Source organism: Dreissena polymorpha, chromosome 8, assembly GCF_020536995.1.
Source record: "Dreissena polymorpha isolate Duluth1 chromosome 8, UMN_Dpol_1.0, whole genome shotgun sequence".
NCBI lineage: Eukaryota > Metazoa > Mollusca > Bivalvia > Myida > Dreissenidae > Dreissena > Dreissena polymorpha.
In genome coordinates, this window is record NC_068362.1 from 5,273,674 (window position 1) to 5,345,762 (window position 72,089).

The 72,089-nt window shown below is 34.9% G+C and overlaps 4 protein-coding genes across 4 annotated transcripts; 1 reads left to right on the forward strand and 3 right to left on the reverse strand.

Moving 5' to 3' along the window:
* Positions 1–23,591: 23,591 nt before the first annotated feature.
* On the reverse strand, positions 23,592–28,266 carry LOC127842950 (uncharacterized). The gene is made up of 5 exons (XM_052372750.1): positions 28,092–28,266; positions 26,475–26,601; positions 25,121–25,304; positions 24,367–24,550; positions 23,592–23,922 (listed from the first exon to the last, which is right to left on the reverse strand). Exons 1-5 carry the CDS (start codon positions 28,171–28,173, stop codon positions 23,603–23,605), a joined length of 897 nt encoding a protein of 298 aa, XP_052228710.1. The 5' UTR covers positions 28,174–28,266; the 3' UTR covers positions 23,592–23,602.
* A 13,189-nt stretch (positions 28,267–41,455) lies between these two features.
* On the forward strand, positions 41,456–43,523 carry LOC127842180 (uncharacterized). Its single transcript, XM_052371539.1, has 6 exons — positions 41,456–41,552; positions 41,668–41,763; positions 41,874–41,960; positions 42,073–42,183; positions 42,292–42,575; positions 42,615–43,523. The coding sequence occupies exons 1-6, from the start codon at positions 41,456–41,458 to the stop codon at positions 43,521–43,523; spliced, it is 1,584 nt and encodes a 527-aa protein (XP_052227499.1).
* Positions 43,524–44,235: 712 nt separating this feature from the next.
* LOC127842181 (uncharacterized) lies at positions 44,236–44,871 on the reverse strand. Its single transcript, XM_052371540.1, has one exon. The coding sequence runs from the start codon at positions 44,869–44,871 to the stop codon at positions 44,236–44,238; it is 636 nt and encodes a 211-aa protein (XP_052227500.1).
* Positions 44,872–45,794: 923 nt separating this feature from the next.
* Positions 45,795–54,013, reverse strand: LOC127842184 (uncharacterized). Its single transcript, XM_052371543.1, has 6 exons — positions 53,899–54,013; positions 53,584–53,688; positions 51,928–52,086; positions 49,125–49,215; positions 48,180–48,327; positions 45,795–45,911 (listed from the first exon to the last, which is right to left on the reverse strand). The coding sequence occupies exons 1-6, from the start codon at positions 53,984–53,986 to the stop codon at positions 45,795–45,797; spliced, it is 708 nt and encodes a 235-aa protein (XP_052227503.1). The 5' UTR covers positions 53,987–54,013.
* Positions 54,014–72,089: the final 18,076 nt, after the last annotated feature.

Sequence of the window (72,089 nt, forward strand, 5' to 3'; positions counted from 1 at the left end):
AAATAATAGTAAATGCAGCATATTGACTAACGCGCACCAGTTTGATTTATAGACTGTTGCATGCACCACTCAACCTCTGTATGATTGTGACTTTACCACGTTATGCATTTGTTTTTTAACCGGACCGTTAAGCTCTAATGTTTGAATGCTGGACCACATATTCGGGAATTGCGTTCTCGATTTCCAACTTGATGTGTTGTGATTGGCTTTGTAATTATATATACGGCAATATTCTATCTACAAATTAATGTACGCCTCAAACCTCCAAACAGTGTGCTTATAAAATACACTTGGGTCACCACCAAGGAACGTTAAATACAAACCATAGAAAATCTGTCACTAGCCAAGAAAAATCACCGTACGCACGAGCGTAAACAACATTTTGCAAATGCTTTGAACATTTCGATTCGAATTGAAGAGATTAAATGAGAATATCAATTAAATTCATTGCAATTTAACTACAATAGAAAACAATAAAGCACATTTAGAACCTAGCACTATGTGCTATATCAACTTCTCTACACATTCTGTATCGATACCTCATACAGCAGAATGGGTTAACGTATCACATTGAAAAATGTCCACACGGCAAAATGATCTTATCTTAATATCATTTACTACTTAAACTTTTCTGCTACAGAATGGGTTCAAGCCTTTATACTATGGCAGATAATTTTGTCTCATGCGATACGTTTCTTTCTACGGATTGGGTAGGAGTTGTAATACTGTGTTAGCTAAGTCTATTCCATACGCAAACTGATGTATATACAATTTGTCAATAAATTAATCATATAAACGTCAAATTTACGTTGTTACTACTTACAATTACGCCACACAAGTTATGCTTTATATGCAGTACCTAGAAATACAATAATATATGAACTATTCTTCTGTATTATATACAATTGGATGAAATGCTGTTGTCTTTCTTCATGTCACTTGCATGCATTGTAGTATTAAGTATCTTAAATTGCGGTAACATCAATCCGCCCATGGTCCAAACCCAAGGGAAAAATTTCGTTGTGGCTGCATTATTATACAATGAACAAACAGAGTGACACAATTTCGTAATCACAAATAATAAGTACAATCGAACGACCCATACAATTTGAAATCCCCAGATAGCAATCATAATCTTAAATACTGGATCAAAAACAATGCCAACTTTCCTTGCTGCCCCTAAACTCACAGATTGATCCAATTTGAATTGACAATGGATTTTCCATTTTCAGGATGGATACTCCTTCAACAGACAGTTTGCAGTTCATGAGTACTACGATTTTTATGTCACGTGATATTGATTGTAAACAATTCTCATTTATACAACTCGCGCGGGGTTAAAATGTAACAGCCATCGACATTTTTTTTCTCACGACTTAACACAGCTTAAATGTGTATTTTCTTTTTGTTAAAACTTATTATATATAAAGAAAAATTGAAATAACTTTGCTTCCAGTTCGTTAGTTCGGCTATAAGTACTTTAAGAAATAAAGAAACACGATTTTGTAAGTTTTGTAGAATGTATTCACTCGCTGTGCGAGGGAAACAACCGTTGGTATATCGGCGTAATAACCCACTGTTAGCTCCCTTCTTATTCTAATGTGCATGCGTGTGCGACTGTGGTAGTTTTTTATACGTATAGTCACAAGTACTTTTATTACTCAAAATATATTCGCCTTACATTTGTTCCAAAATCATGATTTATTAAATATTTTGCTCCAAATAATAAGGACATTCTTTCTTTTATTTCGATTGATACCTTTAATCGTACTTATGGACCCATAAGTGCAGATAGATGATTATATAATATTGTGTAAAAAAAGTAATATATCAATAAAACACACAGTTGTATACCTATTAGTAAGCATGCTCTGTATTATTTTATAGCCTTGATAACGATCACACGAACGGTGAAATATACTAAAGAATTGACTTCATGCATACGTTCAATAATTTTAATATTGTTGGTAAATGCATAGAGAATATTTGTTGGATTCGGTGGGATATCGATTTTATTTCACGAATGATCATAGACAATTATATTTTCACGACTAACGCAGCCACGAGTAAAAATATTTTTGTCTATGGTAACGAGTTTTTAATGTTACACCGAGTTACTTGACAACAAAGAACAACTCTAGTAACCTACATAATTAGAATTTTGCAAGAGTTGTTTCTAATAGACAAATATGAGGAACAGAGATGATCAGAATAACGTTCAACATAATACAAACATTTTATTCAGTGATATACTTTATTGTGGAAACTGTCGCTGCTGATTTCTGATCAATTTGTTAATTTATTTTCAGTCATTTCACTGCGGTCAGGTAACAAACGCACACTTTTCCTATATGAGCTGATTCACCTTTACTTACCGCACTTACTTAAGTCAGTGACTGACAACTGCCCTTCATGAGTATGAGGCAGGAGTAGAAATGGAGTAGTACCTATTTCATGATAAATATGCACAGCATTTCTTTGGCCGAATCGGGCATCGAATTTTGCAATCCTGGGATTTGTTTTCGAGTACACTATATCAATTAAATAAGACGGCCCTATTTGAGTGTATTACGAACGTGAACTTATACATTAAGATATACATTTCAATAACGTTACGTTCGATAATAACTTGTTAAGATCAAATTATATGACGCATCATGTGTTAACCAATTGGTTCAGAATCGTATCAGCATTTCACGTCGGCTATTAACTTTTTAATGCTTCTCAACATAGTGATTATTACTTTTGTTATCAAAATACGTTGATCTAAACCAAGAAAGTTTTCAACGTTTTTATCAAATATTTCTTCACACAATATATTACAATGTACGCGGTGTTTAATGACAGTGTGTCAAGGGGTTGATATATTTTTACAGCAGCTTTAAGAAACGCAAAGTCTCTTATACTATCCGAGAGTAATATCTTTAAACATACGCATATCATCTGGAAACATCACCCCTTTATGTCACCGGACATACATTTATTAGCTCGGCTGTTTTTGGAGAAAACCAGAGGTATTGTTATAGCTAGCTCGTCGTTGTCGTGTCGTTGTCGGGTCGTCCGCCGGCGTCGTGCTAAAACCTTGACATTTTCCTCTAACATCAGACTGCTTCCACCTACAACTTTGAAACTTCATATGCAGATGCACCTTGATGAGTTCTACACGCCCACCCATTTTTGGGTCACTAGGTCAAAGGTCAAGGTCACTGTGATTTCTAACAAAAATAATCTGACAAGCTTTCGCAGCCGAGCGTGGCACCCGTTATGCGGTGCTCTTGTATAATGTATGGTAGATTTACGTGTAGATTTGTTAAAATATTTAATTGATTACAATTCTTTGTTAATGTAACGGTATGTAAATCAGCCATAAATATCGTATAACTAGACATGAAGTAGTAATTTTAAGTTGTTGTAGTAGATTACAATTAGAATTAATACAGATCCCCATGTTTCAGTTTAAAATAAAATAAAATAAATCGTACAAACACGTCACTGTTTATTAAAATGTCTTAGGTACTAAACATGTTTCGGCCATAGCCTTCATCAGTAGTACATTAATATCAATATTTTTTTTATACATGTTTCAGTTTACAATACTCACACATTACTAGTGCATCATATTAACCAGTTCCGAGTTAATTTTAAAGTTTGCCAATCAAATAGCTGATTTTTAAATGAATTAACCAATCAAATGTGTCTTTTCGACATGGATGTGCCACATAGGCGCATTTTTACATCAGTGTGTGATCAGCTATTTGACGAGAACGTTAATAAATATATATTTAAACTATATTTGGTTCTTTTCAGGTAACTATTACATATTATATATCTACGATTACTTTTCACAAGTAGCGTTTTTTTCCTTTTGCTGATGTATTGTATGTTTTATTTGACATAATAATGTATTGTTTATTTAATATAATAATGTATTGCTATTTTAATATTGTAATGTTTTGCTCACCATATCTGTTGATAAACAATTGATTATATGTGTAATGCTTGTTATCCTTAATATTAATGATCAGTATGTGATCAGCAATTTGACGAGAACGTTAATAAATATATATTTAAACTTTTTTTTCAGGGTTGATTGTGTATCTACCTTGGTTATCACGTTTTGGGGATATGAGGAAACCCACCGCCAATATAAAAAAACCTTTACGGTGACAATTATAAAATGAAGATTCTCTATAATTTAATGGAGATAATATCATGCCACACGTCAGTATATCGGCATGGCATTTTTTTGCATGAACATATTCAGAAAATGGTTTTCCATATGCGTTTATCATGATCAAGTGACCAATGCGACACATTCGCTGTATTACTGTATTGCTTTATTCACGAATCAGTATGTTTGACGATGTATTTGCACGATGATGATCTAAAATATTAACTATATGCTATATTCTTAAATATTTTTGTAAAAAGAAGAGATGTAGTTAAAACTTGAAAGTAATTTCATTACATCGTTCCTCAAAACGTTGTTATTCTGTTGCTCTGGTCTCCTTCCAACCATTGAGTGATAAAATGGTAATTAAATAATATATAATTTGAGTTGCAATGCTATACAATGTATATAATGAGAATGCAATTCTTCATTAATAATATAGGTGTGCGTAAAGATAGTATGTCTTTATTGGAAATACAACTTTCATAGTGGACAGCTTAAAAATAATAAATATAATTATATATCGAATATGTAAACATACAGACGACTTACAAACAATACCACCAATTTGCATGCAAACACAGGCCGCCGTGGCGAAGTGGATATGGTGTCCGCCTAGCGATCGTGAGGCTTTATATGCAATTGAGCTTAAATAAATAAGTTAAAAAAAACAACAACACAGTGTTTACACACCCTATCAGCCAGTAATTATCTGCATTCAATGAAAAACACAAAGTATGTTTAAAACTAAATTACGGATATTTAGAAGTTGTTTTAATTGTGCGAATGTGCGTCAAAACACGGTATATTTTGATTCATTGCCTGTTTAAAACAACAATCCATATTTGCCATCTTAGTGGTACAATGTCATATCCAATTCCAGTTAAATTGAAAGGTAGAGGATTGTAGAAATGAACTGAGCTGGAGCTACATGCACATCTGTTTATATCTTTACCTGGCCTCGGTATTGTTGTTTTGATACTTAAATAAAAAAACATATATCAAATAGACTCGAATATACAAGTTTTGATAACGAATCACTCACGATATTCCAACAATAGGAAGACGATAAGAACTCATACTGAGATTTACACACGATTCTTAATTGGTTTTATTCCTGAAGATTTCAATTATTTTGATATTTTCGGAAATAAGACTTTAACTATTTACGTGTAATAAATACTGATCATAAGTGATCTATATCTTCATCGTCAATTCAAAAAGTTATTATGATCGACAAGGAAGATTTTTTTATCAAATATAAAAAGCGTTCTGGTTAAAGCTTAACTAAGTAAAACTATACTTGCGTCAACTTGCCCCAATTTCTCAAAATTCCGAAGTCGTTTTAAGTTAAATTTGCGTCAGTCGCTTGTTACATAGAAAATGTTTACTATTTACATAAGTGTATGATACAGTTTAAAATATAATTTATATAATGAACTTAACTATTGTTATTTATTAAAAGATTTTTTACAAAGCATTTTGTCACATTTATAAACAAAAATTTGTTCAATCTAAGCTTTTTAAACCGACTGAAGAACATTTGAGAAATCAATGGTAGGAGATCTTTTTATCATCTTTTCAAGTGGGTTTGAAACTTTTGAACGATCAATGCAAGGAAAAGCGGCGGGGCTTCATTATCGGTTAAGTAGTACTCAAGCCACAAACTCGAAAAAGACTTATTAAACTAGCATTGAAGAGTACACGAAAAGTATTACCTTATAGCATCATCATTCAATCCAGATACAAAGTTCAATCTTAATGTAGATTAGACTGTGGGTAAATAGTGTTTCTTTCGTTTGAACTTTTTTTGTCAGTAAGTTTACGTTTCTTTTTGTTTTTTGTTACAAAATCTTCAACTTCCCAATTTGTTAAAGGGGCCTTTTCACGTTTTGGTAAATTGAAAAAATTGATAAAAGTTGTTTCAGATTCGCACATTTTCGTTTTAGTTATGATATTTGTGAGGAATCAGTAATACTGAACATTTACCATGCTCTAAAATAGCCATTGTATGCATCTTGTGACGATTTAAAACCCAGAAAATTATAAAGCGTTGCAACGCAAAACGATTGAATAATTTGGAGAGTTCTGTTGTTGTCTTTGTATTTTGTGAAACTACGAGGATTGCTTATATAAAGTATAAAACACGTCCTTCATTGTTTGAGCACGGGTGGCGGAGTGGTCTATGTTGTAGAATTTACTCAAGGACTCTGGGGTCAGTTGTTTAGCCCTGTTAAGGGTTACTTTTGTGTTCCTTGTTTAATTTTATTCTTGATTTTTTACTGAATCTGTTTGCTAGTTTCACTAGTCTCCAATTGAAATGATTTTTCTTTAGTTTAACTATAATCACATGAGACATCTAATGAAATTAATTTTTTCTCAAAATGTTGGTGTCTGTTCGAAACAAGAGTGCTGATAACGTATTCAGAAGGTTGATACCTTTAATCGATATGAAATGTTTTATTTTCGTTATCCAGAGTTCTCAGCTTTAGCACAACTTAGAACATGCAGTTTTGAAAAGATACTTCAAGCTCCCTAAGTGTTCGGAATTGAGGGTTAAGATACATTAAGACTTCTATAACTTTTTTGAAAATAAATATATAATTGCTTATTTTTGAAATATGTAATTTAAATGAGTGTTCGTGATTTTGAAGTTTAATATCTGCAGAAGTAGAGTGTATGTAAATTAAAAGATCAACATAATCAATATAAAACAACAAATATGAAACTGATAGGAAATCAGTTTTTCAAATTTTTGGCCAATTAGTTAAGATGATCTGAACTAACTTTGCAAGCACGTTCTGTATATTAGCTACGTACACAGAAAATAACTGAATAATTCTACCTCCGGACTAGAGTTATTCAACAATTCATCTGTTTTTCGTAAGAGTGACCTTGACCCAATTAGCCCGAAATTCAATGCCAGCATATACCTGCCTTAGGCAACTGTACAAACAATACAATAAATACATCTTTCCAAATTTAATTACACAAACTTGACCCCACCGACAGCAAAAAAAACAAACATTATCCGCCTGAGCAGAATGTAACCTTTTTACACATACCATTTCAGCACAATAGCCACATTCTAATTGAAGTTTTGAACGCTAGCTTTTTATGTAGTTTTACCAAAAGTGACCATGACACTGACCCGACTTGTCCTGACAGCATTATCTTCCAATCTGTCAGCTAGATATAAGATGTTTTTGGCACGCACACGTTTACTGAATATTTAAATATAAAGGCGGGGGCATACTTCTTGAAAGTAATTTCATTACATCGTTCCTCAAAACGTTGTTATTCTGTTGCTCTGGTCTCCTTCCAACCATTGAGTGATAAAATGGTAATTAAATAATATATAATTTGAGTTGCAATGCTATACAATGTATATAATGAGAATGCAATTCTTCATTAATAATATAGGTGTGCGTAAAGATAGTATGTCTTTATTGGAAATACAACTTTCATAGTGGACAGCTTAAAAATAATAAATATAATTATATATCGAATATGTAAACATACAGACGACTTACAAACAATACCACCAATTTGCATGCAAACACAGGCCGCCGTGGCAAAGTGGATATGGTGTCCGCCTAGCGATCGTGAGGCTTTATATGCAATTAAGCTTAAATAAATAAGTTAAAAAAACAACAACACAGTGTTTACACACCCTATCAGCCAGTAATTATCTGCATTCAATGAAAAACACAAAGTCTGTTTAAAACTAAATTACGGATATTTAGAAGTTGTTTTAATTGTGCGGATGTGCGTCAAAACACGGTATATTTTGATTCATTGCCTGTTTAAAACAACAATCTATATTTGCCATCTTAGTGGTACAATGTCATATCCAATTCCAGTTAAATTGAAAGGTAGAGGATTGTAGCAATGAACTGAGCTGGAGCTACATACACATCTGTTTATATCTTTACCTGGCCTCGGTCTTGTTGTTTTAATACTTAAATAAAAAAACATATATCAAATAGACTCGAATATACAAGTTTTGATAACGAATCACTCACGATATTCCAACAATATGAAGACGATAAGAACTCATACTGAGATTTACACACGATTCTTAATTGGTTTTATTCCTGAAGATTTCAATTATTGTAATATTTTCGGAAATAAGACTTTAACTATTTACGTGTAATAAATACTGATCATAAGTGATCTATATCTTCATCGTCAATTCAAAAAGTTATTATGATCGACAAGGAAGATTTTTTTATCAAATATAAAAAGCGTTCTGGTTAAAGCTTAACTAAGTAAAACTATACTTGCGTCAACTTGCCCCAATTTCTCAAAATTTCGAAGTCGTTTTAAGTTAAATTTGCGTCAGTCGCTTGTTACATAGAAAATGTTTACTATTTACATAAGTGTATGATACAGTTTAAAATATAATTTATATAATGAACTTAACTATTGTTATTTATTAAAAGATTTTTTACAAAGCATTTTGTCACATTTATAAACAAAAATTTGTTCAATCTAACCTTTTTAAACCGACTGAAGAACATTTGAAAAATCAATGGTAGGAGATCTTTTTATCATCTTTTCAAGTGGGTTTGAAACTTTTGAACGATCAATGCAAGGAAAAGCGGCGGGGCTTCATTATCGGTTAAGTAGTACTCAAGCCACAAACTCGAAAAAGACTTATTAAACTAGCATTGAAGAGTACACGAAAATTATTACCTTATAGCATCATCATTCAATCCAGATACAAAGTTCAATCTTAATGTAGATTAGACTGTGGGTAAATAGTGTTTCTTTCGTTTGAACTTTTTTTGTCAGTAAGTTTACGTTTCTTTTTGTTTTTTGTTACAAAATCTTCAACTTCCCAATTTGTTAAAGGGGCCTTTTCACGTTTTGGTAAATTGAAAAAATTGATAAAAGTTGTTTCAGATTCGCACATTTTCGTTTTAGTTATGATATTTGTGAGGAATCAGTAATATTGAACATTTACCATGCTCTAAAATAGCCATTATATGCATCTTGTGACGATTTAAAACCCAGAAAATTATAAAGCGTTGCAACGCAAAACGATTGAATAATTTGGAGAGTTCTGTTGTTGTCTTTGTATTTTGTGAAACTACGAGGATTGCTTATATAAAGTATAAAATACGTCCTTCATTGTTTGAGCACGGGTGGCGGAGTGGTCTATGTTGTAGAATTTACTCAAGGACTCTGGGGTCAGTTGTTTAGCCCTGTTAAGGGTTACTTTTGTGTTCCTTGTTTAATTTTATTCTTGATTTTTTACTGAATCTGTTTGCTAGTTTAACTAGTCTCCTATTGAAATGATTTTTCTTTAGTTTAACTATAATCATATGAGACATCTAATGAAATTAATTTTTTCTCAAAATGTTGGTGTCTGTTCGAAACAAGAGTGCTGATAACGTATTCAGAAGGTTGATACCTTTAATCAATATGAAATGTTTTATTTTCGTTATCCAGAGTTCTCAGCTTTAGCACAACTTAGAACATGCAGTTTCGAAAAGATACTTCAAGCTCCCTAAGTGTTCGGAATTGAGGGTAAAGATACATTTAGACTTCTCTTACTTTTTAAAAAATAAATATATAATTGCTTATTTCTGAAATATGTAATTTAATGAGTGTTCGTGATTTTGAAGTTTAATATCTGCAGAAGTAGAGTATATGTTAATTAAAAGATCAACATAATCAATATAAAACAACAAATATGAAACTGATAGGAAATCAGTTTTTCAAATTTTTGGCCAATTAGTTCAGATGATCTGAAATAACTTTGCAAGCACGTTCTGTATATTAGCTACGTACACAGAAAATAACTGAATAATTACAACTCCGGACTAGATTTATTCAACAATTCATCTGTTTTTCGTAAGAGTGACCTTGACCCAATTAGCCCGAAATTCAATGCCAGCATATACCTGCCTTAGGCAACTGTACAAACAATACAATAAATACATCTTTCCAAATTTAATTACACAAACTTGATCCCACCGACAGCAAAAAAAAACAACATATCCGCCTGAGCAGAATGTAACCTTTTTACACATACCATTTCAGCACAATAGCCACATTCTAATTGAAGTTTTAAACGCTAGCTTTTTATGTAGTTTTACCAAAAGTGACCATGACACTGACCCGACTTGTCCTGACAGCATTATCTTCCAATCCGTCAGCTAGATATAAGATGTTTTTGACACGCACACGTTAACTGAATATTTAAATATAAAGGCGGGGGCATACTTCTTCTAAATTGCAAACAAGAGTTATGGGCCTTCTTTTTCCACTTTGCATGATGGTCGCTTAAAGTGTGCGACGTTTTCATAAAATACTTATAATTGTTGCTGAGACACGCAAACCTTAATCTACATTTCATTTTACACTCGAACCTTATCCGGATTTTCATGAGTTCTAAAGGGAGTACACTCCTGAACAAAACGCTGGTCACCATTATATGTCAGTGAATGTTGACAAGACCCAAACAACATAATTAACATTATATTTTGATATCTAGTATAGATATAGAGATGTGAAGTAGTTGCACGCAAACTTTAACATGAATTCATGAAGTACCAAATTCGACATAATTATGACGAAAGTGTATTGTTCAACTGATCTGTCAATTTAACGTATTTTACTTTCTTATATTACTACCATAGCAGCCCTAAGATATAGTTCGTGCCTTTAATGTTATGGTATAATTTCATTTAGTTGTCATTTGATATTGCGTAAAACCTCATCACTTTTGCACTCAATTACCATTGCGTGTTTTAGTGTAACTGCATTACTCAAGTAAACTGTCTTTCAAAATTGTATATTGCTTAACAATCGTATAATTAAAACCTTCACATATAACAGTGTTTTTTAAATTCCACCGCAAATGCCATTGTTGGCCCGTGCCCCTACTCTTCGCTCTGTACCCCGCCCGATCAAACTGGGACTGAACAATAAAATTTAGGGATGTCAACGAATATCCGAATATTCGGTCCCGGACCGAATGTTCGGATACTGTTTTCCGAATCGAATATTCGGAAGAAAAAAAATTCGAGTAATTTCAAAGAATTTGTATTCGTAAAAATCGTTCAAACATTGTCAAAAAAGTTGTTCCTCGTGTCATAATGTTTATTCCGGTTGGCGCGATAATGCGTCGCTATGGTAATGACAATATACCGGTCATAAATCCCGCTAACAAAGCCAGACACTTTGTGTCAAAATTTTGATAGGTGCAAATTGCGTCGGCAATCAAAACACCGACCTGCACTTGATCCAATGACTCGAATTACATTTAAAATTATCAAAGATTAAATGAGTAAAGGAAAAGCCAAGTTTGTGTAAAAAAACAAATAAGACCGTATTGCAATTAAAACACCGACCCGTCATGATCTAATAACTCGAATTACATTTAAAATGATCAAAGATTAAATGAGTAAAGAAAGAGCCGACTTGGTGTGAAAAACAAAACAGATAGTATGGTTATAAACACGTTGTCCAATCAAAAAAGCTTTTAGAAAATAATTTACTCAACCTCTAATGAGTATTTGCGTATCGTATGGTCCAAACATTAATTAATTACTCAATATTCAATCAGATATTATACTAAAAGAAATGTTTTTGGAATTGCACCCTCATTTAATTGAAAACATTATAATTGCTACACGCATAAAGTAAATATCTGTCCAAGCAAAATGCCACCTACGCCTTCCGCTGCTTGGAAGTATTTCACATCATCATCTGATAAGAAGTCGCCGATCCAAGTGTCTTTTAAACGTGGCAACTTTAAAAGACTGACTGTTTAGTCTGTTAAACATGTTCAAAGTGTGTTGTGGCTATGTACATAATTCGTTTAAGTTCAGCTTTAATTATATGTAGATCTAACTTTTTTGTCATGTAATTATTTTGTCGTCTTGTAATATAATGTTTCTCGTTCTATTGTTGATGTACGATATTAATAGTTTAAAAACAGTCTTTGTCATTCAATTTTAACAATAAAAAGTAATCAACAAAATCAGCTTCGAATTAGCGACGGCAACGCTGTGTCAATATTTAGTCACTTCCGGTGAACTTCCGGTAAAAACGAAAGTAGAATTCATGGAGTAATGGTACGGTAAACAAAGTTGATTTTTTTCCAACAGATGTTGACCGAATATCCGAATAATCGTTCGAAAGGGTGACCGAATATTCGAATACCGAAATCGGTATTCGTTGCCATCCCTAATAAAAATACAACTGCTACGGCCTTGGACCTATGACCACGTCAAGGATAACGTCGTCCAGCAATGTTAATAGACGAATGAAATGTTTTACAAGAAACAACTGTCAAGGATAAAAAGCTTTATGGCTGAATGGATAAACACATTATCTCAAATCTGATATCAAGTGCAAATCGTATTGGCAAAAACAAAAACAGTGGGCGATTGACATACAAGTAAACATCCTTGTTATTAGGATATGCATGCGATCGCGTACGAAAAATCATTTTTTTAATTAGTGGTTAAGATTTGCAAGATAACATCGCGTATCTCTCGATCGACAATCCTTCATATTTAATGATTTCCAGTTGACAATAATATCGTTTACGCGATTAATTATGTTTTCAGTAAGTCCGGTTTAGGTGTTAAAGAAAACATGGCGGATCAGTTTATCACCAATCGTTCATATTGAATGAAATCCGGAGTCCATTTATCTGTCCTCATTTAAGGGGCGCAACGGTTCCATCAAATTGTCATTTAGAATAAACAGTTGTTAACTATAAAACGTGAAAGAGACATGATATTTTATGTTTTATTTTGATTTTTTATACTTCTACCCACAATATGGTTGGTAACACACATGATTAAAATCATTTGTATATTACATTATATTGGATTATTTTATATAACTATATATGGGATTATTATAAATATTTTATATAACATTAGTATTATAAGATCGTTGTTTAACTATTTATTTATAAGAAGTAAAACGGTACTATTATTATCAATAAGTTAATGTTAGGTTTAGTTTTATATAATAATTTCACATTGAAATAATGTATTTCGCTCGTATCACCTTTTACTGTATGTCAAATTTGTAAGCGTACAAATGATATAAACATCTTGTAGTTATATGTCTTTAAATTGATAAAGCCCATCAGCTGAATTATTTAAATATAGTTACTATGGCGAGAAGTATTTCGAAATAGCAGTATATTACAATAAAGAGAAAGGAGTCATTGAACTGGTAAAGAACAAATTCAAAACAGTTGAAAAGGCAGTTAATTTCCCACTGCCCGGGTAATGGACTAGTTACCACATTTTATCATACCACATATAACGTTGTTTGATATATTTTTTATAACATGGTCAACAGGAAGTTCTTAAATCAGGCAATGTTTGGAGTTACGTGGGATTTGCAATAAAATCAAGTATTTCTATCAACATTAATTTGGTTCAACAAAACGAACAATTTAAAAACAAGAATGTATATATTGTATTCTAGTTTAAAGTCATAAATCACAAAAAACGTTTATTTTTTTTAAAATCACCACAGTCCGCACTACAGAAGTTAAATGACGTCATCAATGGGACAATAAATCTTAAATATCGATATAGTCATTGCAAGTGTTGCACAAAAAGTCATGACAAATGATAACAATCCTCAACTATTTAAACAAATGATTTAACACGCTTATGTCAATATTGACAACATCATCAAAATGTCAATTTCAATTCACATCTCCAAAATGGCGTCTGCAAACTGTTCGGTGAAGTGTGTTCTTCGATAAAATTTGACGCTGCAGTCCATTCCTGATCTCCAATTCAAGACGTGTATAATAATATCGGGTGAACAATTCCCATTCGTAGTGCAAATAACTTTTTTCTCTACACGATGTTTAAAATAAGCGATCATTCGTGTAGTCTTTTCGAACGCCGTTGCTACATGTATGTCAAAGTGTAAAAGCCGGATCAGCAAAATCAGCGTACATTCTGAATATAAAAATGAATTGTTTTGCAGATGTTTAGGAAGTTGTGGTATGATAAAAAGAAAAACAGGTTACTGTCTCGTCGTTTTTTAATATATCGGGCTCGGCACGAATTACATAACGGCTCGGCAAGCCTCGCCGTGATATTATTCAAAGCATCGCATGTTATATTGTAGCCCCGTCAATAGTTTACGTTTTTTGATAGTGAGGTGTAACCTTTCTCTTGTGCTTTATTTAATTTCGGGTTGTCAAATGACTTGATCAGGTGGTCACTAACAAAGAAAGTTTGAATGTTGAAAATCGTCTTCAGTCTTTGTTTTGTCGTTCGTTCATGGCATATGTTTGAAATAAGATGCGTTGATTATAAGGTATGGTTCTTTGTCCATTGATGTTAGTAGTGAACTGCATTCATATTGTTGTGTATTTCTGGAATGATGTAACGCGTTTTTAAGTTAGATTACATGTTTTCGCAACTGCAAAAATAGCGGCTCAATTCTTACTTTTAACCTTTATTTGTAAACCAGTTGAACTAAATGGCACTAAATAATGTTTGCATGTAATTAATTTACAGCAGCCGCACATGTAGAGGTATAAGTGAGCGAAGAAGAGGTGTTCGATTCCCTAAATCGGTAATGTATTATGTATTGTATGTTAACAATGTTCATGCAAGGTCATTGTGTATGTTTTGTAATGTCTTTTCTTGTTTTATATGTTTGTATTACTGTTATATGCGTTGTGATGTAAATTATAAAGTTTGCCACTAGAATGTCAATTGAAGCAATTGTGCATTTAGTATTGTAAATGTGATTAATATGTATTTATTTATTTCAGCGTTTATGTGATTTATATTATGTATTAGTATATTATTATTATTCATTTCAAACACCTATAAAGGCTATCACTCATACATTTTAATAAAGAAGTCGATCCGTTTGTAACTCAACATAAAGAACCCCTGAAAAATCCTGAACTGTCGTTGTTCTTTGTGAAAAACATAGAGTTACAGTATTACAAAAAGATGGAACAGCAACCTGTTATTCTCTATGAAACCATAGTCTAAGGCAGGTGTACTTAAATAGTATCCACTTTGCTTGGCATGGTTTTGGCGATACATGTCCAATACTAGTTTGCTGGGAAGGACCCCTCGTCTTCAATATATTTGTAAGGTACATTTGCATATTAAATTTTCAATCACTTGGGTGGTTTATGTTATATAGCTCGGCCTTCGTCTCTAATATTTTAGAATGTAAGTACTCAACAAACACAGTAGCAGAACAATCAAGCTAAGTTTGTCATTGAAAATTGAAATATAATACACGTTCAACATATGGGGCTGGAGTATTGTGTGCAAGACATATGTACTGAGCTCAAATGTGAAAGTCATACTGTATCAAAAGCCAAAGCTGGGCATGATACAACTTGTCCGAATAGAATTGTAATTCATCAGGCAATGTTCACTTGCCAAAAAATGCCCCAAAAACTACGAAAAACAAGATCAAAGTTTAAGATCATACATAATGATAATTTCTCTAATATGATCACAACATAACTTATGAAGATTATTATTGCTACCTAATACATCACATTAATTTAAAAAAGCTGTCCACAAATGATCGTCATTTTGTAATGACATGTGGGATGCAAGGCCTATGCCTCTAGCTTAATGTGAAAGTCATGCTAAAAGGTGATTGTTTATAAAAGGGGCGTGATATTTATTGTTTAAAACTAAAACTGTGACGTATTATTCAAACATAAATTGTAACATAATATGTATGTTGATTGGATATGTTGCGTGTTATACCTTTGTATTAATGTAATAAGAGAATGATTGCCAATTTTGAGAACGTGCTTGATATGTAGGCAGCATATATCTAGTACCCACCAAGTTATTATTAACTTCGTTTACCTAACTATTATAGAGTTATTTCATGGATGCGCGGTGAACAGTAAAAACGATTGTCCCAAGGTATCAGAGATGACTTTGGAACTGTTGCCCGAAGGCCGATAATAGCTGGTTTTCTGATAAAATTTCAAACAAAGAAAAAAGAGCAAATTAAATTTAAATACATCAGAATTATTGAAACCTGAAAACAGACAATTTTCAACGCATGTCTTGGCCTTACGTAGAACTTGAAGTATAGGTTGAAAAAAGTAATTTCTAAATAAAGAAATGGGAAATACAGGGGTAGTTTGCACGAGCGGGCAACAATTCAAACTAAATTCCGGTCAACAGTTCGAAATATTCACCGGTTTCAGTTTAAAACAGTGCAACATTACTTTTTCGACGAGGAAATAGCAAAATCATAATTAATTATCATTAATATAAGGCATCAGGTAATAAACTTGTTTATCTTTTTTTCAGATGCTTTTAGTCTGTCCTGTATGTGACCATTGACTCATGGATGACTATAGACTGAAACAAGCCTAGGACACAAAGTTTCTCTCTGATATATTAATTATGCGTCCTAGATTCAATTATCCAGGACAAAGTACTTGTCTGGATGATAGGCAACTTATTCAAAATTAAATATGTCGTGAGATAGAGATAAACGACATTATTTATAACGATACCACTTGTAAACCAATATGTGCGATACTGTAACGGAAAAATACGTGAACATGTTGTATAGTAAATAATACACCAATATGTTTTGTTTACTTTATGTTTTGGGGCAAGATTGATATATAAGTAAAACAATTGAGATAAAAAAGGACCAAACGTCATCAAATATGATCACTCACAATATGCAGGTGCTGTTGAAAAGCATATAATTGATTAAAATGAAATCTCAGTGAACTTCATAATGTTGTATTCTGCACTTAAATTACTGCGACCAATACCTCATACGTAATATTGATAAATCGAACAATGTATAAGGCTAAACATATTTCATACAATTATGCAATATATCAAATATTGCTCGACATATCTAAGGACGCGGTTGACACAGAGGTCTAATTATGACCAGTTGTTTCGGATTTTCTACGATATCAATCAAATCGCAGTTCTAAAATTTACTTGGTGTCAAACATGTTGGACAATGGTGTCAATTTCAAATTGAGGACTGCCTAATGTATTCAGATTAATCGCTCAATAATGTAATAAGCGAGAGTACGAACAATTAGAAGTAGCGAACAGCAATAAGATCCTACGCACATTATAATTTAGTCACCAACAACACTGATTGGCCGAAGCTTAAATTTGATAAATGCGATCATAAAAGAGTTACATGAGCTTAATTTTCTCTCATAAAAATTTTCTGTAAGATGTGTATATTAAATTATGCAAACACTTTTAGATACTTATATTTTCCAAGCAAAGTTAAATGTGTTTGTTGACGATATTCGGCGAGCATAAATTGACAAGAACAATCCTAAACGTGAATATCTTAGCGCCTTTGCAGCGATGAAAATAACTGCGACAATCTCGAGTGGTGTAATAAGAAAAATTGGAGATCGAACTCACAACATCATGTACAGTTTATGTTAAGAAATATTTCACATTTCTAACTTAAAATAGTTTCTTGGTTGAACGAATTATATCCGTATGCCTCGAGTCTTTTAAAGATCACTGTAATCATTTCCGTTTTTCAACGACAACATTATAGATACCGCATCAATGACTCATCAAAGTTGTCATGATTCGAACTTTGAAACGCAAACGAACATAATAACATGATGATGACATTTGTTGATTTTGTTAAGCGTTTATGACTCATCGAGGGCGGATCCAAGAGGTATTTGTAATTGCAAAGTTTACAAAACACAATATCATGATAGTTCCTAATTTTTAATCGCCTTGATTTTGTTGCGTCTGTAACTTGCCTTACATGAATGAAAGAGTCGTTTCGAAACTATTTAGCCAGATCAAAACGCCAACTATAAAGTACTATGCGTGCCATTCGTTTAGAACCGGTTATAACAGAATACACTGATGCACAAAGACGTCTGGAAATGTGGCAACAAAACGTATAATAAAATAAGACAAATGAGTAGTACAAACGTGTCGTGTGTGCGCCAGTATACTATCCTTATGAAGTGTTGGTTGGTCTCAAAGTCTGCTTCACGCGTTAACGTCAAAACGAGAAAAAAATCATGTTTAATATATCACCCTTTTAATCGCAATAAATGAACACGGATTATAAACATACTCGAAATAGTCAAGGCACGAGAACTTAAAAAAAACAACAACACAACAACACTAAATGCATGAACAAATTAAAACAATATTTCTAAATAATTCGGTAGTTTACAACTTAAGTGATATCTGCATAAATGCGTATTATAACGGTGTATTTTCAACAACGGTCATTGCAACAAGCCGATTCAAAGTTGCGAAAATATGTGACTTTGCTACTTCTTCTTATATCTAATATTGATGAAAATCTTATGAGCTGAAAACTTTGGGAAAATCCAAGCGTGTCTTTAAAGGCTATGAAAAAATCGTGACAAAGTTTCTTGACGGATGGCCTCTACCCTACAGGATAATATATACAGCACTCTTTGAAGGTAAAATGAAGTTTATACGAAAATCGCTTGAATAAATTTATCTAATTGACAAAATTTACCCAGCATTAAGTAAAATTTCATTTTGGCGTAATGCTCATATAGGAGAAGCCGTAATGTACGTTAAACTATTCCCCGGCGTGTACATATAGATCTAAGCAGACCGCTCTATAATAAATACATGTATATGATGTCAGTAAGTTCGGGTGTTAAAATGTATTTTCCAGCTAAAAGAACATGAACATTAATTGACTATGTTACCTTGCATGAGCAGACTACAAAATCCAACAGGAAAGCAATATCAAATATTTTATATGCCTTGCGTATTGGTTTTAATCAAGATTTTATGTCATTATATTGTAAAGAAATGAGCTATTGAAACACCCTTATTTTAATTGGAAACAATACATATTCAATTTGACTATTTGTCTTTATTTATAAAATAAATATCTATATATATCAAGTTTACGTTAATTGAATTAATATACTCGTAAACATGGTTCAGCATGTTTAACAGTATGCATGTAATCGGAAGAAACTAACAATAAACACAAACAATGCATCAACTATACTAATCATTTTCTAAAGCATTTCAGTATTTGTATGTTTTCGCTTGAATAATAAATGTACATCATTCGGAGTTTAGCTCGATTCAAGATTAATCAAAACTATACCATAATTAATTACAAACTAATCGGGTTTCGTATTGCCGGAAGAAGGCGAAATATGTGGTTATACATATGACATAGAATTAACACCTTAATAGCAAGTGATACAAACGTTATACGCGACAGCAGTTCAATAAAAGTTTTAAAAACATTTTCACTTCGTATAGAGCCATCATCTACTCATGTGTAATAGCTGCGGATATGTTCAAGAAACAGCCAAATATCTGCATAGAGGTTGACATCCACCAAGTCAAGTGCAAATAACAGTCGACGATGAAGAACGCGCTTCAAACAAAATAAAGATACATAAATACATATAAAGCGTGGCAAAGGTAAAATGCTTATCACATATCAAGCATTTATATGTTAAGGTTTTTTGCATCTGACAAACAGTAGGTTCTTAACGAAAAGGCGGAAATCCGTGTTGCAAAAGCCTAGAATAAACGGATTCACTGCGCTGTTCAGAACATACGTGTGGTTCAACAAACTTAACCACATAGGGTATTCGTATCGCTTGTATTTGGCAATCAACTGTATAAGGAAATACGGCAGAAGGCTTGCAATAGATGCCGCCGCCATAAGTCCGACCATCACAGTTATTCGTCGCCTTAACTGTTTGTTGCGATTATCATTCCTGCTTGGTACATTCGGAATTATATCTTCAACACTTTTGTTTTTTAAACATTCTGAATTTCCTGAGAACGACTGAGAGGCGTCAGAAGTTCCAGTAGTAGCTCCTAGATCTGTCTTGTTTGAAGAACTTAATTCTGTGGTTGGTTTCTTTATATTGGCAAATGGTTTGCTTCTTTTCATTTTTCTGAGAATTAATGTGTACATTACAATTAGCGCCAAAAGGCCACAGCCTACAACAATAGCCTTCAGAAAATTACTGCATTTGATTAGAGACTTCAATTCTTCTGATTCTGAGTTCATACAATGGTGTCCTTTGAGTGTAATATTAACATGTAAATGCAGGTCGAATTCGGTTATGTCTGCCACAATTAAATCGGGTACTGCCATCAAAAATGTAAATAGCAAAACTCCAGTGAGACATATTTTTGCACATCTTGGTGTAAAATTGAGCTCAAACAGTCGGCATAATTTTAAAAACCTGTCTACTCCGATTAGGAAAATTAAAAAGAATGAGCACCCGATACACGCATTTCCAACGAAATTAAGCAATTTACAAGCGTCTTTGCTTTTAAATGTTGCAGTATTGCATATGAGTGATACAGTGCTTAACAAAAACAAGCACGTTATTCCATCTATTACCGATAGTGCCGTTAAAAGAAACGTAGATGTGGTTTTATTTTTCTGCATTTTGTAATATGAAAATGACAATCCATTACTGAATAATCCCACAGAGCACGACACACACACAAATACAATAACTGGTATATATTCCAGCGTCTTTTCATTATTGTACGACTCGACTAACGATAATTGGATATCGTATGTTGCCATCACTGTTATTTACATTAAAACTTGTTTTCAATTTGAAATGTTTAAAATGAAACTTTTGTTTATTTTATCCACGCCTTTATTGTACAAACGTTTATTACCATACTTTCAAGTAGCAAATGTTATCAAGATGCGATACAAATAATTATATCCTGTTTTACAGTCGAAATGCGGATATTAATAATCGAAAAATATCTCACAAAAGATAAACAGGTCATATCTGAAATTATTCTTACTAGTTTAAACCTGTTTAATGTAGTTGTATGTTTATATATTATTTTCTTGCAAATTTCTTGTATTGTTAAAGGGACATTACACCGACTATTACGTTATTAATAATCGTTTATGAAATTTAAAAACCGTTTATGCATCTATTCCTTAATATACTTTTCGTTTTTTATTAACTCCGAGAAAAACACGCATTCTTTTATATCATGTCTTACTTAAGTTTTTCTTTGAATGCAATACAAGATACGATACACAGAAAGCTAACATAACAGCAAAATACGTGATGTCATTGCGAAAAAAGATTATTTGAAAAATATACATACATATGGTTAATTCTTCATAACAAGATTAGTAACCTATTAATTGTAAAATTAAACGCTAAGACTTTACCAATAAGTTATCACAATTTTAAACATTTATCATGGAGTTTAAGACTTCTTGTTTTTTCACCGGTTTCAACAGTATTTCTAACTTTCATCTCACCAGTTTTCTTAAACCGATGTTACCGTTTTTACGGGACCTTAAACTGTATCTTCGGCAAGCCGCCGTATGACAGATTTAAACACGTTGATTTCATAGCAAATCAAGATTAATTTAGGCATACGTAATTCGACTTTATGGGGATTATGGCGTCACGAACCATTTTGCGAAGTTTGAGGTCTGTGCAGTCCAAACCAACGTATCGTCTAAATAAACAGCCTGATATTACATTTACGTTTTTTTTTATTATTATTATCTGAAAAAAGTAAACTCACAATTTAAACAAATATGTAAGAACCAGTAACTACAAGAAACTAATGAGCAGTCACCTTGATGTTAAATCACTGAGAAGTGAAAACTGACGTTCATTCATACACAAATAATCGATGACGGTAAAACCATTATTTGAACAAAATGTGAAATTACTTGAATTAAAAATGTGCACACTCGTCGAAGCGCCGATTTACAAAGATTTATCAATTTAATACCGTGAATAGTCCGAATAGTAGCGACCGAGTCCCGCCCGAACGAAATTTATATGAATTTATAGCAATACATATGCGAAATGTCTATATTGTAGAGGATGAGTACCATATGTTTATGCAGTGCCCATTGTATAACACACTTAGACACGATTTGTTTATTCCGCAGTGGCTGAATCTAATAGAAACTGTTCGTTTATTCAATATGCTTATGGCCGATGAAAATGACAAGCACATATTTTTGATAGCCAAATTTTTGTCTGAATGTAATAAAGTACGAAGACAATTCAATATCACACAACATTTATAACGTTTGGATTAGATGTCCAAAATGTAAATCCCATGTATTTAGACTGCCATAAAATATACACATATATATTTATGTGCCTGCTAATATGTAATAATTACGTAATTATCATGCAAACTAGCTTTCATTTGAATACTGCATGCTTGTATTAAATTATTATTAAATTGTATTAAATTGTTTATTCATATTTGATAATGAATAATGATTCTTAGATTACTTTATACGTATGTTACTATTGTGCATGCTAACTTGTCATAGGTATTTCATTATTAGGTAAACCATGTTTTGGTTTAAAAACTGCATAATTATATTGTTTGGCATAGATAATGAATCATAATATGTGGCTTACCTTTTTAATATGTATATACTTGCATTTTGATATTTAATTTTTTTGAAATTATAATGTATAGCAGTATTTGTTATAGAAAAGTGCCTGTGTGTGTTGCATCATATGACTTTGTATTTTTTAACTACTCAGTTTATTTTATATAATAATGCAATTACACTGTCTGTATTATGGGCTGGTGGCCTTTGACTGCAAATAAATATTCGTATTCGTATTCGTATTCGTATATGGCATAAGACCCATCGTCACATGACGCGACTTGAACACAGAAATTAGGTATCTAACCATTAAAAAGCACATATGATTATATCACTCCTATTTTGAAACTGAACCCGTCATACCATACTTACACAATTTCGAGCCATATGTATATGGCAGACTGCTCGTTCTGTTAAAAAAGTCATGTTGTCTTGTTTTCGTAATGAAAAAATGTTCAGAATCGGTATTCACAAAGTTCCCTAGCGAAATCTTAACCGAAAATGTACTAGAATTTGCAAATTTCAAATAAAAATGTGAAAATTATGTGTGGAAATCATTTCAATTCTACCATCTGAATAGTTATATCATAATGTTTAAAATGAGTTATTTAGCTAGTCTTTTGTGCCAAAAACCTACACATGTCGCTGTTCTTGAATGCGAACTGACCTTTAATTTAAATAGGGGCAATCGAATAACGAAATTTAATGAAAGCAATAAATACAATGTAAATATGAGTCGCGTTCTGAGAAAACTGGGCTAAATGCATGTGCGTAAAGTGTCATCCCAGATTAGCCTGTGCAGTCCGCACAGGCTAATCAGTGACAACACTTTCCGCTTTTATATTTTTGGTTTAAATGAAGTCTTTTCTTAGCAAAAATCCAATTAAGGCGGAAAGTGTCGTCCCTGATAAGCCTATGCGGACTGCACAGGCTAATCAGGGACGACACTTTACGCACATGCATTATGCCCAGTTTTCTCAGAACACGACTATAATATCCCATAGGAGCCTTGTCAGAAAGTGCCTAGGTCACTCTGGCGGCAGGTTGGTTGAGCAGATAGCCAGCAAAGACGACATATTCCCCCCTATCGGCAATACGCGGGTCCACGATTAGCTGGCCGCTGTTATCCGTGTTTCTCGCATTAGTTCGACCGGGCTTGTGAGACCAGAGCCGGTTGCTATCCAGCCTGTAGAAGTGATAGTCAACGCCGGGCCACACCGCCAGTGCAATCACGCAAGTCCGGGGTCGAAAGAATGGAACGGGAATGAATCCGTCCCGTATTGTGGCGTAGAAAACATTTCTGGCCTCAATGGGTCGGGAATATTGCCGTCCGGTAGCGCGTCCTACATTGAAAAAAGTGCCCGTGAAAAATCGTCAAATTTCGTGAAACATCGTCATATTCCGTGAAAGATCGTCACATTTCGTGAAAGTCCGTCATATTTCGTGAAAGATCGTCAGTTTGTTTTCTTCTCTTTCTGTATTCTGATGATTAATCATGACCAAATTATCGTTTGCAAAAAAAAATGAAAGTAAAATAAGTACATGTTTAAAACCATACATGGATAATGTAGATAATAACATTTTTTTTAAAAAGCGATCATTATCGCTGATTGTTTGTAATGGCATGGCGACAGGTAACAATCGGAACCCGTCAAACCATTTGCTCCGAAAAGATGCATAGACAAACTCCCCTAAGATCATTTCTTTATCCCGCAGAAGGGAACATGATATTGAGAATTTGACTTCGGAAATATGGAACATTTTAAACTACATCTACTTTGTCCAACCTGGTTGCGCGAACGTGTTTGTTCGCCGCTGGGTGGCGTAGTTGTAACAGTTGTTTAGGCGAACAGTAGGTTGACGATTCCAGAGCGTCGGGTTATAAGTCGGCGGACGGCAAACCGGAAGTGCATCGTCGTCATTGACATTGAAATTACCGATTGCAAGCGAGACCGGAAATATCTGTTGGTTCTGGTAATGATAGGAAAATAAACAACAAACACTTTAGATATTTGCTACAGTGTACATGTATTTACATCGTACATGACAATCCTTCACAGCTTACAAGATTACAAATATTATTGGGAAAATAATGGAATGAACGTGTACTAATTTTCATGATCGATGAAATCGTAATATAAATACACACATAGTTCTAAACTAACGAAATAAACGAAAGCGACAAAATATGTGCATGTATAAACTACTGAAAGTTTCGTTCACATTTGGCCTTCATAAAGAAGAAAGCAAAACGCAAATCATTGAACAGAAATCCATATATGTCGTTTAATCAGTATATAATGAAGATAGAAATCACAGACACTGGGTTGTGACGCTCATAAGTACTGTTTTAATTATTGTTGACAACAAGAGCTGTAAAACAAAAGGAAACATAAATCTATATAATTCACATTCTATTTATATCCAAGAGGCTACACACTAAATAAAAGTCATGATTTGTCGCTTATAAACACAATCATCAGGAAATAGTGTCGTGGATCCCGTCCCTCAATTTGCGTGGCGTTGGCATCGCTTCCTTACCGTACGTCTAATTGCGTCCATGACCGTCTGCTTCACGGCGCCCTCTAGCGGGTATGGCGAGGAGTTGAGTAGCAACATCTCCAGGGCGGGGCTACTTCCGGCCCCCACCGTCGTTTTGCGGCGGTTTCCGAGCGCGTCACGCGCCTCAATCACAAAACCTCGGTAGCCAAGCTTGTCCTTCATTCTGCATTAATGAAGGAGTGGAACCATAAATAAATAAATGAATGAATGAATTGTTGACAGACTTACTGACAGAGTCATGGTTAGAAATTAATGAGCGCCATGTAACATTTATATCGTATAATATTGTTATATGTAATTATGGGTACATTTATACACTTTATAGAACACCACATGGGATAGTCAGATATCGAGCTGAGATAAAAATGTCCACATGGCTTATTTATTAACATGGATTTGATATTGTGAATTGTGGATATTTTAGTTGTGTAAGTCCTTTTTCGAACTGTTAAACCATTTTAAATTTACATCGTTCATTATAGCGTTAAATCAATTAGCTGGAAATAAACAATGTAATTGCATTGCAAATTGAACGCACATTAATTAATGTTGATTTATTAGAACTAATTGGTGAACATGTGTAGCCAAAGGTTAACCGTTGTTCGTGCCATGTTCCACATATTGTAAAATGTCAAAAACGAAGTTTTGTATCAAATTGAATATGTATTTATTCTTGTAAGAGAAAATTATGTTCTAAATTGTATGTATGTAGCTGCTTGATGAATATAATATATTCTTGATAACGAGCAATCCGTAATATAAATAATTTAGGCGTCTGCATTAAACACACATTGCATGTTTCTTAAATTATAATAGAAACAGGATGCTATTTCAGACGCAACAACTTGAAACCTTTTTCGATGAGAGCGGAAGCAGTAATATGTGTGCTTGTTTTTCAGTTTAAACTAGAAAACTTAAGAAAGATTTTTATATCAAAATTCATCAGCATACAAAGCAGGCCCATTTTTCATCATATTACTTTACTCTCACGATGATAAAACACTAGCACCATCCGATCAACCGACAATTTCTAGCATGTTGAAGAAATGATTGATTACTTCCAACATGGAAATATTATGTACATATACATATGCACCAAGTAAAAACGCTGAAAAGGTCGATAATATATAGGGACTTACAATGTAATTATTTTTTTTAACATATACTCTTGAATCAAACAAATAAACATTGTTAACCTGTTAAATATATGATAATTTCCAGACATTTACATTTATCTACAGCGTTTGAAAACGCTAAAAAGATCTATGAATATATAGGAGTAACAACACATTTCTTTGCCTTTTTACTGTTGACCCTTGGGACTGGGTCGTACCTGGTGGGTCGAACCCGACTGAGCATCCTGGATAGACGGTCGTACACCGGGCTGCGGGTGTTCACCCTCCACGTGGGATTGGATCGTCCTGAGAACACCTCCATGTCCACGTTGTACTCCACTGGACCTGCGGCGGCACAGGCACGTCGTATACGAGTATATTAACCCATTTATGCCTAGTGGACTCTCCCATCCTTTTAAATTGGATCAATTTATTTCCAAAATTAGGGATGTGTAGTATATTTATTTCTATACTTAAAATATTTCTTACAGAAATTCCTTTAAGCAAACAGCGCAGGCCCCGATGAGACGCCGCATCATGCGGCGTCTCATCTGGGTCTACGCTGTTTGCCAAGTCCTTTTTTCTAGACGCTAGGCATAAATGGGTTAAAGGGACTTGTTCGCATCACATTTTGTCAATATGAGAATTTACCAACTTTATGTCACATATTCAAACATGAAATGAACTATGTACATATGTGAGCGAAAGAACACTAACGATGAAGACTTATACTGAAACAACATTTTCGTTTACCAATAATAATTGTCAGAAATTTATAAAATCATAAAGCGTTCTAAACGCGAAACGATAAAATAATGTGAAATTATTGTTATGGTTACATAATGCGAAAATACGTGCATTTCTTATATAAAGTATAAAATACCCTATTGCAGCTCGGATAGTGGTTTAGGCGTACGCGTGTATGTTTTATACCGAGGCTGTTTAGTTCCGATGTTTGCAAATATCAATTCAAAGCATTAAATGACCAAACTTCAAAATATGCCAAAATCTATGATCAAGTCCCTTTCCGAGCGTAACAGACATGTGATGATAATGGTCTAGACATAGTTTTTATATTCCTGCAGTACGTCAGAAAGATACCTATTTGTAGGTTGAGGGCGAACTACCTGGGGAGTGCCGACCATTTGAGCCTTGTTGTGGGAAACCGGTGCTAAATGCATGTGCGTAAAGTGTGACCTGGTACGACACTTTACGCAGCCGCATGAAGCCCTTTTTTCAGAATGCGGCTCCATTGGTAATGCTACCAGTGCGTTGTCAGCATATCACGACATTATATATACTGTTTATATACCTGCTTGAGTTTTGATGCGAAGCAATAACTTAATTGGTAAAATATCAGTAAATGTATTTCACGCTTTCCATTATAAAAAGGCAAACGTTTTCAAAATTTTCTTTATATTCCTTTATTTCAGATGTTCAAAATATTTCAAGACTGGTACTTATTTAACTTTTTTTAAGAAAAACATGCTTTCTTCAAAATCAATGTAAAGCCGTGAAATTAAGACAAAACCACCGTAACTGCGTTACATCGTAAATGCGCCGAATACGTTAACAATTTTCAAGCGATTGCCATTAAAACCGTATCGTGATCAGATTGAATTGAGTCGCGTTTTGAGAAAACTGGGCATAATGCATGTGATTAATCAGGGACGACACTTCCGCTTTCATGACATTTTTCGTTAAAATGAAGTATGAAGTAAATGACTGCACAGGCTAGTCTGGGACGACACTTCACGCACATGCATTATGCCCAGTTTTCTCAGAACGCGACTCTATTTAAACAAACTGCAATGATTTATTAGCCCGACACTTACCATTATTGTTTTGTGTTTTGCAAAATTGCAACAACAAAAATGTCACAAATAGTGAACTAATTTTCATTTTCAGTATTAACATCAGCCGTTTCAGTTTTATATGACAACGTTTATATCCGTGAATTAATAATGTCCAATAACGAACTGAAGAAATACCGCTATTACTTTACGAACACACGCGGTAACAACGCAGTTAAATACCTTCCGATACACATGTTACAACAATATGTAACTAGCGAGCGTTTTTTGTTTAAGGTCATAACAGCCGTAGACGTTGTTCACAGTGTCATATCCCCGTAAAATGACATCGTTTGGTAATTTCTGATTAGCCAGTCGTTTAAACGCTTACAACATACGTCATGGATGTCGGAAACATCGACAGTGTAAAGACAAATTGTAAATAACTGTAAAAAGTCCTCATACATTTGATAAACATGTGTTTTTCGCCCACATGAGCTTGTTTGCGTCCATGCGTACCACAATCTGATAATTATTACTCAGTTTCGTATCCAAACGAACCAAAACTAACTTTGGAAAAACCTTATAAGGTGAAATATGTCAGAAAAGTGTGAAACTTGTTTTCGGATAATTATTATTTACATTCCACCAAACAGATATTAAGTCTTTGTTAGGAATAACGTTTATAACATCAAGGGAAAATACGTCCTAATTTGAACAAATAAAGTCCTAAAAAGGAGAAGTATACATATTGTCTAGATGCTAAACCGTCATAACAAGATAATAGGTCGTTATAAGGTGATAACAGTATTTCAGGATATCGGGATGGGTAAAACACACACATGGTGGAAACAAGATGTGCAACAAGGACGTATTTGCCGACTACAGAAAACATGTCTAAAATATATATGTCGAAAAAAAAGGCTTTCAGATCATGCACATATTAGCGGTAAGAAACGCGTATACAAAAAATAACATACAGTCCCGGGACACTAAACATATGAGTCGCGTTCTGAGAAAACTGGGCTTAATGTACGTGCGTAAAGTGTCATCCCAGATTAGCCTGTCTAGTCCACACAGGCTAATCAGGGAGGACACTTTCCGCTTTTGTGGTATTTTTCGTTTAAAGGAAGTGTCTTCTACACGAAAATCCACATACTAGTTGCAATAATCCAGCTACCAGCTATGACCCTTCGGGTCGCTGAGCTGTAAGTATGTACTCATAAAAGCTGAAAGCATTCAATACGAATACGAATACGTCACATACAATTTCCGTTACCTAAAATTGTGTTTTCTTGTTCAACTTCAAGTAAGAATGTCTGAGCGTGTTATGTAGGTGTTAATCATTTCATGTTAAACCACAAACATCAAACCCCGTACGAATGTTTCAGCGTGAATGTTTTGTTCTTTATTTAATTAAGCAATTATATCGAGTCTAGCAAACGCGGTACATTTGTTTTACTATAATTGTTTTGACAGGTTTTGCATGGTTCCGTGATATTAAGAGCGTATTCGCGCAATAAGAATCATTATTGTGTTCATGTAGAGAAGCTAGAACCGGAAAGTTATTGTTTGTGACCTCAATATAGAGAGTTCGAACGTTTTATACCAACCCATGCCTTATTGAATGGAAACTTCCTACACAATATCAATGATCTCACCAGGCAAAAATATACGCAACACATTTACAAAAAGCACGATACAAAAATTACACCCTTTTCAGTCAGTCAGTCACAACTTCCTTCACTTAAATTCAGTCAGCCCATATATGCGCCTCTCCATCCCATGAGTGACGCAACAACATTACATTTCTGATGATGTAAACGCCTGAATTGTTTTACCAAACACCTGTAGACATTAATATTTTTCAAACAAGTTAATAAATAAATAAAGGACAGCACAAGGTGTGTCTGTAGTAGAGCGATTGCCGTCGTTTCCGGTATAAGTTGCGACATGGGTTTACGATTCTGACGTCCCTTAACGACCGGACTAACGCCATTCGACGGGTCTCGGTGAGTCCTACACGCGGGTCAAATCTGGCGCAAAAAGTCCAAGGCGTCGGTTATAACGCTTACGTGTTAACGCCCATAATGACGTCATCGCCCCGTTACTTTATAATAGGAGCCTATTATTCAACGCAGGGGGCTAAGCGGCGCCGATATATGACGTCTCTAACGACCGGACTGACGCCATTATAATGGATGCCTAATACTTGATGCAGGAGGAATAGTTTTTTGAAACGTGGCACACATGTGTATCTTAGTAAGCCGAGCATGTCTTAAGTGTCGCCATCCGTTCCAATGACGTAACTTAGCGATGAAAGTTGGCAAAGTGTGTCGCTCAGTGTGCTAAGCAGGCTCTAGGTTTTGCGGTCGCTCCCGGTGACGACGTTTCCGGTATAAATGGCGCCATGGATTTTCGGCGATGACGTAAGCGGCTTAATTATTTGACGTCCCTTAACGACCGGACTGACTCCATTCGACGGGTTTCGGTCAGCTCTACACGCGTGCCAAATTTGGCGCCAAAATGTCAAGGCGTTTGTAAGCGGCGCCGGTTGTAACGCTTGCGTGTTAACGCCATAGTTATGCCATAGCCCCGTAACCTTATAATAGGAGCCGTATACTGGATGCCGGAGGCAACGTTTGTGTCCGAGAGCGATGAAACTTGGAACACTTTCGTATCTCAGTGAGCCGAGCATGTTTTAAGTGTCAACGTCCGTATCGATGGCATCGTTTCCGGTATAAGTGGTGCCGAATGATCGCGGTTCTTACGTAGCCGGCAAAGTCATATGACGTTACTTAGCGATGAAAGTTGGCAAACGTGTGTCGCTCAATGTGCTTAGCAGGCTCTTGGTGTTGCGGTCGCTTCCGGTGACGACGTTTCCGGTTTAAATGGCGCCATGGGTTTTCGGTGTTGACATTAGCGGCGTCGTTATTTGACGTCCCTTTACGACCGTACTGACGCCATTCGACGGGTCAGTGTGAACCCTTAACGCGTGCCAAACGTGGCGCCGAAATTCCAAGGTGTTTTCGAGCGGCGCCGTTGTAACGCTTACGTGTTAACGCCCAAGGTGACGTCATCGCCCCGTTACCATATAATGGGAGCCTTATACTGGCTGCAGCAGGCAACGTTTGTGTCCGAAAACGATGAAACGTGGCACACTTGTGTCTCCCAGTGAGCCGAGTATTTCTGAAGTGTCGCCGTCCGTCCCTATGACGTCGATTCCGGTATAATTTGAGCCGAATTATCGCGGTTCTGACGTAGGCGGCACCGCAATATGACGCAACTAAGCAATAAAACTTGGCAAACGTGTGTCGCCCAGTGTGCCAAGCAGGCTTCATGTGTCACAGTCCCGCCCAGTATCGTCGGTTCCGGTATAAGTGGCGTCGGTGCTTCTCGGTTCTGACGAGACCTTAGCGAAATAACATACGAGAGAGGAAAATATCAACCTTTACGCCGCTAGTTTCTTCCTTTGTTACTTCGCTCTACTTGTTTACTAAGTATTTTCGGATGAATATATAATAGCCTATAACTTGAACACCGTTATTACTGAAAAATAAATTGAACTGTAAACATTTTATTTCTTAAAGCATGTGAAATTACACCTTGTTTATTTTAAGTTCTTGGATGCATGCATTGTTATAACGTGTCGTTATACCAAATATACGATTGATATGGCGTATAACGTACTACTAATAATTCGGCTATTGAAATTGAACAGTAAATATACAGAGTTGCTTAAATTATAACATGAGCTTGAGTATCCGCTTGTTGCCTGAAACACTTGAAACTGAGTGTTCGTAGTACATACTGAGTTGTGTTAACCCATTTATGCCTTGTGGACTCTCCCATCCTTATAAATTGAATCAATTTAGTTCCAAATTTAGGGATGACCAGTATACTTATTTCTATATTTAGAATATTTCTTACTGATATTCCTGTAAGCAAACAGCGCAGACCCTGATGAGACGCCACATCATGCGGCGTCTCATCTGGGTCTTCGTTGTTTGCCAATGCCTAGACGCTAGGCATAAATGGGTTAACGCAGACATTTTAAAGATACACAACAAAATCTTCAAACTGGTCCTAAGCATATCCGACAACACGCTGATATACAATTTAGTTACCAGACAGTAAGGGTTCGGGATCACGTGACTTTGTGAGATCCCAATTAAACGTTAATCGATGTAAACACAAATATTTTTTTAAAAATAAGTTTTCTTAAGAATTTTAACTATCGCATACAATACACATTTGTATGCTGCTTATGGCAATGTGAAATACATCGGAATTACTTTATTTAATAAACGTGTGTTCTTGTTCAAAAATTCGATTGATAATGCACGTTTATGCTTCCCTCAACGTGAAATTTTGTCACCAATTTCAAGCATATTCAAGGATTTATTCTTGTGCCTTAAGATACAAACTACAATAAAAACTGTATTTTACGCAAATGTATTTCAGTAACTTAAAATATTTTCAAAAATAAAGTTCTTAACCGTGTGCTTACATTCTGTTAAGCCCGTGTGTAAACTCTTAAACCCCCGCTGATACTGCACCTGCAGTGGTATTTCCCTTGCATCCTCCAGGAGAATATTTGAATGTTTCGAGCATAGCTCTAATCTATAACATATCATGTGGTTATGGTCGATTTAAATACAATAATATAAATTATTTTTGTTATTGTTTTCTATATATTCCCATAATCTTTGTTCTATATCGTGCTCTCTTCGCATTTGAGTTTATTATTAGCCAATAGGGATTATTATCATACAATTTAAGCTTTCCCCAAACACATTTTAATACCAGCAAGAATGTAGAAGAAAAAAGTTTTCGACTGGATCACTTACGACTTAGGTTCAAAGTCTAATTTAATACCATCAAACAAATTACTTCAAATTTACACTGTGCTTTAACTTATCGTTTTATGAATAGAATAGAGTATATTGTATTTTGAATCACCGCATCTGGCTGTTATCTGTGTTTACTCAGTAGGCTACATTTAATGTTTTGCTCGTTTTTGGTGAATGGGCAAATTTGGAAGAATGCACGTGTTTTAACATTTACTTTTGAAGCTAATTCGACCTTTTTGATTCGAATGTATGCTTCGATGTCAAGATGTTCGTCCCGTTAAAATATTAATAAACCCAGCACATACTGGAAAGACTAACATGTAGCCTAACGTGCGATTTATCGGAGCTGACAATTGAAACCAGTTATCATAATGTTGTGTGTTTACGCACTTGGTACAATGACTGCCCTTAAATGGGTTTTGTTGTTTCAGGTGTTTTTGTTTCTAATGCCACTTAAAATATTAAATGAATCACACCGATATTCGAGGGTAGACATACGACTATGCAATATGCAGTTCACATAAAATGAGAGTTTGTTACAAACATGATTCAAAATAATGTGTTCTTGCGTTTGATGCCAGTATTTTGAGGAATCAAACCCGATCTCTTCGTTTCACTAACCATTTTTAAACTTATATTTGACATATTCTTTAATGTCTCGATGTCAGACATGTGTTGTAAAAAAGGTATTAGCCGGATGATCTCGCCCCCTGTCTGTTTATTGTCAGTCAGTCAGTCAGTCAGTCAGTCAGTCAGTCAGTCAGTCAGTCAGTCAGTCAGTCAGTCAGTCAGTCAGTCAGTCAGTCAGTCAGTCAGTCAGTCAGTCAGTCAGGTCAGTCAGTCAGTCAGTCAGTCAGTCAGTCAGTCAGTCAGTCAGTCAGTCAGTCAGTCAGTCAGTCAGTCAGTCAGTCAGTCAGTCAGTCAGTCAGTCAGTCAGTCAGTCAGTCAGTCAGTCGGTCTCTAAGTCAGTCAGTCAGTCAGCCTGCCTGCCTGCCTGCCTGTCTGTCTGTCTGTCTGCATGCCTGCCAGCCTCAGGCTGCCTGCTTTTTTGTCTGTCTGTCTTTCTGTCTTTCTTTTTGTCTGTCCGTTCGCCCTTCGTCCGTTTACCCGCCCGCCCGCACGAACGACCGCCCGCTCGCCCGTCCGCCCGTACGTACGTATGAATATATGTATGTTTGTCTGTCTGTATGTCTGCATATCTGTCTGTCCTTCCATATGTCTGTATGTCTATCTTAACGTATGTTTGAACGTCCGTCCGTTCGTCCGGCCAGCTGTCCGTCCGTCTATCTATCTGTCAGGTCATCATGTCGTCTCCGAAATTTAGAAAATATGTTAGAACTTATGATCCAACTTGAGTTGGTGGTGATAGTGGAGTTTGTTCTTATTGGCGGTAGGTACGTGGACAGTTTCCTATAAATAGCGTTACTAGAAACGGTTGCCTGCTGCGTGATGTACGAATATTCCGTTTTAAATTGCTGGATTATGTGTAATCAGTTTACATTAACTTACGATTTCATAGTAATGCTAAAATAAGCATAAACAGTGGAGCCGCCTGGGGCGTGAAGGTAGTCAAAATGTTGATACAGACAAAGAAAAACCATTCCGACATGTCTGACAATACATGTGGAATAAGTTCTTTAACATTAAGATTACTAGTACTGCAAACACATACATATAATAATAAAAATGTTCATAATATAGCGCTTTAGTTACAAATCTTTATGTCAGACAACTAAATTAAGAGTAGAAAAAGTTGTTTGTGTCCACTTACGTTACCGATGATACTAGTTTTGCCTACTAGAATTGTTCTTGTGTAATCCTGGTTAATTGTCGAGCATGTTTGCTATATTATATAATATTCGTAAATACGATATTGAGCTTTCGATCATGTTTGCCACGTCAAACCGGATTCTCACATTTAATAGAATCAAACAACATTAACTAAATTCAGATTTACTGTTTAAATCGTTGTTTGAAAATGTCTGCATGTAATTGCATTTTCGATAACTACAGTAAGTAAGAAATAAGGCAATTATATATTTTAAAAAATTAAGCCGATCAACCAACTTTAATGTTTGTAAACATTTTTAGAAACAAGCAATCTGTTTCGGCATGATTGTTTTCGCGTATTCATTTCTTCCACAAACATTATTGCATTTAAAATACACGTGCATTCTGAGATAAATCACATTTACTTAATGAAGTACGTAAGCAAAGCAAATCGATAGGATTGCACTCGATTGAGGGATTTTTTAAAAGTTGTACAGTCATCACAAGTACATACTTTTTAAGCACATAAGCAGTGTAATTTAAATCTCATTGGGCACTTTTGTTTACACACCTTGCGGCTATCTGAAGTTAAATATACGTGCATTCAATATTTTACTATATCAATTTAAATATAAAATGCATGTTGTAATATTTTATTATCACCATGACCCCATGACATCATTAAGTTGCGTTCTCAGTGGCGTATTGGATATGGTGATCGCACAGCGATAAGAAGATAATGACTTCGTTTCGCACGCGTTGTCAAGATCTACTCAAAATACACAACATGCACTAACACATACATTGATTCACTAGTTATAATCCTTAAGCTGTTGATTATCAGTCTATAAGTCGGCTCAGATTATCAGTATATAAGTCGATTCAGATTATCAGTCTATAAGTCTTGTCAGAATATCAGTCTATAAGTCGACTCAGATTATCAGTCTATAAGTCGGCTCAGATTACCAGTCTATAAGTCGACTCAGATTATCAGTCTATAAGTCGGCTCAGATTATCAGTCTATATATCTAGTCAGAATATCAGTCTATAAATCGACTCAGATTACCAGTCTATAAGTCGACTAAGATTTTCAGTGTATAAGTCGACGCAGATTATCAGTCTATAAGTCGACTCAGATTATCAGTCTATAAGTCGACTCAGAGTACCAGTCTATAAGTCGACTCAGATTATCAGTTTATATGTCGATTCAGATTATCAGTCTATAAGTCGACTTAGATTATTTGTCTTTAATTCGACTTAGATTATAAGTCTATAAGTCGACTCAGATTATCAGTCTATAAGTGGACTCAGATTACCAGTCTATTATTCGACTCACATTATCAGTTTATATATTTTTGTCTTTTTGTTATTTGGATTTAAGATGTTTCGTACACCTTATTTGTCCGACAAATGACTGCAGATAAATTGAAGTTTGATAGTATAGTATCTTTTATAGATGGACCAATTTTATAAGTCTATAAGTTGAATCAGATTATCAGTCTATAAGTCGACTCAGATTATCAGTCTATATGTCGACTCAGATTATCAGTCTATAAGTCGACTCAGATTATCAGTCTTATAGTCAAATCAGATAATCAGTCTATAAGTCGACTCAGATTATCAGTCTATAAGTCGACTCAGATTATCAGTCTATATGTCGACTCAGATTATCAGTCTATAAGTCGACTCGGATTATCAGTCTTTAAGTCGACTCAGATTATCAGTTTATAAGTCGACTCAGATAATCAGTCTATAAGTCGACTCAGATTATCAGTCTATAAGTCGACTCAGATAATCAGTCTATTTGTCGACTCAGATTATCAGTCTATAAGTCGGCTCAGATTATCAGTCTATAAGTCTTGTCAGAATATCAGTCTATAAATCGACTTAAATTACCAGTCTATAAGTCGACTCAGATTATCAGTGTATAAGTCGACTCAGATTATCAGTCTATAAGTCGACTCAGATTATCAGTCTTTAAGTCGACTCAGAGTACCAGTCTATAAGTCGACTCAGATAATCAGTTTATATGTTGATTCAGATTATCAGTCTATAAGTCGACTTAGATTATAAGTCTTTAAGTCGACTTAGATTATCAGTCTATAAGTCGACTCAGATTATCAGTCTTTAGGTCGACTCAGATTACTAGTCTATTATTCGACTCACATTATGCGTTTATATGTTTTTGTCTTTTTGTTTTTTGGATTTAAGATGTTTCGTACACTTGTCAGACAAACGACTGTAGATAAATTGATATTTGATAGTATAGTATCTGTTATAGATGGACCAATTTTATAAGTTTATAAGTCGACTCAGAATATCAGTCAATAAGTCTAGTCAGATTATTAGTCTATAAATCGACTCGGATTACCAGTCTATAAGTCGACTCAGATTATCAGTTTATAAGTCGACTCAAAATATCAGTCTATAAGTCGACTGAGATTATCAGTCTATAAGTCGACTCAGATTAACAGTCTATTAGTCGACTCAGATTATCAGTTTATATATTCTTGTCTTTTTGTTATTTGGATTTACGATGTTTCGTACACCTTATTTGTCCGACAAATGACTGCAGATAAATTGAAATTTGAGAGTAAAGTATCTTTTATAGATGGACCAATTTTATGTATATACGTATAACTTAAAAATACATCCCGTTACCGTTAATGCATATTTGCCATAATTACGACACAACGAAACTTCAATGGGTAATATTCGATTCGCGCGTCATGTTTTGGGCATTGATGTTTTCATTTTCTGTCAGCATAAATGTACATTATATCAAAATCGTTTTGTGATTAACTCTAGGGTTAATGTGAGGTTCGTCTTTACCATAGGCGGTGGTCCAAGTTGTTATCATTTGATGTTTAAAGTTGTTTTCTGATAAGAAAGTAGTTTTTCTCTCCCGATAGTTTCTTGATTTCATCTTTTTCTGTACATAGTGTGTGACATTATTGCTCTTTTTCTAACCGAGAAGAGAAACGTATAAAAGAAACTGCAATATTGCTATTTAGTATACTCCATACTTACGTTAATATTTAGGTAGTCTAGATTGGCAAACAATATAATATACATAGCCTTTAATTAGTGCCATCGTGTCTCGTGTTGCTCTATAGAGGAAATAGAAAATGAACTCGTAGATCGAAGCTTGAAACTATTTTTTAAATTCATTGTAGTCGTAACTTATTAAATTCGAAATTAGCACAGACAAAAGCACCAGTTTACCTTTTACCATTCTAACTTCTCAAAATGTACAAACGTCCCGCGTGAATTTAACTACATTGTCCGATTTGTTAAAGGTACAAAATGGTAAAACAGCTTTCACTCGTAAAACTTATCTATATTCTCAATTCTGTTCAATTTTCAATAACTTCCGGTCGTAAGCGCAACATCGCTAATATCATTTGCTTGTTTAAGATTAATGCATCTCCAAAAAGAGGTGGCATTACAGATCGCAAACAAAACTATAACATATATATGCTCCCACAAAGACAATTTTGAAACAGTTGTACTGTTCTGGCTTGATTTCGAAATAAATTTTTTTGGTCGAGCGAAAAATTTAAATTCGTGTAAGGAAGTATCTCCCTTTTGATTTGACTATATCAGTATTTATGTTACCTAAATGATAAATGCAAGAGCAATTGAACCGAACTTTGGCGTCAACTCAACTTTGGTATTATACGGTACAAACTTTCGATTAATGATGTAAGCTATTCTGGCTTCACGGAAGAGATACAGGATTGTTAAAGAGAGAAAGTGGTGTGAATTATAACAAAGCCCCTCTTAAAGCAAACCGTGTATTAAACGCATTGTCACAAGTACTACGTGTAAGACACCACATAACAGAATAAACATTTTACAGAGAAAAGTAATAATTCATCATTAGATGAAACCTATCTTTACTCCGAAAACGATTTGCAAAAATTAAAGTTTAGTGACGTCTTTCGTGGAAGTATATGCAACCTCTGAAATTGGTAGCTTATCGGTCATTAAAAAATAATACATTTGAGGAACTTAAGGCAAATGAAAATTCATACAATATATTCAACGACGCAATTAAAATCCTGAGCATGGTGTCGATGGAGATTTTTTGTTTTCGTTTTACAAATTAGTATCATGTGGACGATTTCCATTAGACAATGTTGTATGTTAAGTAAATAATGAGTTATCTGTTAAGGGCCCTTGTATGCCTTGCATAATTCATTAAAAAACACTGTTGTTCGCTTAAGAGTTTATAACAAACTTTAAAGCTATATATAATATCTTAAATAATTGTTAATTGTAAAAGTTTGAAGGTCCTGCTAAAACCGTTTCGTTTGTAAGTTTTTGTTGGGCTAAAAAGTAGTTCAGTCAGTTACATATAACGACACTCATTAGTGCTCAATATGTCGTTGTTGGCTCGGGTACTTCTTTACAAAACGGACCCCGGGTAACATGCCGTCTAAAATATGCAAAACAAAAAAATCGTTGATACGTATGATAGTATGCGCACACGGCAAAAAATGAATACTGAGTTTCATCTAATGCATTAAAAGATCACAGTATAGAATAAATTAACAAATATCCAAACAACATTGTTTTCTATAGCATAGGTTAAAATTGACGTAAATTCTTTACAACTTAACATTGTACTGAAACATGTTAATACTGCTTTAAAGTTTAAACACAAAACCAGTATGAAGAGCGCCAAACTATATCAGTACTTAACAAACCGGAAGGCCGTATTCGGCATCTTTCCACGAAACCACTTAAGGTCCTGAATGTTTCCCGGATTTACTGGAATCTTTGATGAAGACTCTGGATTCGAGTTTTTCACATTGCCACCGGTCGATGTTGTTTCCAGATTTGCGGTTCAAAACGTGTTTCTTGCTCGCTTGACCAATTGGTGCATTCCTTATTTTGCGTGTTACCTCGTAGTAAAGCTTCACGTGCGCTTTGCGAACATTCCCATGCTCGTTATAGTCTTGAAATATTGACGGATTTTTTAATTTAATTTTACAGCATCACTTAGTAAAAAGCTTCATGTACGCTCAGCGAAGATTCTTTTTCAGTTGCAGGGCTTTGTTTCATTTTTAAACAAAGACTTTATACAGGCCTCTTCCCGCAAGTCAAGAGAAAGATCCCTTCCCCAAACACAACTTCTTTAAAATCACGCGAAATTAAAAAAATGAAGTTTACCTAAGAAAATTATTTCCCATTTTTCAGTTTTGTTGATATTCTTTTACTCAAAAAAGGAAAGCTCGGCCTTTCCCCAAATTAAGAAAAAAATCCCTGAGTTGGTTGACCTAGTTTCCTCGTTTGCCTCCGGAAGCTTGCAACACTTTGGAAACATCATATTCTAAGCAAAAGCCTTTGTGAATTGGTGCTTGAATCTGTCGTTTGATTGCCCTTCTCTAAATCACTTGCTCGAAGATATTGTCTTGTCCGCACAATGGTGGATGTGTTCTGTTGATGATTTTCTGGATTCCTGTCGGTCACCTTCAAACAACCCGAAGAAAGAGCTACTGTCCTGCTGAACGCGTTTATCTGTGTACGGATAAGCTAGTTGTGGTAGATTTCCCGCTTTACGTCGTCCATCTTCAAACAAATCGCCGCTGGCTCCACGGCCTTTTTCTTTGTACCGATGTACTAGCTGTGGTAAATTTTTCGCTTACTTTCTTTCACCTTCAAACAAATCGGCACAAGAGCTACTGTTTTGCACACTCTTTTCTGTGGCCAGGTGTAATGGTGATGGTAGTTGTCTTGACTCTATCAATGTAGCCTCATACAATTCCGAGTTAGAGCTAGTTTCATATAAGAGGAATTCATTGCCATCTAGTATGAGAGGATCCATTACATTCCCGTCGGTGACTGGCTCGATATATTGACACCGAGTATTGACGCATCCGTTCAGCTCCATAATCGTAGCTTCGCACAACGTGTCCTGCAGACCCGACGAGAATTTACTGAAACTGGGGTTATGCCACACCGATTTGTGATTTAGATATTCCAAATGGCTGGAGGCAGTTGTCTGCGTCTTAGAACGATAATAAGCCCATGATGTTGTGTTTATTTTCTTTAAATACGCGCACATATCTTTGTCGTACGTTCCGTTATAATTCTGCTCTGAGATCATTGTCGATATAATATGTTTTGTTCTGAAAGTAGATGACGTCACAGTCATGTTCTGATGATGACGTCATTACACGTCATTGCAGGTCATCCGATGACGTCACTGGTGACTTTCATTAATAAAAGAGACTATTAAATAGGCGTTGCTGAATTAAACGATTATTTTGTTGGGCGCTAAGGAATATTAAATGTGAGGTGAGATGATAAGCATTTGAAACTTTGCATTATGTGTATAAATTGTATCGTTTAGGGCGTTATCCAGAGTCGAGCACCAGTACAAACTTGTATTGCTTATGGACCGATTGCTTACGGTCATGCGATAGCCATCCGTTTCTAAAGGCCAGGTCACACCGCAAGAACTTTGTTGGAGCGTTCCTTGAACGGTATGAAGAGGGGCCGAATTTTGGCAACGCTCGTCATCGCGCACAAAATGGGGAAAAAATCGGTGCACCGCTGAAGCCAGCGTTGGTTAAGCGTTGGTTTAACGGTAGCAAGCGGTAGCGAGCGTTGGTTTAGCGTTGACGCGAGCGTTGATAGAGCGGCGTTCTGCACATGCGCGCGTCGGCTCGGCGGGAGTTTAAAGTTGGTATAGCTTCTGACTACGGAACTGAACGGATCGCTTTGATAGACGTTCTGATAATTTTTGATAGAAGACGATAGTTGAAGTTCATCATGCCACGTAGACAAAAGAAGTGGAAGGCTGGAGATGGAGAGGCAGCAGCCTCCAAGAAGATCAGTACTGAGCAGGCAGCTGAACCAATAGAGTCAGGTAAATATAGGTAGCCCACTAGTTGTGTCGAGAAATATTCAACAACTGTGAAAAAATACTGTTATGTATTTTACTTCAACATTTTAATTTATAATTCATTTGTTATATTTTGCAGAGACCAGTAATGCCACACCAGAATCCACTGCTAGCACAGCCACTGTTAACACAGCAACTGTTGCAACAGCCCAGGCAGGGACAGCTATTGATGAAGGTAATCGCCAATATAAATATTAAATTTAGTGATGATAATAATAATAATAACCATAATCTTTCAATCACGTTGAGATTGTTCATGTAATATTCATTTGTTATATTTTGCAGAGACCAGTAATGCCACACCAGAACCCACTGCTAACACAGCCACAGCCACTGCTACCACAACCAAGGCAGGGGCAGCTGCTGATGAAGGTAATCACCAATGAAAATGTATGAAATATAGTGATGATGATAATAATGATAATAATAATCTTTCAATTACGTTGACCTTGCTTATTTATTATTCATTTGTTATTTTTTGCAGACTCTGATGACGAGCCCGAGAAGGCCCTGACACAGGACCAGCCTGACAATGAGGAAATACCACCCGGTGATGACCAACCTGAGGAGGGTCGTGCTACTGCTGGTGCTGAAGGTTATGATAATGTGAAAATATGCAATGAAAAATCAAAACAAATTGATCTAAATAATATATGTTTCATTTATACATTTATTATTTCTATTCAAATGTTATATTTTTCAGACTCTGAACGGGACGATGAACAGCGTCAGCCGCAGAAGAAGTCTCGCCGCAAGGCCCTCTTGCTCAACAATGACACTCAGGAGCAAGTCATCGAGTGGGTCCGGGAGCACGATCTTTTGTGGAGGAAGGGGGCCACCGACTACAAGGATACAAAGAAGAAGACGGAACTTTGGACCAGGAAGGCAAGAGAGCTGAACATTGAGGAGGGAGCTGAAGTTCTCAGGACATGGTGGAAGTCAGTCCGGGACCTCTACGCTAAGCTTATCTGCAAGAAGTCTGGTCAGGCTACAGCGAACTTGACGGACAGATAACTGTTCATCCAGAGGAACTGCGCCTTCCTGCACAAGGAGGTCAAGCCAAGGAAAGGCCAGCCACTTAGAAACATACCCCTCACAAAGGAAACTTTAGCAAACCAGCCTCCAGAAGCCCAGCCCTCGGCGTCGACCAGAATCTCTCGCCAGCCTTCCCACGACGTCGAGGAACAGGAAGAAGACGAGGGTTCCCTCTCGCTCATTGAAACTCAAGCGGCACTCTCGAGGTCCCAGGGCACCCCACCTCCACTAGCTCTCTCCTCCACCACCACTAGACCACTCCGTGCCGCCACCAGAGCCGAGCCTGAAGACGCCCCTGCGATGCTGGAGATGAGAGATAGTATGAAGGCTACCAACGCCCTCCTGGAGAGACTGGTCCAAGCCCCGGAGATCAGCCATGCACGACAGCCCTTCATCACGTACATGTCCCAGTCTCTCCAACAACTACCTGAGGCCCAGTACCAGCTCACAGTAGAGAGAATCACGACCATCCTCCACGAGATGCAGCGACCCATCCCCCACCCCCTCCCTCCAGCTCAACCACCTCCAGCCTCAGTACCTTCACCCACACTCACCTTCTACCAGCAGCGGCCACATTGCTACCAGCCCCAGACTCAGCATTACGGCTTCCAGCAGCAGCCTCAGCCTGAGCACCAGCCTCAGCACTTCCAGCAATTGCAGACACCCAGAGGCAGCCAGCCGCCCTCCACCCCAAGGAGCTCCAGCGCAGGACTCATGTTGTCAGACATGCCGAAGTTTTACTCCTTTAACCAAGCCAACATGAGCGCCGTCAGCGAGGGGTGGATTCTCCAGGACCTTCAAAGACAGGATATAAATGCTCCATCCATACCAATCCCCGCCACAGCTCAAGGGACTGATGATTTACGGGCAGAGAAAAGGGCCACCGTTGAGGAGAATTGAGACTGCTTGTGATGTGACTTGAAGGGACTGCTCAGTTATTTCATGTGATTTTTGTTTAAGGGATGAGCTGGCAAGCTGTTTTGATGTTTATTGTTTTTATGTGCACTTGTGTGTTTGGGTGGTCTCAAAAGTGTTGAGCTTTAATAAACAGCATTTGTATTAAACTATTCTTGACTACTTTATTTATTGGAAATTCTAACTTAAAAAAAAACCTTCAAGTATTAAACAAGACATGTTTTAACCCATTAAGACCCAGGCTATTTTGAGAGTCTACCTCTTTGACTAAAATTACCAAAAAGACAGCTTACTACAGGCTTAACGACTTACAAGACCCCATAGTACTGAACTCATTGAAAACAATAGAGCAATAGAGCTCCTTTTTGGAGCAAATGTTTTATTTATTACAATGGCTTCAGAAACTGAAATTTTCAGAGGTGCGGAAAGACGCTACTGGGACTTAATGGATTAAACATAAAGTGCTTTTATTAATGTAATATGACATCAAGAATTAATCGTATCACAAGTTTCTTTATTAATCTCATAACATTTCAAACAAACACAAGTACAATTTGTTCATTGCATGTCCAATACTGGGGCACCATTAACGTTCGAGGTTCTTTAACAATTACAAATAACATTTACAACAAAGTAATCAACATATTACATGTATATGGACAATGCACAAGTGTATCCTCAGTGTTCTGCGCAGTGTTCAGTTCATAGCCACCATTCTTTCCTGCCAGTCCACTGATCCTGCAGGGGTGTTGCACCAATGCTTGAGTAGGTTACGCTGCCTCTTCCCATTACGCGAGGCTGTGTTTGGGCCTTGCACGACGATAGTGTCCTCCAAGTTCCGTCCTTCTCTCCATGCCCCAGGCTGCAGGTTGCCATCTGGTTGTGCACGGTCCACAAGTCTGTTCTGGAGCACTGGATAGCGGGTGCGTATCAGGTTGTGGAGGATGCAGCAAGCTTCCACGATGGTTCTGACAGTTTCATGGTGATGTTGCATGGTGGTGAGCAGAATCTGGAACCTGTTGGCCAGGATGCCGAATGCGTTCTCCACGACCCGGCTTGCCCTGGACAGCCGGTAGTTGAAGATGCGCTCTTCATGGGTGAGCTTTCTGGTTTTGTACGGTTTCATGAGGTAGGTCCGCAGTGAGAATGCGTCATCTCCGATGATGAAGTAAGGCACATTCTGATTGTCATTCGGTAGGTGGTCTGGCTGAGGAAAGGCATGCATCCTGTTCTGGTCCAGATGGAGATCACTTTCATTGTAGATCTGAGCGTCTGAGGATGAGCCATTGCCTAAGACGTCAATGTAGGTGAACTTGTAGTCAGCATCCACCATGGCAAACAGGACCACGCTGTAAAAGCCTTTGTACTTGTAAAATTCTCAGCCATATTTAGGAGGAGCTTCACAGGCCACGTGCGTGCCATCAATGGCACCAACTGTATGGGAAAACTTCCATCTCTGGTACCATTTGTCAAACCAGGTCTCTCCATCCTTGTTCAGTTGTTGGGAAAAACAACAATTCATCTGTGTACTCCTCAATGATGGCCTTTACCCCTTTTCTAACTACCACACTGATGGTGTTGTGGGGAACCCTCCAGGCGTATTGCATGTTTCTGTAGGTGTTACCAGAGTTCAAGTGCCGTAGGGTGATTGCCACTTTGAGACCAGGTTCCAGGCTTGGTCGGTAATTGGTGTCTTGTTTGGTCAATCTGGGGGGGGGGGGGGGGGGGGGTCAGCCTCTGTACAACTTCATCAAACATGGCTGGTGGCATCCTCATAAAGTGATGGAAGGCTCGTGGATCCTCATTCCTCAGCTCCACCATCAGCTTGTGATACAGTCCATGTTCAGGCCTTCTCAGTATCCACTGTCTGACCCATACAACTCTGTCTCTCCTTCTTCTCTCTCTTCTCCTCATTTTAACAGCTTGTTGCAATCTGAGGAGGTTCTGATTCTGCTGCTGGACTAGTGCACCGATCACAAAAAGTCTCACAGCATCCATGGTAGAACACTTTTACTGTAACTGAGCAAATTAAAATGAGGTCTGAACTCAACGGTAGCTCGATTTAAAATGGACTCCTGACTCATTTCTCCCCGTATTTATAGCAAAATTCTGGTCCCGCTCCAACACCTCAATACCAACGCCAAACCAAAGTTCATCACTGCAATGGATCGCTACTTCAACGCCCGACACCGTTACAGCAATTCCGTGTTCGTTCGAAAAACGCTAAAAACCGCTCCACCAAAGTTTGTGCAACGTTTAATCACCGCCCGGGCAAAGCTGGCGAAGCAGCGGTTGTCCAGCATTCAAGATTTCTGCGTTGGCCTTGCGGACCCAAACGTCCACGAACTTGCGTCTAGCGGTGCCAAACTTTGACTGAGCGTTGGTGGAACGGTGGTGAACTTTGTCGGAGGGGAAAATTGCCCGCTCCTAACCGCTCGCAATATTTTGTGCAGCTCAAAACTTTCTGAGCGGTAGGAGGATCAATCAGCGGTGACCGAGCGTATACGGCGTTGCCTTAATGGGGGCCAACTTCTGTTTAACGGTCGAGAACGGTCGAGAACGGTCGTGAAAGGTAGCGAGCGGTTATGATTGTTTTTCACCGCTCCAGGAACGCTCAAGCAAAGTTCTGGCGGTGTGACCGGGCCTTAACATGATTTGCCAAACGTGCGTGCAATTAACTTAAGAGAACGAGGCATACTTTCGCATTGTTTACGGTTAGTTTTTCTTAAGGGGGGGGGGCCACATCTAAGTTGTTTCTCGTCAAATTATACTTTTTACACGTAGTTGCAGTATCATTTCTTACATCTAAATTTAAAATATACTGTACGGTATTGTACCTAAGATAGTTTACTCAGAATGTGAACGTGAAATAAGTACTGTCGATCCCACATTGTAATTAATGGTGCTTGTCCCATAACAGGGTGCAGAATCGACGGGGTTTTCAGGGGGTTACACACGGACTGGACAGACTGTAAATGCACTGTTAAGAAATTTATTTTTGCAAATATCTCAAGTTATTGAAATATTTTTGCGAAATTTTTTAGTGCAGAAAAGACATATTTTACTGCAGTTTGTGCCGATATTTTAAGAATAAATTCTTGAAGACGTCCGCAATCGGTGACAAAATTTCACGTTGCGTGACGCATAGTCGTGGGCTTTTTGAACAAGAACACAGGCTTATTAAATAAAGTAATTCTGATGTATTTCACATTGCCACAAGCAGCATAAAATCTGTCTTTTATGCACAAGTTGAAATTCTTAAGAAAAAAATGTTTGAATTTTTTTTGGAAAAAGCAGCACTTACCGGTGTGTTACATCCATTAACGTTTAATTGGGAAACCTCAACATAGTCACGTGATCCTGCACCCTGATAATGGTCTGTGATTGAGAGAAAAACATGTGTAAAATATATTAAAAAGATAACTCAGAATGAAGAAAACAATTGTTATTTTATTTTACGGTTTTGGGGTTTAAAACTGTGTACCCTCATTGAACCATAAATAACAGTTATATAATCCTTTCCGTGTTATGCACTCACTGTATTGTTTCGTTATTGATTTGTCTTCACAAGAGCTTTTGTATTGATAAACATTTTCATGATGGTAAAGACGAGATATTAAAATATAAAAACAGTGAAACTTAAGTCGCATCAGCAGGACTTTATTATGTTTATGAATAAAGGCAAATTGCCAAAGAGTGTGATACTAAACGAATACGCTTAACACAGCACACAAATGATGCAACACCTACACACATCTGAATAAGGCTAGGGTCACCGCTTTGGAACGGTCAGTTCAAAACAGAAGGGGTTTAAACATGTTTAAAGGTGACAAATCCGCACACATGATCTAGAGTTATTTACAAAACGTTAAAATGAATATCAACATAAACATTGAAGCATCATAATTCGTATAAAATAGCAGTACAAGAGAATCCTTTTGATTAAAGTCACATTTACTTACTCAATTATCGGATGAGAATCAAAACCTAAAAAACTTAACTATTCGCCACAGTTGGTTGTTATTTAACAGAAAAGCTACGACATTATTACAACTGGCATACCAAAATAAATGTCAGAATACGAACACTTTATGGCCTTTTGTTTCCAAACTAAAACAAAGTCATTTAAAATAAACATATAAACACCGCGAGTAGAAACACAATGCGATTAATTATATTGTATAGCAGCATGTTACTGTGATTTGTTTCAATTAATTCATAGCCAAAACATGTATACTTGTATATTTGTGTATTCCCTAACATGAAATCTATGTTTTTGTTATATTATTGAAGTAATAACTAACGGATTTTTGCATTATTTTCCACTAGGATAGATCACATACAGCGACCAATGCGTAATTCATCCTTTATCATACATGGAAATTCGAATAAAAACACAAACACTTGTGTGTCATGGAGGATAATCCTTGGAGCGAAAAACACACACACAAAATTGATGGATGATATCATCTCTCTGGTGCCGCCTGGATTAGATTCACTATGTGTGTACTCCATTTTCGCATATACAATTTTAATGTTCGTAGTAAGAACTTCCAGTGTGTGTTCTCAAGAAGCCGTATTGTAATAATTTGAAATATTTTCTGTGCCGTTTAAATCGTTCTGTGGATTAACACAGACAACAGTTCCTTCATCAGAATCAACATTTCTGTCAAGCACGCAGTAACTCTCATTTATTTCATTTCTGTCAATGATGTCTTCATAATTCATGTCTTGTCTTTGGTTGGGTTGGCCTTCTGTCAACTTGATCTTCCCACAAGGCAGTACTCCTCTGCAAAATATAAAATATGCATGACCAATTACATGTTCCCATTCAGACTTACTTGAAAATCAGACTAACACTGATCCAACCAGCAAGCGAACATTGATCTGAATTCTACACGACATGTCGTCAATTTAAACAAGTCATCAGGTGATGTCATTTGAAACTTAAATGACAAAAAACGGAAATGTACTGTTGCAAAAATGTGACCTTAATTCAAATTCCAGTTGTTAGATTTTCAATGGCCGAAAACGTGCCGATATTCCAGAATAGACTGGCTGGACGTGCGCGGTGACAAAGTTAACATCTTATCAATATATTAATCGAATTCAAATATGATATCACCAAAAAACCTGTAGTTATCAATCTGTTTTTGTATTTATTCGCATACTTGTGACACCTAAAAAGAATTAGGATCTATGTAGAACAAAACTATTGATATCATGTTTTTGGCATAGTAAAATCAGTGTTACAATTTGTCTCAATGTTAAATTAATTTAACATGGATGCACAAGTCAAATAAATATGAAGCCCCAGACTCAATATCAAGCCTCGTGATAACTAAATTACAATATGACAGTGATTTTCGATTGCATTTGACATCGATGTTCATCTTTTGCAATCGATCTCAGTGTCTTAAAAACAACTTACATCAATATCATGGAATATCAATTATCACTGTCATGTACACATACTTTTCAATGCTAATAACAGTTTTTTTACACAGTGTCAGGATTGACAATTCATTTTCATTCATATTCGCTAACAAAAAATTAAACAGACGTAACACGTGCACAAGTTCATACCTTTTTCTGAGACAACCGATGGCAACTACACCTCCAATTGCTAAAATGATTCCGATTGGAATTCCAATGCCCACTCCGATAGCCAGAAAGTCTTCAAAATATTAAAAGTAGGTATAAGATTATCAAGACATGTACAATTGTCATGGATGTTGTTATTCTATGTGATACACATTTGACATTTGGTGTTTAAAGATCAAAGATTAAAAATAATATTGTACAAAAGAATACCATATAATAACATTGAAATTAAAACAAAAAAAGTAAAAAAATAATATTTAGAGCTAAAAAACGATGATTTTGATGATCGGTGATTTCCGTAATGCGTTCGGAAATTTACGCCGCTATTTTCCCCCGATGACGTAGTCGAACACCAATGCGCATGACCCAGAACGACCTCCATTGTTATTTAAAGTAACGCAAATTTCGCGAAAACGTCACTGTATACAGGACTTTGTTCATCATTTACTCGCATTTTTTTTAAATTTTCAATCTACATTGAGTTTATTGCGATTCGAATTGTTACGTGACATTGCAGATCTATAGATAATACGATGGTGCAGTGTGCAGCATTTGGATGCAATGCTCGTCTTGAAAATGAGAAGAAAAGATTCTCGGCTTCCCAAAGGAAGATAGTATCAGGCGCAAATGGATTCTAGCCTTTAATTTACGACGCACAATCGACAGGAGGGTGGTGGACTTTACGCCAAGCAAATGTTCAAAGCTTTGCATAAAACATTTTAAATAACACGCCTTATTTTATAAAAAGTTGTCTTAAATAAAACTTCAATTAATAATGTGGTACTTACCTTTTTATTTTGTTAGATGCGAAAAATGGGCTCTTTACTATTTATTATTCTGCTATTGCTGATATTGCCTTAGATCTACTGAAAACAAGTTTATATTACGAAATGCAAAAGGATAATTTTACCAAATCCATTCAGACGATTTCAAATTGCTTTTTTAGAAGTGTCAACACGCACCCCTAGTCCCCAAAAAAAGATCAGAAATAGATTTAGGATATAATGTGATTAGTAGTTTATGAGAAGTTTATAAGTATAGATCATATATATGATGTCTTTTTTTAATTTTCTGAATATACGGTTGTGACAATTAAAGTCTCTTTTACACTTGTGGTCGATTTTTTTTCACGGGTTATATGTCTGTGTGTAAGAGGTGTGAAATGTGTTATAGACAACTAACACTAATTAAAATGGCCAAACATTAATCCATTAAAGTTAATTGGTATGATAATTAATCAGTTGTACTTTAATGACAGTGTTTGTCAAAACACTGATTATGGTGTAAAAGGTGTTGTGTATCGCGTGGATCAAAAGAAAAACATGTTGTATTGCTATTATGACTACAAAGTTATATTTATCATACAAGTTTGTGTTGCAATTTTTATAAAAGTAGACAAATCGTGGATGTTAACTGTCATCGTATGACAGCATTATAATGAGTGCAAAATTAAATAAGCCAATTTCATTTATTAAGTTCATTCAATTTGGTGGTTTCTAGACAAAATAAGTAGGTCACTAAAGTGCCTGTACTCGTGCAAATCACCATGTCAACAAGGCATGGAGGTTGCACCAAGTTGGCAGAATTTGGTGAATGACCACCTTACAGCTATCATCAAGCTGGTGTCATAAAATAGTCGGTCCTGTTTGTATCTGAAGTCATGTTATCAGTGATCTACTGTTATCAATTTCATCTGCACAGACAGTAATATAAAACAAGCAGATAATCTGTCTGCAGTAATCATTATAACAGAATATACAACATACTGCACCAGCAGGAAAGTATTGACAACAAGATTTGAAATGAAATACAACTAAATATATTTTGACATGGTATTTGTTCTTTATGATATAAATTCACCTCGCTCGTGGAGAGTTTGGAACACTATAATTTCGTCATATTTATATGAAATCACGGCTTATTGTTAAGACAAATTATATACATATATATCAAATAACAGAAATGAGATAATTTTCACTTTGAAGTAAATGGTGACAACAACGAGATCAATTAAGCATAAATACAAAATCGTGTGAAGAGTCAAAATCGGGTTTCAACGAAATGGCCCTGTCCGGATAATAGCAAAAGAAATTAAACAAATATTTTAGACAATTCTAGATTAAATGATGCGACATTTGCGTAAGATTCATTTAACATCAACATTATTTGTTTTGACTACGTTGTTGAAGTGTTAAATTTGAACGGTTTGTTTGGACTTGCAATCGAACATCGATCAATTTCTGGTAATAATTGTATCTGTTCATTATGTGTCATTTATAATTGTCTGATTAAATCATAATTCAATACTTAAAACAATCAAGATACGCCGTCATGTGTGTGTACTAAGAAAACCTTTGATATATATGTCGAACTTTACAATAAAAACATCTGATATCGATTCTTTTGTAATGAACGCAAGCAAGTGGTGTTTTCATACGTCACTTCCGGTCTGAACAAAAATGTCGGTTCGATCGCAAAGTGCGAAAATTCGGCATAGTTATTGGCTGTATACTCGCTGAATACGATGGTTTTAATCGAATAATGGCATGACTATGCAGAAAAACATTATAATATCACATAAAATTGGTATATTTAAGGTTTTTTAAACCGCTGCCGGTGATCTTTAAGCATGATCGTGTTCGATGTAAATTGCGTTTTAAATGTGTAATATATGGTTCATTAAGCATTTGCTTGAACAATTTTAATTTAAAAATAAATTTAAAAAAGCTACATACTATATAAGATTATTGGTGTAAAATATGTAAATTAACCACCAGGTGCATACCTCTGTTTGATGTTTTGGATTGGTGTACGTCTTCCCGCATATCTTGTTTAGTTTCACATGTATCAACATTTGTGAGAACAGTAGTCGATGAAAATTCTGTTGATGTATTGGCAGGTTTAACGGGGAACGTCGAAGGTGGTATAGAGGTGGTTTCTGTTTCTATTTTTAATTGAATAGTAATGTCAGTAATACAAAATTGCATTCACGTACAAAGGATATATATTATGTATGAATCCGGCAGTATTGTTCTTTATTTTTACTAAATTTAACACTTTTAATATCACAAACAAAATCTTACAAACCTAAAGAACTGTTTAGACTTGATTTTGGGGTTTGTTAAGGATGTAGTTTTAGAGGGGCATTTTCACGTTTTGGTAAATTGACAAAATTATAACAAAAAGTTTCAGATTTGCAACTTTTCGTTGTAGTATGATATTTGTATTATTATCTATTTTATGATATCTATGTTTGTAATACTGAACATTTAAAATGCTCTTAAATATCCATTATATGAATTATTTGACGATTGAAAAAACCTGAAAATTATAAAGCATTGCAACGCGAAACGATGGAATAATTTTAAGAGTTCTGTTGTTGGCGTTATATGTTGTGATACTACGAGGATTGCTTATATAAAGTTTAAACTACATCACTTATTGTATGAGTATGGATGGCCGAGTGGTCTAAGCGATAGGCTTTTACTCCAGGGGTCAGTGATTCGGGCCCAGTTGAGGGTTACTTTTTTTCTTTAATTTTATTTCTGTTTATTACTGGAGCTTTTTGGATCCAATGAGTACATTTATCAATATTAAGTATTTATTTACTAACTTCAAATCATAACCAAATCTTTGAAAAGGCCCCTTTAAAGTGCATTTTGTTTAAAATTATGACGTTATCATAGTTCAATCGAGTACGGGATTGCATTATCATAACTGAATATTTCACTTGTATTTATACGTGTACGTCATCTCAAGAGGATATTTCTTATTACTTTGCTCTAAGATAACGAATCTCGTTTTTTTAATTGTAATATTTTTATTTTCACTGGCTTAAATAATTTTATTTAATAACATTAATGACACAATATAAGTTATTTGAAACTCTTTAACTATACTAATAAAAGTATCTAAAGATAGATAGACAACCTTTTTTATACACAATTAAATGTTTAATGTTAAGTGTAAGGTTCGGAGCTCCTTAAATATGGTTTAAACCCCCAGTGATTGTGTATTCATTTTTGAGACGGTGACCACAGTTTTGTTCATGCATTTTTTTCTGAGTCTGATTGTTTAGCAATTGGTTTCTTGCCATAAATAAAGAATTGCATTGTATAATTAGTGTTGTTTATCCCGCTGGTGCAGCTGAGATTATTGAAGCTACGTATATTCACGTTTAATTGAAGCAAGTAACAAAATGGTTACTGTGATGAGCTTTAAGTATTATAGTTACACAAAACGAGCAAATATCTTTGCCCCAACATATTATGCCATTAAAGCACATCTTATTTCTACCAAATTTATCAGAATACACTCGAAATTATAATCATATGTAAGTTAAGTTTCACGAATCCATAATATGTGGTCCATGTATCATATAATACATGGAAGAAGAAGTATAAAATAATATTTGTGAGAAATAATTATTCAAATGATTTACCACTGAAACAGAGAGCACGTTTGCTTCCATTAGTTGCGAACTGCAAAGTCATGTTATTTGTTGTCAGGAACGCATAGTGTACATCTTGATACAGCGTGAGATCTCCTAAAATAATGGCATTTAGAAAATATTCAATGACTTCTTCTATATTGAGAGTTGCTTAAAACATACGATAATGAATACTATTTGGCGAATAATATTTTTAAACACGATGTGTACTTTTGAAGTGTAATACATTAACACGCATGTGTGGTATTTTTGTGTACACGTATTGAGTTATCAATGTATTAATCATTTACTTATAACACCGCTTACTGATGGACGATTTCTTGAGCAACGTGCTTGCTCTAATAACTCCTGTCCAGTAGTACTGTTTGTGCCTCTCATCAAAATTGCTATTCATGATAGTGCGTGGAGATGCTGGATAGAGACCATTTGTGATGCATAATGCCATGCCTTTGACCCATGATGTCGCAGCGAACAAAATTATGGCCGTAGATGTCACGTCTGTTGTACGACAAAAAAGTTCATTTCAACATTCTAGTTGGAATCGAATCAAACCAATTGCATTAATACAAATATAATATTTCAACGTGTATGAAAGCTATCACGTCCTTTATAAAGTGATATTAAACATACCTTCGTATGAGTTATTGCTGCACATTACTAGAATTGAAAGTGTCATTTCGCAAGGTGACCATAGGAAATTTGGAAAGTAGTAGGTCAGACAATCGTCGGTTGCAGTTGTCGGATTTCTGACATATGATTCATTGGCTGAAAAATAGCCTAATCAAAACATTCAATTAATCATTGAATGTGTAAACATTTCGATACCGGCAGATTGATTTGAAGTATACTATTTTTATTTAAACATTTTATAACAAAGATATACAGTGTTTTAAATTGCTAAAGTGTTACTTATCTTAAACTCTATATGAAAACACAAAGTATTATTTTTAAAAGGTAATAGGATTTTAACATAAATAACAACAGATTTAAACAACATTTGTGTCGACAAAAGATCATGACTAAAAGCAGTGTTAGTATTAGTACCTACCGTTCAACTGGTCGTAAATAGAATAACATGTTTCCCCACATATGTTATTTTCTGAAGGTATGCAATCTTGTGAATTTGGAGCCAAAGATCCATTTGGGCACTTACATTCTAGAGTCTGGATCAGAAGGGATTAATACGAGTCATAAAATAGTTATCTGTGCAATAATACTAACGATTTAAGTGTAGTTATTCATGTGAGTTGCACAACTCGTGGGTTCTTTTTGAAGATTGCTACCATATTTTTTAATTCGACCCGTCGTACCAACAGTTCCATGATTTGTTATCAATGAAATATAATTTAACTCGTTAACAGTGTTGAAATAATCGTACTTTAAAAAAATATATTTACATTGGTTATTGTTTTAAAAGCAAATGGCCCTCCACCACAGAGGTTGAAGCACACGCCTACAGTCTTTACGTTGTATGTTCGTTCGGTTTTCAGTTGTCCACAACCTGCGTAATAAAAATTCATATGAAAATATTAACTGCCTTCACCTTTTTTTTAAAGTTCATCATAAGCATGTCACATTTATCGTGTGATGTTTGAATGCTTCTTCCGACTTTTTGTTAATAATCAAAGCAAATTACACATATTGCTCAGCATTAAATATTTAGTCGCTACAGTATTTTGGTACTGATCGTCCCATCCCGGTGAAATCTGTTCAGACTATGGGCTTATGCTAGACGATTCGTCCGTCGTCCGGCTTTCAACTTTGTCACTATGTATTTTCTAACTCATATTTATTTACTGAAATAGTTAATATCAGCATGTGAATTGTATCGACTGAAGATATAACAGGTCAGCAGTTATAAGCTTAATTTTACATTAGGAAAACGGTGTATCTTTGTACGTGTTTGCTTAATTTTTGTGTAATGTGACGATGTGTTGCGCGCCAAACCCAGGTGTGACACTCTAAGATAAATGTCATACTTTGAGGTTTTATGTACGAATTCTGTTCGTTTGCTGTAACAGGTTACAGATACAGGTTAATGTATATGGTAAGGAACGAGATTTTGACCCATAGGCGATGACGTCGTTTCCGAATGCAACGATGTTTAGTTGCGACTACGTTACCGTTTCGCGTGCTTGTTTCATCCATTTCTTTGCAATAAACAAAAGTTTTCTTTTGAAGTGAAACCTTAACCGAAATTATAAAGTCCGTGGAACGATTCTTTTTCGCATTTTCTTTTTATTGTCAATGGTGTAAATTAACTTCCACGTATATAATAACAATAACAGTACACAGATATGTAGATAACATCTACCTCTCTGCATAAGGACTCAGTTCCACATTGTAAAATTTCTGTTGTGTATTAAGGTAGAGGTTTTCTTGTTGTTGTTTTTATGTAACAAAAAAATAAAGTTTGGATGTGATAGTAGCCTATATTACATATTCTGCTGTTTACATGGAAGTTATCAAAATCTAAAGCTATTGTTTATCATTTGCTGTTGAACTTTTTACTAATGATCGTGTTTACGTTATAACCATTTTGTTTAAAAAATGCAGATATTTCCCTCATATTATTCTACTTTCACAATTTATACTTTAAAATTATAATTTAACTGTTGTTAAGTTGACAACAGAGGTCTGTTAAATAAACAGTTTTGTCTAGTTGTGTTTCAAGTCTTTGTAAAATTCCACAATTCCATGTAAGCAACAACATCTCCATTCGTAATGACAACATTTATAAATATGTAAGCAATGAGATTAATGTATTTGATTATGTTGATACGTATAAATATTGCTGTTCTAGTCGGAAATTCTAGCTGTGAATGTCTATATAAATGGTTGTGATCAAGTTGAACACGAAAACAAAGATGATCAAGTATTAATTACTACAAATATGGATTGAAAAAAATAAATTTGGAATTCAAAATTATATGTTAAGTTGAAAAAATCTTGTTTCAATCATTTGTGGAAGCCTTTGACAACAGTTTGAATACTGTCTGCTCAAATATGTTTGCATGTAAGTATAAAATTTATTATAACCAGACTTATTGCTTGTGCCGAACTCTTTTTTTGTGATAAATATTATTTTTATTTTAACTGCTCATAATTAGCGGGTATGATAATACTTACACACTTATGTGTGTTTAGAATATATATATTTGTGTCCTGTAATGAAGCGAAAAAAACACCAATACATTATTATTTTGAGAAAAGTTAAGCGGATGTTTTAATTAAAAAACATACAAAAAACACACAATTATGAATTTAAAGATAAATATATTATATTACTAGTTGGACAACAGTTTAAGCTTTTTATAAAAACATTCATGCAAGGAAATAGACTTATGTGTAACCAACATAGATCATTGTTGTTTTCAATACTATTGTACCAGCAATACACGTATGATAAAGTAATGAATAATCATTATAATTTGTTTTCATCTGAAACTGTTTCTTTACTCGGTTCTATGTGCATATCTGTAAGAGATAAAGCCAAGAAATTGGAAGTCTGTGACAAGAAACATCTTACAAGCAGATTTTCAAGAATTAAACAACATCTCACCTGATGTTATTGACCTTGTGTGAGAATTCGCCAAACACATTACAGAAATAGTACAGAAGCATGCACCTCTGAAAGAAAGAACCGTTCTATGTAGACCCAGTGCACCGTGGTATTCTGAGTATCTTAAACAGCTGAAGCAGTATAAACGGTCAATAGAAAAAAATGATGCGTGACAAATCTTACCTGTCTAGAATAGTCTACAAAGGTGTGGCAAACATGTATAGTGCAGATCATTCCAGAGTCAAGGATGAATACTACAAAGACAAAATATGGGGTGCAGAAGATAATACAAGGAAGGTATACGCTATACCATCAGAATTAGTGGGTAGATCGAAGAGGAAAACCCACTGCCATTACATACAAGTGCAGTATCTTTGGCTAATGAATTCATTTGATACTTTGCAAATAAGAGTATCAATATAAGAAATGACCTGGACACTTTGCCCATTGTATCAACAGCGATTTGTTTTGCTCAAATCCACCTGTGATCAGGAATCCACTTACTGCTTTTAAACCATTCTCCCAAAGATATTTTTAAACTTGTAAATGCATCCAAACCTACAACATGTGGACTTGATCCCAACTTTGAGACTAACAGAACTTCTTTAAGAATTGACACCTATATTTACAGAAATAGTAAACATATTGCTGCATGGTGTGTTTACTGACGAATGGAAAAGCGCTGTGATTAAACAATTGTTAAAGAAGAAAGGTCTCCTTTGGCACAACAAAACTACCGTCCGACTGCAAATTTGACATTTCTGTGGAACATTCTGGAAAAAGCTGCATCAAACCAAATTAACGATCATATTTAGGCTAATACCTTCCTTTCACGTTACCAAAGTGCCTTTTTAAAACTTCATGGAGTTGAAACGGCAATGCTTAACATGTATAATGACTTTATAGAAATCATTGATGAAGGACAAGTTACTATTGTGGCCATGGTTGACTTGAGTGTAGCGTTCAACACCATTGATATCCCAATACTTATTCGCATTCGTCAAGACGAATTTGGTATTCATGGAATTCCATTACAATGGTTCAACTCCTATCTAACCAACAGAACAATGAACGTGTAAGTCGAACAGTCAACATCTGAAACTGAACAATTGCTTTTCGGTGTCCCCCAGCGTTTTTTTTGCCGGACCAGTCACATTTACCTTGTCTATATCTGCTCTCAACAGTGGTTTAACAATACCCGGCCGATCTTTATGGATATGTGGATGACCATAAGATTGCATTCCAAATTTAAACAGGCAGTTCTGAAAATGAGTCAACTGTTTATCATCTCCTTGATAGTTGCCTTGAAAATGTCATTAAGTGGATATCAACCTTCAAACTAAAAATGAACCAATCAAAAACTGAAATTATTGTATATGTGACCAGGTAACAGTTGGCGAAACTGAGTACTTCAAGCGTGGTTGTCGATGGTTGCAAAGTGAAATTTGTCAACTATGTAAGATATCTTGGTGTTATCATGACCAACACACTTATTTTTGACAAACACATCCAGAACAAGTGTCAGAGTGCTTATGCACAGCTACGAAATATCAAAGCTTCACGTATACATCTTACAAAAGAGTTGACTGCATCATTAGAACATTGAATAGTTCATTCGCATATTGACTTTTGCAATGGTCTTTTTACGGATGTTCCTGCTAATCAAATCAAGAAGCTCCAGCGAGTACAAAATCATGGTGTTAGAGTAGTTATGAACGTTTCTTTTGAAGAACCTATCACTTAAAACAGATACATTGGCTTCCAGTAAAGGCCAGTGTGATATTCAAAGTCTTATTTGTTGTCTTTTTGGTAATCGATGATAAAGCTCCAGTATACCTTAAATACATTTTTGCACCTGCGCTAGGATACTACAAATTAAGATCACAAAAGGAGACAACATTCTACACACACAGATGACGAACAAAATTGGCTGACAGATCTCTTGCCGTCGTCGTTCAAAGATGGTGCAACTACCCGAGTACCTCAAGAATTTGAAGCCACTTTTAGATCAAGGCTGCAAACAAATTTGTTTGAACAATTTTACGAACAATGAACGTAGCTGTCGAATTAATAAAATTCCGCATTTTCATTAAATATAATAGTAAATTCTTATTGTTTTAAAGTTGTTGAACAGAAATGTATATTGTTTACAATTCTTCGACTTAATGCTAAATTTGTAATTGTGAAGCTTAATAGGATAATAGGGTATGTAAATGATTTTTGCGCTATGTAACGGCTATGTATTTGCATTTTTGACATGTAATCTCCTATACTCTCCAGTCACTTGTGTTGACATTAATTGTACTTATCGGCATTTTAATATGAAACGAAATCAATAGTGAACATTTTTGTATTGCAACCATTATCCCTCGTTGTTATTAACCATATTTTGTTGAATAATATCTTAATATTGTGAAACTACTGAAAAGAAGTTGGATGATATTTATGTTATGAATATGCCTTAAAACCGTTATAATTATATGAACTACTCCTGTTTTTCGTTTCCATGACAACCATGATGTTTTGAATTTATGTCTAATATATGTGTAGCATCCTCATGTATTTTATGTGTTTACAAATAACAATCAAAGTACTGGCAGTACTGGTGTGACGATGCTTTTAAAGAGGATGGATATAAAACATCAATTTAAGTTTATCTATATCACCACAATTGTGTATGTTGATACGAACATTTGGGTACGATAAAAAATTTGGGTACGAAAATTTTGGGAACGAAAAAAAAATTGGTACGAAAATAATTTGCGTACGAAACATTTTTGGTACGAAAAAAAGTTTAGGGTTACGGGGAAGTAGTACCCGTGGGTAACTTGACCCATTGAGCGAAACTGGGAGGCGGGTCACATTCTTGTTCATTAAGTATGACAATACATTCATGATGATTCTCGAAAGTAGGTATGAGCACATAGCCGGACCATGTGAGCTCAATCGTATGAGCACTTGACTATCAGAGTTCGCCCACGAACATATGGATAAGTTAACTAATAGCGAAATGACCTTATACGTGTATATGCTGAAATCGAACGAAATATCAAACATGGTATGTACACTTAGGTGGCTGTGTGATTTCTGTTAGAATATCGTATTCAATATGTAAATTTTAAATGATTGTGCCCGCACTTGAGTTTGTTGCCTTGTTTGAGTCTATACGCGCCTAGGCTGCACCCAGTGTGTGTATTTGTGTTTTTCCAAGGTAATGAGTTACCTCCGCGCTGAGGCTGCATAATGTTGGGACCCGGAGTGTGTCCAGAACTCCTACCTAATACGATTAGATTGACGACAGTTGGGACGAATTTTGAATGATAGCTGCAATTTCCAGCTATTTGTTTTGTACTGAAATACTGTTTAATTTTTTATATGGTCAAATGCTGCGGGGGGATGAGATTTTCCGGAAAAAACAACTGTCAGGAATGGTGACCACAAAACATACAAAATATAACATTGCGCCGGGAGCGGGAATCGAACCGGTGTCGTAAAGGTGAAAAAGCGAACGTCTTTACCACTGCGCTAGCGGGACAGACAATTAGGCGAACAAGTGTTGTTTTATCTATATATATCATAGCAGTGCAGCGTTGACAATTTGCAGGTTCGAAATCGTTCGCATTCTTTAGTTTTGTGATCACGTAAAAAGTTAATTTTACATGTTTTTATTCGCAATTTATTTACTAGATCGAGAACAAATATCAAACAAAATAGAGAAAATATATAGTTGTTTCATTGGTCCATAAAAATAAAATGGATGTAAAATTACTAATTTGAAATTAATGTTCTGATACACTTATTGAATATGTTTCCCCAGGATATGCTGTTCTATTAATATTTACCTTTATCAACACGAACGACAACTCTGCTAGGAGAATTTTATCAATGAAAATCAACGAGCAATCTCCTACGAAGTTGCGAATGCCGAGGGAAGTAACTGAAAAATCGAGTTATCTCAATCGGACTGGCTCGGTCTTTTACATAGGTCGCAATTGTGAATAATTTTTTTACTGGTTATCAAACCTTGGACGCTGCTGTTCCAGCATCGTCAAAAATTAAGGCGCTCAAAGTTCAGAATCGACTTTGTCAGATGTTGCAATTCATAATATAAACTGAGCAGAAAACCTCTTTTTTTGACCTGATAGTTCAAAATCTCGTCCTCAGCCACAAATATAATTAAACTAACGATAATGCAAACACAAATAATTTGTCCCTCGTCATTGAAAACTTGTTGACGTTCTATAGTTCCAGTCGGTTGGTATATCTGTCTTTCATAACACTTTGCATGAAACGAAAGGAAGCATATTAGTACAAGTAATGAAATTATTAAATCAGTGGTAAATCTGTTTGCATAACAAACCAGAGCTATAGTATGTACTTACCAATTAATAGAAACGGTGTCTTTGCTTGCTGATAGCCAATCCAAAACTCATAATCATGTTTATGTACACCAAGCGTTTCATTGACTTGGACAGATCCAGAGATGTAACTAAGTTTTGGTTCTGCCAGATTGCAGGTCGCCAATCCCCAATCGGTTTTATCATTGCTTATAAAATAGTCTGCTGAAACTGATAGAATTATGCTTAGTAAACAAAAACGTGTGATGTTTATACATGTTTTATCAGAAGTATTATTCCGAATTAATAACCCATTTCAAGCACGTGCTTATGTCATTTACATCAAAATTGGACACCCCTTCAATTACTATGTTATGAACATAACTGGCTGAACAATTTTGTGTAAGTTTGTTTACAAGAAACGAGCGTGTAGTTTATACATCAAACACAAACTAAATTGTTACAGCTAATGGCTTTTTGCTGTTTATGTATGTGTTGATATACCCTAAATGTATCACTATTTTTCACAAGATACCGCATACAAAAGGTATACGATAATAATTACGGGCGCTTATTTTGCTTATAGAAAATCATTTTCAATTTTGAAAGGGAAGATGTCCCTTGTTTAAAAACTTTTAGTAGTGATGTAAGTCATTTGCAATAGTAATGCCAATACCTTACACGGACCCTATTTACGGACATTGAACATATCCACTAAAACTTCATGATTTTTAATTTTCACTAAAATCTTAAATGCGCATCACTCATCAATGTGTCATGCATTTTCTTGACACCAATTATATATACTGGCATATTTACATTACTATTGGCTGTTGAGAATGTTTATAGTTACACAACAACTTATCATCTTTCATAAACATTTAAACGAGTATGGGCTTTTTGTTACGTTATATAGCTTTATTTGATAATCGTAAGTATATATATAAGATAAAATAATCCGCTAGTTATTCGGCTTAACAAGCAGTCGTATTTGGTACGAACAATCAATTCTATTAAATGGAACGCCTTCACTGTCTGATTATACAAAAAACTTATGATATTACGTCAATCTGACTGTGCATGAATGCCTGTACCCATTATATATATGCATAATCACAATATATAAATACATAATTTGAATATATAAAGAAAAAACATTAATATATAAAGATATACTTTTGTTATATATAGAGATAAAATGTAAAACTATACAGATACGAATGTATTATACACAGATAATCTTCCATTGTATAAAGGAATACTTCTTTATATGAAGGCAACAGATCTTTATATGAACATAAATCGTTATGTTATAATTATAACGATAATGTTTTCATTATATTTAGGCATAACTTGTTTATATAAAGGCAAAAGACCTTTATATAAACATAAATCGAAATTATGCAAACACATATCGTCTTTATATGCAGATAAAATTTGAAAAATACGTTAAAAATCTTAAATAAATTTATGTAAATATATAATCTTAACACGTAAAGATAAATTAAAAATACATAAAGATTTTAATGTTTTGTATGATTCTAAATAGTTGTTTTATTAAGATAATTACGTTATAACATAAATCCATACCATGTTAAAATGCTGATGAACATCGAAATTAATTACATTAATACAAAATTTCGTAAGCACTATATATAATCTTAATGAATAAAGATAACATTAAATATACGAAGCTTTTTTTAAACACAGGAGAAAATTTGTTTTGCATCATTTCACAGCAATGTATATGGATTTGATACTTGAGCAACATGGAGTGGAAGAAGGAGTGATACGGCGCTACAGACAGGAGAAGATAAAACCGGACATCATATCACTTATGTCACAGTACGACTTTAATTGCTTCGGTGTAAATGACAAAACAACTATCATGAGATTGCGTGTTGAATGTGTTTGTAACCGGAGTAATCCGTGATCACATAAATACTGGTAGTACACGTTGTCGGAATATAAATTTTGAAATTTCAAGAACCAGGATTAAAACATTGTTCGAAGCCGGATATTCAGTGAAGGACACTAGTATTGCACTTGGGGTTTCTGCACGTACCTTATACCAGAAAATGGGTCAATTTGGCTTGTCAAAGCTCGCATTTACAGAAATTGATGAAGACGAACTAAACATTGGTGTTGTCACGACTATCACTGAATTTCCTAGGTGTGGAGAAGAAATGCTGCGAAAGTTTTACTTCAAAAAGGAATAAAGGTACCATGATTTTACTATGTATAACTAGATCTTTATAAATGAAGGCGTATACATAGACCGGGGCATTGTTGATTGATTTTAGTAGACAGTCTATAAATAAACAGATACATTTGTCTGGTCTGTGCAGATTCAAATAAAGTATTGTCAAACAATTGAAAACTACCTAAATTGTTAAGACTTGTTTTAGAGTACAGTATGATTTATGCCAAACAATCATACTTGAAACGGCTATCGCTATAATATATTAAAAATAAGAATTTTGGTAGAGTTTTTTTCTTATAAATTTCTATTGTTTCTAAGCCACTTGGCTAAATAAAGAAGTAAATTAAAGCATATTCATTTTTGCATAAAACCAAAATAAAGTATTATTTCCTTATAAATATTCAGCGTTTCAGGCTTCGTCAGTGTATCAAACACCTAGACGAAGACGGAATTCGTGCACGAAAAAGAAGGCGACTACGACGTCGCATTTACAACGTTTCAGCTCCAAATTATTTATGGCCCATTGACAGCAACCATAAATTAATTCGATGGTATTTTGTTATAATAGGTGGCGATGATGGTTTCAGTCGTTTAGTAACATATCTAAGATGCACGGACAACAACAAAGCGGAGACGGTTTTCCATTGCTTCAGGATGGTGTCTCGAAATTTGGCATTCCTGACCGGGTCAGATTAAGGCAAGGCCGTGAAGGTCGCCGACTTCATGATAAATGCTCGCGGGACAGGACGTGGTAGTATACTCACTGGTAAAAGTACACACAATCAACGTATTGAACGATTGTGGAGGGATGTGTAAGACTGAGTCTTGAGTTAATTTTATTACTTATTTTACTTTTTAGAGGACAATGACCTGCTTGACATTTTATATGAAATAGACTTGTTTGCACTTTATTACGTATTTATTTCATAGATAATGTAAGGTTAAACACCTGGCAAGGTGCATGGAATCACCATCGAGTACGAACAGTGAGCTCAACACTATTGCGGCTTTACACGGTCGATATAATGGACAACCATTCAGCACATGTTGATGATATCCTTCAAAACACTCGTACATAATCTTCGTCTGATGAGGATATGGAGTCCCTGGACAACAGTCCTTTAATATCTCTTCAAATTAGTGTTGAAGAAATCCGGATGCGACGGTTCAACGTCCTCAAAACTGGAGGTCAAACAATCAAGGCAAAGACATCTTGTTGACAGCTAAACAGATATTAACTGAATGACAACTAGATTGATTGCTTGACTCTTACAAGCTGCTTTATGATTTCCAAGCGAAGTTTAAGGGGCCTGCTCATAAACGCTTACCATTTGCAGAAAGTGTTTTCGCGACTATTATACCAAAACATGTTTCAATTTTCAAAGCAATTTATTTAGTTCTGATATGTTAATTGCCTTAATTAAATCTACAAAAGCGCAAGTATTAATTTAAATAATATTTTATACTTAATTATGGTTATTATGGTGAAGTAAAATCTATAATGCAATCCACTTCCTTCATTTGCGCTATCAACGTAACATTTTCATGTTCAATATTACTTGCGAATGAACACTTGTATGATGAAAGAGTTGCAATTTCAGCATACTCCGCCAGCTCATAAGCCTATTTTTATCTCATGCTATACCTTGCTTCCCCATATTATATAGCCATTACGAATATTTTTATTATAAACATGTTTAATATACCTTTAAGCGTTTTTATTGGCTAGTTTCATTAAACTGACCAAGTGATAATACGGAATATTACGCTAGTCAATTGTTTCAAGTGTTTGTACCATTCGAGTGGCTTGTGTGATGACGTATCTCACGAGAGGCGGAGCCACGAGTGTGATATGAAATAGCGCAAGCCACGGGACTCGTACAAACACTAGTAACAATTGACTAGCGTAATATTCCTTTATCAACTTTGAATCATTTAAGTTAACAAAAATAATTTTAAGCGGTCATAATTTACCGAGTGTGTCTTATTATTTTCTGTGTTCAATGTGACGTTATTAAAAGTAGTCCACATATATGGTAATACGGAATTGGAAAACTAGCGAGTAGCACACGGGATTTATTTCTGTGCAGTTGTATTTTACCGACAGTTAAAATTCATATTTTTAGAAACATAAAGCAGGTCTTTGTGTTAATATTTATTTATGCATTTAAAAGCATGTGATAAAAAAGATCTGACACTCGTTGTAATTTCATACCTTAATTTGTCAAACTCGTCCATGAGGCTCGCTTCCGAACGAAATTTCTGAACTCGTTCAATAAAATATGGTATGAAAATACAACTCGTGTCAGATCCTATCTAAAGATGTCAGAATAATTATTAAAGTATGACGGAAAATTCAAATAGTGTCTTTTTTTAAACCAAAGACAGATAAAAACTGAACATTATGTGTTTAGGGGGTGTTCTCAAGCTTGAACAGTTCTGTCGCCACTAATACCTAACTTGGCAAAATTCTGAATCGGCATTTTGTTCTCATCGTTTTATCATCAACCACACCAAATGTCAGAATTGTTTATAATAAGAGAAATATAACGCATTGAAGAGATAAGGTGGGCAAAAAAGGCACCGGTGTTCAGCGAAACTATGTTTTACCGTCACCGGCGATCAGCGAGAATTCTTGTAGCAAATAAATTGTGCATCTGACTTTTTAATAATTAAACACTCGGTAAATGCTTTATTTTGATAAATGTAAACATTGGATCTAAAACGCTCCAGTAAAAACTCAATCAAGAATACAATTTAAAAAAAAAAAGAAAAAAAGTAATCCCCAACAGGGCTCGAACCACTGACCCCTGGAGTCCTGGAGTAAAAGTCTAACACTAAGACCACTCGGCCCTCAGAGCTCATACAATGAAGAATGTAATTTTATACTTTACATAAGCAGTCCTCGTAGTTTCACAATATATAACGACAACAACAGAACTCTACAAATTATGTAATCGTTTTGCGTTGCAACGCTTTATAATTTTCAGGTTTTTAAATCGTCAAAAGATGCATATAATGGATATTTTAGAGCATGGTAAATGTTCAGTATTACTTTTTTTCTCACAAATATCATAACTAAAACGAAAATTTGAGAAACTGAAACAACTTTTTTAATTTTGTCAATTTACCAAAACGTGAAAAGGCCCTTTTAATATATTTGATATGACAATAAATAAAACAATCTTCAACATGTAATTGGCATTATGTAACAATTTTCTGACGCTTAGTACATTTAACACGGGGTGTTCTATTTCCATCGTTGGTCTTAATGTTCTAAATACAAGACAGCCGTTTTATGTTAACATTTCGAAACGCTCCGATGAACCGAACTTACCATACAGCTAGCTATATTATTCAAGATCACGAGTTGTTTATAACGTGCGTATGACGCTGCATCTCGAAGTCTATTCTTAAGGCAGTTAAAAATAACCAAGGTAGTCACGTTTTCTACCCGAACAAACCTTGCGTAACAAGAAATTTAACAGTTAAATAGCAACTATTGACATATAAATCAACACTGGCTGTCAGGCAATTGTAAATATTGAATGACGATACAAAACTATGTGAGAGCTTTAAAAGAAGTTACAAAATAACTCAGAGTTAAAATATGCATTACATGTACATACATTCGATTGTTCGATTCAATATCGGTCTGCAAAGTTTTTCCATACTCGGTACGTATATATTTGTTATGAATTTACAACTTAGCATATGTCACTCTCGAATCCGTATTTACTTAATTGAAATATATCATTTGTATTGTGAATATCTGTATCATAATGAACAAACCAACACACATCTATATATAAATACATGTGTTGTATAGATGCAATACATATTTGAGACTAAAGAACGATATGAAAGAAAACGACCATCACAATAGGGTATTAGAGAGGCTTGAACACAGATGACAAAAGACGCGTACAGTGACCAATCGTCTTCAAAAAAGTACAAAACATTATCGTTTGTAAGTTTATAATAAAGATCACTTAAGTCTTTAAATTAGAACTAAGCATGATCTTCATAAAGCAATGGCGTTTAGATGTTATGTAACCTTAATTGTTACTGACATATCTGACAATAAGCACACTCTCCATCATTGTTATGTTCTTATGAAGCCTCGTGTATTGTCTGACGCTAAGTAGGTTGAAATGCGGATAACCACTCGGTTGATTTCACCGCATATCACAATGTACAACCGAATTTAGTGCAATTGTATGGTGTTTATGTTTTTCGTAATAACGCTTCTGCGAACATGATGTTTCATATGAGAACACATTTTTGTAGTGAGACCTCCGTCTGACGGGTCTAATTTTCTATCCGAACAAACGAAGAGGCGACCAAGTGTCTGTCAGTGCCATGATGGAACTTAATAATAATAACAGTGACAGAGACGACTCTTTGTCCTTATGTGCCCGGTAAGATCTCTATAATACGCGTCGTGCAAGAGGTGGCCCTTAGTATTTAAGTTCCCTGTAAGATTTCTATTAAACGTGCCGTGCCAAAGGCGGCCTGTGTATTTTACTGTTCGATGTGGAGCACCAAGATACCAACGCATAACGGTTTAACGTCGAGTGCGTATCCGTATATATATCTTTTATATTTATAACATAACGATTAATGTTCATAAAGAGATCTTTTGCCTTCATATAAAGAAGTAATGCCTTTATATAATGGAATATTACATGTGTATATGTGTATAATAAATTCGTATCTGTATATTTTTTACATTTTAATAATATATAATACAATTACATCTTTATATATTAATGCTTTATCTGTTTATATTCAAATTATTCATTTATATATTGTTATTATGCATATATATAATGGTAACAGGCATTCATATAAAGATCTTTTGCCTTCATATAAAGAAGTAATGCCTTAATATAATGGAAGATTACTCTGTGTATAATACATTCGTATCTGTATATTTTTACATTTTATCTATATACAAGAAAATGATATCTTTATGCATTAATGCTTTATCTGTATATATTCAAATTACGTTTTGATATATTGTGATCATGCATACATATAATGGTTACAGGCATTCATGCACAGTCAGATTGACGTAATATCGCAAGTTTTGGTATTATACGACAGTCAAGGCGTCCCATACTATTAGATAAAACCATCATATCGGCACATCAGTATAAGCTGTAAGGCATTCGAAGATGATGCCCTTTGACAAATTATATATATTTACTTATCTGTATATAAATATTAATATAATAAAAATAATAATACGTATATTTACCATTAGCTGTAAGATTTGCCAGTATCAAAACACTCAAACTTTTGTAAAACCACATATTTTGTGTTCTGTACGATCCTGAAGATTCAATCTGACTGAATCAGGAAGTAAATGTAAACGTGTTAAGGTTTAAAACTGAAAGTTGATCGTAAACAAGAAAACTGTGTGTAAATTAGGATGAAGCTATGAACTGTTATCGAATAATAACACACCTGAACCCATGTAGAAAATTAAAGCGCAAGTATACGATTAAATAAAGTAAACAATAATGGGGAAAGTTTATTTTTATGTGACTACAACATCTTTAAAAGAGACATTTTTATATTAGTAAAATTCTATTATAGAGGTTTAATTTTCTTCTTTTATCCCCGTTGAATAGAAAGTATATGATTTTTAGACACTGTTTTACCACTGCCCTGCAATATAAAGAAGTGAAACTCCAGCTGCTGGAGCAGTATTGAATTTTCATTAAAAACAATTAGTTGGTCCTTTATTTAAGGCAAGTGACCGATTGCCCAAACAGTACAAAACAGCACAATACAGTACAATACAAACCAACATAAACACAAAATATGAATAAAGCTGGGGTCACCGCCTTGGAACGGTCAATGCAAAGCATTGGGGGTTTAAACCGGTTATAGAACGCTCAACCTCACACTTGGCCCAACAATATTCATAATACATTTAAGTGTAAATAAAATTTAACGTCATAGCATTGTAACTCAAATCAAACAATAATAAAAGGCAATTGGAACGCATTCAATTTAATTACAGTTTAATTACTCAATGGTATTGAAGATACCAGAGCAACATAGTTCCAACTTTTTGACGAACGATAAAATGAAACTACAAACAAGTGTCAACTACATTCCTTCTTTATAGAAAAAGATTTAAAAATATAGCGTCATTAAGATGATATTTCAGATAATCATCGCGCAAATACAGGAAGAAGCAGCAATAATGGGTGTAAAAATTCCATATTACATTGCTTGGTTGTTTATGTGACTGCTAAAAATTAAATTAATAATAATTAAATAAAAAAAGAAACGCCTATCAGAGAGAAAATATAAATAAAATTGAACATTATAAACCCAATGGCCTATGCATGTAGCTTACATGTACCAAGGAACAGAGTCAAACTGTTCGAAAACACTGGCATTGTTTATATCTCAGCGAGGTGATAGCCACAAACTCTATGCATTGCATGAGTGTGTGTACTCCTTGCCGTATCTTATACAATATTTGACATTTGAATAAATCTTTTTTCCACAATTTCAACAATTTACAAACAAAATTATCACGATACGGTCTTTCCCATTTATTGATAATTTTTCGTAGAAAAACGATCTATGTTTGCTTGTGTTTCCTCGACGGATTGTACGGGTGGTCTTAAACATTATTTTTATCAGAGTAAGTGTTTATTTGACGACTCCTGACATATTCATACCAAAAATGGTAGTTTTCTTCACAAATACCATGCCTATGATTTGTATTGTCTTTCAAAGAATATAGTTATTAAACATGTAAACAATTAGTTAAAGCAATTTAAGTCCCATTTCATTTATATAAAGGAAATGTTAACTAATGTTTGGTCATAATGCTTAATTGTATGTATTTGTTAATTTTTTGCAAAAAATAAAATAAAAAATAGCGGTTCATTATTTTGGTGACGCCTTGTTTAAGCCTTGATTTGTTTAAATATCAATATAACGTTATATTCAATTTCTCGATTAATATGCCGTTCTAAAACTACACTTAATTATTAAGACATAAATATGTGCATACGTCATCCTGTAAAGGCATACATTTGTTTTTGAATATTTGCAATACTTAGGATGTTAGGCTTAAGATTATTGACTTAAGGGCAATATGTAAATCTCAGAATTAAACATTACAATTAGTTTTCAGTCTGCACCTCTTAACCCAGTTGTTTGCATGATTATGACAGGGCATTATCGCTCACTGAAATGTACCGGAGAGTTAATAGCACTGTTCTGTTACAACAGGCACACGTACATCGTGTATATAGGTTCAACTTAAACGTGACTTTTCAATTGAACTTTGTTTACGCATCATCTTGAAAAACATCATATATTTTCAAACGCATTTATAGAAAAAATAGCAATAAAAGAGCAAATCATTTTATAGGGGATATTCATGGGTTTTGTTATTATAAAGAGTTCCATTACCGAGTTATCACAGACGGTAATATTTCATGAATAGTGTATAATTGTTAAATACGAACAAGAGGGGATAAACCGATAATCTACTGAAACCAAAACTGGACAGAATTACAACATGCTTTTCCGCCGTTTTTCTATTTGAATGTGGTTAAATTTTAACATTTCGATGGACTTAAAACGTCTGCAAATTATCCATTTGGGTACCAGGAAAAAACAAATAGTGATACATATCGATAATGTTTATCACTGTTCGAAAATAAAATACACATTGTACATGTATATGAATAATCTAACTCTATAATTGTAGGTTATTCATAGTCCCTAGAACAAACATTCATTAACAGACAATGTTACTTTCTTTGCGTTTTGAATGCTATCTGATCATTAAAAAGCCAGTAGGGTGTAAGAAAGGAAGTTTACAACAACTAAAGTAAATACTTAAGGAATATAAAACACAAATTAAACGAATAAATCAAACAATACATTGTAACAGACGTTTCTGATTTGTATCAAATTACTCTTGAATTTATATGTCAATATTTATCGTTTTGGAGTCCTGATGTGTAGGAATTAAACAGTTCTGGGGTTTATTCATGGTTGTTTATTAGTCGCTTATCATTACAAAACTGGATTGCTTTTTGACCGATTAATAACGATAAGGCGATAAATATTGCAACTCTGCTTTGATCCACGTGCGTGTAATTTGATTGATATCTTCATTTTCCTCTAATGTTTTTAAGGTCGAGACACACTGCTGCATGTTTTACTGTTAATAAATCTCCCTCAGATAAAAATTCAATTTAAAATTAAATTATTACGCTATTAATGATATATTATTTTCCACGTAAATTAAATATAATATCTTAATATAAAATATAATTAATGGCAACGCACATAGGGTAGAGCTCAGGATGTAAACATGAAATAGGTACTGTTGATTCAAGATCGTTAT

Excerpts from the sequence above, each read along its gene's own strand:
- LOC127842950 (XM_052372750.1), bottom strand. The coding sequence starts at position 28,173 with ATGTTAATACTGAAAATGAAAATTAGTTCACTATTTGTGACATTTTTG. Across the intron at positions 25,305-26,474 it reads AGTCGGGTTCGACCCACCAG|AATGAAGGACAAGCTTGGCT; the intron begins GTACGACCCAGT and ends TCATTAATGCAG. Across the intron at positions 24,551-25,120 it reads TGGACGCAATTAGACGTACG|AACCAACAGATATTTCCGGT; the intron begins GTAAGGAAGCGA and ends TATCATTACCAG.
- LOC127842180 (XM_052371539.1), top strand. The coding sequence starts at position 41,456 with ATGCCACGTAGACAAAAGAAGTGGAAGGCTGGAGATGGAGAGGCAGCA. Across the intron at positions 41,764-41,873 it reads AGGGACAGCTATTGATGAAG|AGACCAGTAATGCCACACCA; the intron begins GTAATCGCCAAT and ends TATATTTTGCAG. Across the intron at positions 42,576-42,614 it reads TCTGCAAGAAGTCTGGTCAG|AGGAACTGCGCCTTCCTGCA; the intron begins GCTACAGCGAAC and ends CTGTTCATCCAG.
- LOC127842181 (XM_052371540.1), bottom strand. The coding sequence starts at position 44,871 with ATGGTGGATGCTGACTACAAGTTCACCTACATTGACGTCTTAGGCAAT.
- LOC127842184 (XM_052371543.1), bottom strand. The coding sequence starts at position 53,986 with ATGAATAGCAATTTTGATGAGAGGCACAAACAGTACTACTGGACAGGA. Across the intron at positions 53,689-53,898 it reads GCTCAAGAAATCGTCCATCA|GAGATCTCACGCTGTATCAA; the intron begins GTAAGCGGTGTT and ends CCATTATTTTAG. Across the intron at positions 48,328-49,124 it reads ATCGGTTGTCTCAGAAAAAG|AGGAGTACTGCCTTGTGGGA; the intron begins GTATGAACTTGT and ends TATATTTTGCAG.